General features: G+C 43.4%; 8 protein-coding genes and 1 long non-coding RNA gene across 13 annotated transcripts in view; 4 read left to right on the forward strand and 5 right to left on the reverse strand.

Moving 5' to 3' along the window:
- Window positions 1-6,250: 6,250 nt before the first annotated feature.
- LOC4345865 (uncharacterized) lies at window positions 6,251-8,913 on the reverse strand. Of its 2 annotated transcripts, none has more exons than XM_015793014.3 (6): window positions 8,791-8,913; window positions 8,621-8,671; window positions 8,439-8,525; window positions 8,286-8,356; window positions 7,518-7,711; window positions 6,251-6,624 (listed from the first exon to the last, which is right to left on the reverse strand). In XM_015793014.3, the coding sequence occupies exons 1-6, from the start codon at window positions 8,850-8,852 to the stop codon at window positions 6,514-6,516; spliced, it is 576 nt and encodes a 191-aa protein (XP_015648500.1). In that variant the 5' UTR covers window positions 8,853-8,913; the 3' UTR covers window positions 6,251-6,513. The 2 variants fall into 2 exon arrangements, with proteins under 2 accessions (XP_015648500.1, XP_015648499.1); XM_015793013.3 differs by having other exon boundaries at window positions 8,621-8,674.
- A 239-nt stretch (window positions 8,914-9,152) lies between these two features.
- LOC107282019 (uncharacterized) lies at window positions 9,153-10,847 on the forward strand. Its single transcript, XR_003238323.2, has 2 exons — window positions 9,153-9,468; window positions 10,397-10,847. It is a non-coding gene; the product is annotated as an uncharacterized lncRNA (long non-coding RNA).
- A 6,180-nt stretch (window positions 10,848-17,027) lies between these two features.
- LOC4345867 (transcription factor bHLH94) lies at window positions 17,028-19,070 on the reverse strand. Its single transcript, XM_015793927.3, has 3 exons — window positions 18,333-19,070; window positions 17,754-18,218; window positions 17,028-17,344 (listed from the first exon to the last, which is right to left on the reverse strand). The coding sequence occupies exons 1-3, from the start codon at window positions 18,843-18,845 to the stop codon at window positions 17,231-17,233; spliced, it is 1,092 nt and encodes a 363-aa protein (XP_015649413.1). The 5' UTR covers window positions 18,846-19,070; the 3' UTR covers window positions 17,028-17,230.
- Window positions 19,071-35,593: 16,523 nt separating this feature from the next.
- Window positions 35,594-39,857, forward strand: LOC9271198 (probable glucan 1,3-beta-glucosidase A). 2 transcript variants are annotated; one of them, XM_015793313.3, is made up of 10 exons: window positions 35,594-36,077; window positions 36,190-36,296; window positions 36,392-36,511; window positions 36,839-37,018; window positions 37,173-37,331; window positions 37,416-37,585; window positions 37,678-37,830; window positions 38,201-38,553; window positions 38,712-38,888; window positions 39,204-39,857. In XM_015793313.3, exons 1-10 carry the CDS (start codon window positions 36,005-36,007, stop codon window positions 39,281-39,283), a joined length of 1,572 nt encoding a protein of 523 aa, XP_015648799.1. In that variant the 5' UTR covers window positions 35,594-36,004; the 3' UTR covers window positions 39,284-39,857. The 2 variants fall into 2 exon arrangements, with proteins under 2 accessions (XP_015648799.1, XP_015648800.1); XM_015793314.3 differs by having other exon boundaries at window positions 35,640-36,077; window positions 37,215-37,331.
- A 3,568-nt stretch (window positions 39,858-43,425) lies between these two features.
- Window positions 43,426-45,007, forward strand: LOC4345870 (E3 ubiquitin-protein ligase ATL6). Its single transcript, XM_015793410.3, has one exon. The coding sequence runs from the start codon at window positions 43,514-43,516 to the stop codon at window positions 44,753-44,755; it is 1,242 nt and encodes a 413-aa protein (XP_015648896.1). The 5' UTR covers window positions 43,426-43,513; the 3' UTR covers window positions 44,756-45,007.
- Window positions 45,008-46,058: 1,051 nt separating this feature from the next.
- Window positions 46,059-48,196, reverse strand: LOC9269245 (large ribosomal subunit protein uL6m). Of its 2 annotated transcripts, none has more exons than XM_015793408.3 (2): window positions 47,875-48,196; window positions 46,059-46,651 (listed from the first exon to the last, which is right to left on the reverse strand). In XM_015793408.3, the coding sequence occupies exon 2, from the start codon at window positions 46,596-46,598 to the stop codon at window positions 46,287-46,289; it is 312 nt and encodes a 103-aa protein (XP_015648894.1). In that variant the 5' UTR covers window positions 46,599-46,651; window positions 47,875-48,196; the 3' UTR covers window positions 46,059-46,286. The 2 variants fall into 2 exon arrangements, with proteins under 2 accessions (XP_015648894.1, XP_015648895.1); XM_015793409.3 differs by having other exon boundaries at window positions 47,872-48,021.
- A 1,182-nt stretch (window positions 48,197-49,378) lies between these two features.
- Window positions 49,379-56,744, reverse strand: LOC4345871 (uncharacterized). 2 transcript variants are annotated; one of them, XM_015793057.2, is made up of 15 exons: window positions 56,475-56,744; window positions 56,130-56,218; window positions 55,420-55,486; window positions 55,215-55,325; window positions 54,382-54,448; window positions 54,123-54,171; window positions 53,846-53,931; window positions 53,393-53,646; window positions 53,252-53,307; window positions 52,797-52,882; window positions 51,828-51,920; window positions 50,866-51,232; window positions 50,289-50,722; window positions 49,916-50,144; window positions 49,379-49,848 (listed from the first exon to the last, which is right to left on the reverse strand). In XM_015793057.2, the coding sequence occupies exons 3-15, from the start codon at window positions 55,446-55,448 to the stop codon at window positions 49,655-49,657; spliced, it is 2,055 nt and encodes a 684-aa protein (XP_015648543.1). In that variant the 5' UTR covers window positions 55,449-55,486; window positions 56,130-56,218; window positions 56,475-56,744; the 3' UTR covers window positions 49,379-49,654. The 2 variants fall into 2 exon arrangements, with proteins under 2 accessions (XP_015648543.1, XP_015648542.1); XM_015793056.3 differs by having other exon boundaries at window positions 55,215-55,330.
- Window positions 56,745-57,292: 548 nt separating this feature from the next.
- On the reverse strand, window positions 57,293-61,310 carry LOC4345872 (phospho-2-dehydro-3-deoxyheptonate aldolase 1, chloroplastic-like). The gene is made up of 5 exons (XM_015794667.2): window positions 60,812-61,310; window positions 59,187-59,464; window positions 58,784-59,060; window positions 58,401-58,646; window positions 57,293-57,777 (listed from the first exon to the last, which is right to left on the reverse strand). Exons 1-5 carry the CDS (start codon window positions 61,235-61,237, stop codon window positions 57,487-57,489), a joined length of 1,518 nt encoding a protein of 505 aa, XP_015650153.1. The 5' UTR covers window positions 61,238-61,310; the 3' UTR covers window positions 57,293-57,486.
- A 3,381-nt stretch (window positions 61,311-64,691) lies between these two features.
- LOC4345873 (serine/threonine protein kinase OSK4-like) overlaps window positions 64,692-68,681 on the forward strand; it is a 5,143-nt gene continuing 1,153 nt past the window's right edge. Inside the window, exons 1-10 of the mRNA NM_001422607.1 lie at window positions 64,692-64,947; window positions 65,853-66,041; window positions 66,396-66,580; window positions 67,019-67,201; window positions 67,292-67,423; window positions 67,554-67,739; window positions 68,077-68,166; window positions 68,236-68,319; window positions 68,400-68,540; window positions 68,620-68,681. The exon at window positions 68,620-68,681 is cut by the window's right edge and continues 169 nt beyond it. Of these exons, the coding sequence (NP_001409536.1) occupies window positions 65,858-66,041; window positions 66,396-66,580; window positions 67,019-67,201; window positions 67,292-67,423; window positions 67,554-67,739; window positions 68,077-68,166; window positions 68,236-68,319; window positions 68,400-68,540; window positions 68,620-68,681 (1,247 nt within the window). The 5' untranslated portion in view covers window positions 64,692-64,947; window positions 65,853-65,857. The remainder of the gene's footprint in view (window positions 64,948-65,852; window positions 66,042-66,395; window positions 66,581-67,018; window positions 67,202-67,291; window positions 67,424-67,553; window positions 67,740-68,076; window positions 68,167-68,235; window positions 68,320-68,399; window positions 68,541-68,619) is intronic.

Raw genomic sequence — 68,681 nt, forward strand, 5'->3', positions numbered from 1 at the left:
AACACCATCTCCTTATTTGACCAAAACATTATCCCAATACTAATCGAGGATATATTTACTTAGGGCAAATACTTTTCGACCCTTTGTGACAAGCAAGTAGAAGATGACCGAGGGACATGACACGAATGCCGGCTTGGAAAGTAGTATTCGAATTCGTTACAAGACAAAAATACTACTCCCTCCATTCCATTTTGATCATCACCGAAGCAAAGAGCACAGAGACCAATGATAATAAAACATTCATCATTATGTAATTAATTCTCATCGGTTAAGGTGCTACGTCATTTCGTGTTCCATGTATTGTATCAAATTTTAAATATTGCATGTAGTTGGACCAATAGAAATTAATCTTGGTTGGTTACATGCAATGCATTCAATGATGCTCATTTACTCATGGCACAAATAAAAAAAAGATGCACTTGTTAGAGGATGATCATTTTGGGAAGACATTAAAAACCTTATGTGATGATCAAACTAGGATAGAGGGAGTATTCGACAAGGGAGAAAGGAGCTTGATGATTACACCATGGAGCATGGAATATTCTCTTAGAAGATGTCGTGGGGATCACTCCAATCACTCGTGCAAGCTGACGCCAGTAGCTCTGGGAGACCACTTGAATGTATAGTTACATCCTTAGGTTTTCCAACTTTATGGGGGTATTATAGTAACTTCCAGTGCACCCTTGGGGCAAGATTGCAATTTCATGTGTAATTTCGGGGGCTATATAAGCCGATCCAATTGTATAGCAACACAAAGAATACAATTCATTATACCATTATACCACACCATTTATTAGTGAATGCATTTCAAGTTCACCTCATCCTCAAGATAGGTGGGGAAAACAATAGTTTCCAGCCTATCTCCAATTTTTCCGTGATCCAGTGTCTCGACAGAGCTTGGAGTTGCATTACAAACCTAGCTCCTTCCATCTCATTATTTTGATGGGGAAGACTTTAACTGAATCTTCAATCAAACGATTCTTCCATGAGAAAGGGAGAAGCTTGCTCAAAGGCAACCTAATATGTGGAGTTTGATCGATTCTAAGAAACCATTCATGAGGAATAGGGTAGAAGAGAGGAAGCTAGTTGACATAGACTCATGATCAAAGTGAAGAAAGTCCTCATTGTCTCACCACCCTCAGAATAGCAGGCGATAGAGCCTTTTTTCCCCCTCCGTCTAACAAGGATGGTGCCATTTTCCCCCTCCACCTGATAGGAATAGCCGAATGGCGGTGTGTTGCAGCCTAGGCAAGCATGAGGCTGTTCGTGGGCCGATTTTCCGATTCTCCATCTCCATCTCATGTTCATCTTCTCCAACATCTGCATCCCCTTTCTTCATTCAGTGATATTGACCTACTGATACACCGATGCGTGCTCTTCGCACGAGCCCCTTCCGGTGAGGCGTTTTCGGACGTCGGGCCGTTGGTCCGAAGGGTGACAGACTGGAGCTGCGGGAGATATCCTCGTTGGCGAGGAGGCGGAGGTTAGGTATGAGGCCCTACGGCTGGTGCTCGAATCCCTTCCGTCACCGTGCCCGTCGCAAGCCATGCTGCCTGAGGACCGACTAACGACCAAGCAGCAACTTAGGCCACCTGTTTGATTACGCTGCATCTTAATCCTTCTGTGGGGAATCAAGTGCTTTGGTGGATCGGATAGAGATTATTAGATGCAACATTGTAGCAGGGATGCAAGCAGGACGACCCGAAAACCTACTTATATATCAAATAAGTGGTAACTCATGGGTTTTCGCGTCGTAGCCTAGCTTGCCGCACCTAGAGACGCAAGTGGATCGATCCATAAACTCATTTACAAAGCAAATTAGTAGATAACCCACGGGTCAATCCACAGGTTACCCATTAATTTTTCATATAAGCAGGTTCGTGGGTTGGCCTGCTTGCATCTCTACTAGCAACATGGCAGCTAATTCACCTTGGGATCATGTCCCGGTGATTGTGAGTAGTTGTTGATTTGACCCATCGTTGCTGCATATGCCTGCATGATTGGGTCCACAACAGCTACTCCGCTTCTACATACCGTAGGTCCTGTTTGGATCCAGGGATTAAATTTTAGTCCTTGACACATCGGATGTTGGGACACTAATTAGAAGCATTAAACATAAACTAATGACAGAACTCATTCCATAACCCTAAACTAATTCGCGAGACGAATCTATTGAGCCTAATTAATTCATGATTAGCCTACGTGATGTTACAGTAAATATATGCTAATTGTGGATTAATTAGGCTTAAAAATTTGTCTCACGAATTAACTCTCATTTATACAATTAGTTTTGTAAGTAGTCTATATTTAATACTCCAAATTAGTGTCCGAACATCCAATGTGACACGGACTAAAGTTTAGTCCCTGATCCAAACACCACTGTAGTAGGCATGCTGCCTGCTGCTTCAAGGTTCAGCTCAGTGGCCGTGAGATCTAGTTCACAGAGAAGACGAACAAGAGAGAGGAAATAAAGGAGGAAGAAGGATAATTTGGTTTAGAAATTTTAGGAATTTTGGTTTAGAAATTTTAGGAATTAAATTGAAGGAATAAGTAGTGGTATATTTCAAATAATAGCAAAATTGTAATGACATGACTCGAAATAGATGAATAACAGTAAAATTGTAATAAGATGACTCCAAGTACATGGAACCCTTGTTTAAAGCACAACGGTCTGCGCGCTGGTTCCCTCTCTCATCTCTCTTCTCGGGCTCGCCTGAGATGATGCTGCTGCTGCTGCAACGCTCCCCATCCCATGGCAAGCCTCCAGCCTAAATCCCGCAGCACTCTCACCGTCTCCATCAACCGCCGTCCGCCGGTGCGCGCTTTGTGGGCCCGACCTACCGGAGAAACAAATTACCAGCAAGGGCCCGACCCACCGTCGCCGCCATTCCTTTCTCGGCTTAGTACGGCGTGGGGAACACGGCGCGCAACAACCTCGCCACCGCTTCTCCCCTTTTCTCTTCTCTTCTCGCTTCCCAATCCGCCATTCCGCCTTCTCCCCTCCAACACGGCGATCTCTTATAAATCGCGTCGTCCTCCGATCAAATCCACGTCACCACCACCACCACCACCACCACCGCAACCGCCCCCTCTAACCCCGCCGTCGCCGCCGCGGCCACAGCAATGAGGGGCCGCGGCCATCCCCGGCAGGCACCAGCTGCTCACGCGCGCCTTGCTCGCCGCCGTGACGACAGACGCGGCCATGATGGGCGCGGCCAAGGGGAGCGCCATTTCCTCGAGGAAGGTGGAGCTCGTGGGCGTGGACGACGCGGAGGAGGGAGAGGGCGCCGCGGCGGCGGCGGCGGCGGCGGCGGCGTCGCTACTGTTTCCCCGCAGCGCCGTGCTGCTCCTCACCCACCGGAGCGCGGTCATGCGCGCGCGCGCGACTGGAACACCGAGCCAGCTTGCGGCCGAGGGGATCGGGAATCTTCTGCGATCGTCAGGGCGGGCGCGCGCGGCGTCCAAGCCCGAAGCGCCGGTGACCAGCAACACCAGGCGTACGGCCGCGAGCTCCGACGCGATGCTCGGACTCCGCGCCTGCAGGTCTGGGCTCCGGTACTCAGCATCGGCATCGCCAACACCAACGGTCCTACGTTCTGGATTCCCTTCCTTGAAGCCATGGGATCGTTCGCCGGTTGCCTCCCAAGCAGTGCGCTGCGGGGCCTCGGGAACGTGCCCGTTGGGGGACCCGGAGAGGTCTACATCCACGCTGCAGATGCGCAGTTTTGGTTGGGGGCGCCCCTCGACCGCGATCTTCGTAGAGGTTGGGGAGGTCGGGTGATCGTCGTCGTCCATGGAGATGACGGGCACCTCGGCGATGGTATCGGGCTCGACCAGCGGGGAGGACACCACCGCTATTTCCTCCCCGTCCATTTGCATCCTCCCGATGAGGTATGGAGGGATGCTCCGGGTGGACCTCGCCGCGGAGGAGTCCGTCATGGCGGTGGCGGTCGAGGTTGCGATCGTTTTCCCTGCGGCGGAGGACCAGCTGCAGATCGAGTGGGCGGTGGCGGTCGAGGTGGCGATCGTGTTCCCTGCGGCGGAGGACAGCGCGCAAATCGTGTGGGCGGCGGCGGCGCTCGCCGCGGCGGAGGAGTGGCCGCGGACCGTCAGGATGGCGGCGTTGCTCCCCGCGGTGGATGGGCTGGTGCGGTAGTCGGCGGCCATCAGCAACCTATTGTGAGAGAGGTAATTTCACTTCAACATTTGCTTGGTACTATGTTTGATCTCATCATCTGAACATTTGCTCGGTCCAGTAATTAAGGCACTAACTACATTTGTTCGGTTCAGTAACTGTTGAGTGCATGATGTTCAGTTCTTCATCGACTTCTTTTACGTGTGCATGATGTCACAGGGTCCCGGCCGTCGTCGGCGTAGACGGGATAGAAACATGGCGCGGGCGGCTGCCGCCGATGTTGCTACCCCGGCCCAAGCCCCACCAGCCCCAGCGCCTCAACTGCTCTCGGCGGACAACAGAAGGCTCGAAAAAATGCATCAAGGTGTTCTGAATAAGAAGGAACAAGTGCAGGCCCTACTACGCCAGTTGCAAACAGAAGAAGATTTAGCGCGCACGAACTCTCAGAGGCCAAACCACGATACCATCGAGGGAATCCACGGTATGGTGGTGCTACAAATTGCAGATTACGAGAGGCTCGAGGAGCAGGTGCACCATCTCGGTGCACAGATTTTGCAAGACGGTGAGATGCCAGTTGCCGCACCAGCAGATCTTTTGTGCTTAGAGTCCGATGATGTTCTTCTTCCTGTTCGCTTATTTGTGAATTTTTGTTCTTCCTAGATTAGCACCAAAGTCATCTCCCAAGGGATGGAAAAATCCAATTGCTAAGTTGCTAACGCTGCTAACAGGGGTTCTATTCTAGTACAGAGATCGCCACTTGTCATGCCTGGTCTCCTTTTTCGAGTTGGTTACTAAGATCTTTTTGTTGAGCAACGTTTTCCTGGCAATCTCTGCTTATTAGGGTGGCCTCTTAAGCTTCCGCAAATGTTCCTCGTGAAACTTGTTTACATGAGCTAGGAAAAGAAGATAAACACCGACGAGATGTGTACATGCCAAATTAACATATAACCACCATAATAAACTAAGAAAAACAAAATAAAACAATACTAATAAATATGCCTCCATTAATGCGCGTTTTGAAATAAGGCTTCAATCACAAACATTGGATGGCATTTTCTCGGATGCAATCCTCGATTGGAGCTCTCGGAAGGAGGCGTCTAACAGGATCATGCCACGCACGAACATGGCGGTCGTCCACGCATCCTGCCCGTCGACGTTGTTCGGGGACTTGAACCTCTCGGGCATCTCCGCGACGTTGTATGTGCCACCCTTGGTCGCCACGTACTCCGGCTCCTCGTACACCGTCTCGTTAAGCTGCAGAGCTCTCTTCCTCCTCACCACCGTGTGCGACGACGCCGCCGGCAGCAACGAGGCCTCCTGATCCATCTACGTACCCGCCACGCACAAGTCGTCCCTCCTGCTCAACTAGTTTGTGACTTGCCGACTTGGTGATACGCCCGTACGGTACGGGTGTGTTTGGTGTGGTCGTACGCCTACGTGCTTGTGCATATATAGGCAGGATCCCCCGCCCCGACGCGGACTCGATCGAGGTCCCGGGCTCCCGGCACGGCGGCACCAACGTACGCGACTCGGACTCGGAGCCGTGGCACGCGGTTGCTACGTGATCGCGTCGGATTCTTCGTCGCAGTACGGAATAGAGCAATAGGCTGGCTGGCGTCCCGCGGAGTCGCGGTCGCGGGGTTCTCCAACTTCCACCCGAAGCGACCGGCGCCAAAGCAATGCGTTTCGCGCGGCCGGGCTTCTCGCCAAGTCGCTGTTCGTTGATCCAGTGACTAGTGTAAGCAATGGCAGCTGGGCTTGGCTCGCGTGCGCCTCGTGGTCGGGGGATATAAATCCAACACAGCAGAATATCCCAAGCAAAATATCATAAGCTGAGCTGGCTTCTCGCCGGCGATGGCCCTGGAACCCGGGTGGATTTTGCATGAAAGGTAGACAAGCGAGCAGTTCTGATTTCTGAAACTCTGAGCACTGAACAAGACCTGGGGGGACAGTTCAACAGGAACCTAGAAGTTGACGAATTAGCACTTCATATTACGTGCACAATAACTACTATATCCACGAGTCCATGACAACCCAACTTTAAATAAATGTCATAAAAATTTCATAAGAAACTGTTCGTGGTTCCAGTTCTATGTACCAAAAAGGCATTGTTCATTTTGTGATATAATAGCATTTACCAGTACCAACCATTCTATTTTGTACCAGTCTATGAAATTTCACAGCTCAACAGTCTCAATAGTCAATGCTAACTCTACTTTAGTTTCGAGCACCAGCCACAACACCACCATGCGTCACAATAAGCATGGTATAACTCATACAGAAAGGTACACATATGTACAACGAATCATTCAAAAAAAAAAGCATATGCTATACACAATGGGGAGCTGAGAGTATTTCCTTCTACGTAGGGCTAGTGATTATATATTTGCATTTACTCCATCATTTGATGTTGAGTCTTCGAATTCCTTCTCAATCTCCGTGAAGATAGGTTCTACTTTAGCATCAATCTTGTCGCTGAAATTCTCAATCTGTATTAGCGAGAAGATCAATAAAGTGTTAATAGCTTCATCTTTGGTTGTCTTTCACAATACTTCCAAAACAGTGCAGATATCTCAACAGTTTTACGCAAAATGACTCTATACCTGTAGGAATCCTTTCTTTCTTTGCCTGATTCAGTTTTATTAGGATAAAACAATACTAGTTGATTTGTATTGGTACAATCCGGCATTTTGTTCACTGTTATTGTACTCTTCTACTTGCTATATAGATACATTTTCTAAAACTAGTGCAATGCCACAAGGCTGCATAGTAGTAGACTCTTTTTAAATACAAAAGAAAATAGGACGTTATTCCTAGATGTCCTGGCAAATTGTGGCACAGTAAAATTGCATTAATTTTTTTTGATTTAATGTCAACAATATACTTTTGAAGTGGAACTATGACCTTGAAGTCTTCAACAATACCTACAAAGATTTACCAATTAAGCAAAATCCTTTAACAATTGAATTGTCAGAATTTTTGTAGTGGAAAACAGAAATAGCGAAACAATCCTTGGCAGAAACAACTAACAAAGTTAATTATCATCAATATAAACACTATAATGGTAAAATGTATGTAGCACACAATGAAGGTACAACACTATTATACAAAAGAAAGTTGAATAGATATATTCTTGATGCATGTGGTTACTACAATACTACAATTTAGGTGGAGCCAACAGAAATATATAACGGCACTTGAAAACTGGTGTTCACAGTTGGCACTTAGAGTTGCCCTCTACCCACTTATCTTTAGCACTACCAATCAACTCATACAGCATATCCAACTGCTAATTTGCTTTCAAAATATTCTGAAATTCAAATGACATTATGTATCCTATATAAAATATAGTAGGCAAAACAGGGAGTGACATGGAGCCCACCTTCTCAGTAATGGCCTCAACCTTCTCTGCATCTTCATCCACTACCTCAGCTATGTATTCAATCTTCTCCACTACTTTCTGCAGACATCCATTCTCTGGAAGGTGATCAGCCACGTTAGAAGCCAGTTTCTCTGTGACCTCAGCTATTTGCTCCACAACCTCAGCAGCAGTCTCCACATTTCGAGCCGTCTCATCTGTGAACAACCAAACATCAGCACTAAGGTGTGTTTGGATCATTTGCTTACTTTACCTAGCCCGGCTAGATTTATCTAGCTCCTTTTGGCAGTAGCCTATATAAGCAACGACCATCATTTCGTTTACTTAGCTTTTACCGAATCTAGCGGTTGATTATCACGAGACATCACGCACGCCGTTTGCCGTCGGGGGAGAACCGATTTGGCTCTCCTCATCAGGCAGGCTTTTTCAGGTTATTATGGACTGGTGCCATCAAAAGCAAGGTCTTTTAGCTTCTACAAAACACTAAACCTTGACAGCAAGGTCTTTTAGCTTCTACAAAACACTAAACCTTGACAGCAAGGATAAATTAGGCCTTGCTTGAGATCCAAACGCACCCTAAAATTCTCCCAACTATTGCAAACACAGATACTTTGTAACTACTTGGCAGCAATTTATGAACTGCACAGCAGTTTCTGGATTACTACTTGACAGTGATTTCATAAAATCAATAATGATTACCTCCCATTCAACATTACAAAGTCATTTTCTCATAGGTAAAGGTGGAAGATTATCGGAGTTGGGCGCACATACCTTCAACATACCGTGCTCTCTCGTAGAATGGCACCACTGTGTGCAGCACACCTCCAATCACCCACCGAGCCCTGAAAGAACACCAAAACAAACACAAATTTAGTCAAAACATCATACAGAAAAAGGAAACAACCGCATGCTTGCTTCTCCTACCATGTAGGAATTGTCTTCGGAGATGAGCGCAGGCTCTGGGCTGCCAAATCCGCCGGGACGATATCCGACTTCCCAAGAACAACCCAGCTGCCCAGAATCGCCACCACAACAACAAATCCATCAACTAATTATAAGCCAAGAACCAAGCGAGACAATACAATAAATTGGGCAGAGCCACATACCCCGAGTCGATGTCACTCAAATCGGCACCACCCTCCGCAGGCTTCTCTCCCCTGCTGCAGCAAGATCAAAGGACAAGAAATCACAAACAAATCACCGAAACCTAGTTTCTCCCATCTTGTTCTTGCTCTCAATCTCAGTGAGTACAAAGCGGACCAAGGAATTCACTTGCCTTGTGCCTTCTTGCTTAGTAGACGGTAGGGGACCGATCGGCTGCATGGTGAGAGTCGCCATGGATTGGAAATCGCGAATCGATTGGAGAAGAGAAGCTCGAATGGATTGGGGACGGGGAGACGATTCGGAGAAGATCGGATCGATTACTTGTGTGGATGATATGGCGTGCTTAACCGGGCTACGATCTGAGCCGTTGAAAGATGATCGAACGGCTGCTCTATCATTGATTGCGACACAGAGAAAGAGACCCCATTGCTAAAACATTACGCTATGAAGGTCTCTTTTGCAAAGTTCCTCCTAGATTCAATCCAGACCGCACAGTCCCGATCCAACGGTGCCCATCGGCTGCTTTCCCTAATCGCGTTTATTCTTCGCGAACCAATCGATTCGCCGCCGGCTAGCCGCCGCTGCGACCACCGCGCCGCTTCGCCGGCTGCTCGCCGAGCGGCGGCCGGCGGGTGGAATGCGCGCCAGTTGTCCGATGGAACGCCTCCGGGTTGAGTGCTCGCCTGGCTCCTTCGGATAGAAGGAGGCCATGGCCGCCGCGGGCAACGGCGGCGGAACAGTACGGCGACGGGGGGTTTCGCGAAGTCGCCGTTCATTCCTCCTCAACTGGTCACGCGGCAGTGCTGGGTGCGGAGGCTGAGACCAATGGCGAGGTGCTAGTTGCCGGGAGGTGAGTGGAGGCGGCCATTGTTCTTCCTAAACCAGCTAATTGGGGATCTTTGTGTTGAAATCGCAGCTAGATGGATATGTCTGACATATTATTGTCTCGTTTACTAAATTTAGTGGTTTATTTAACATTGTTTGGATAAGAAATTATGCAACCATGTACAGATTTATTTTGTGATAGACTTGATACTACAGTAGACTCAGTAGATTGTAAATGCAATCTGATTTTTCTTAGCTTGGCTTTTAGATGTAAATTAACACTGTTGCCTGTTGGGTTAGGCTGAAACTATAGGCTGTGACTAAACTAGTTATGTCATGCAGATTGATACTCCCTCCGTTTCGAAATATTTGACACCGTTGACTTTTTAGCACATGTTTGACCGTTCGTCTTATTCAAAAACTTTTGTGAAATATGTAAAATTATATGCCTACATAAAAATATATTTAACAATGAATTAAATGATAGGAAAAGAATTAATAATTACTTAAATTTTTTGAATAAGACGAACGGTCAAACATATGCTAAAAAGTCAACGGCGTCAAACATTTCGAAATGGAGGGAGTATTATATTACTTGCGTGCATCCGTGTGTCATATTCTCATATCCTCCTAAACTGATCCATACAACCATTTTTCGGGAATACCATACAACCATTTTGAACTTGTTCCTGAATATTTCATCTTACAAGTTGATGAGGATGTGAGTTTGTGGCATATTCCTGATTTTGAGGGAACTTGTGGTATACTTGTATTCAAGTATTTCAGCAGATAGTTTGTGCATAACTACATATTTGATGCTACTACCTTTTGAAATAGACGGAGCTCTCTGTCTCTGCTTTTCATCAGACTATAGTTCACTGTAATGGAAGCTAGATAGTTATTCTCCTTGTACCTGCGATTGTTTATCTCATCCAAATAAGTCTTCTCTTCAGATGGACATCATGAACCTGTGAATGGTTATGGACAATGACGCAGCAGGTCCCAAGAAAACAACATTATGCCAATTAACATGGAAAAAGGCAAGGTGGTTACTCTTTTTCAGACATAATAGGTATTGCTATCATAATTATCCTTTTCTTACTAACTATTAGAGTGTGAAACACGTTCATGAACTGCTTTCCTGTTAGGTGGTATGTCTACCTTCCTTAGTACAATTGTTTGGTATTGTAGTATGTGTGCCCGTCCCGTGTTCAAAGTCCTTTTATGAATGTGGAAATTTCGTCATTTTTTTCTAGCAACTAGCCAAAATGATTAAACATCACATCCAATCAATAATGGAATTTACCATTGGCATTATTGGTATACGGACATGTTGCCAGAACCATCTTGTTTCCTCTTGAATCTTGATAAAACATGGAGAAATTCAGCTATTGGTTGAGACTATCTGTCCTATTTGAGTGTATAATGCTAGTCTCAAGTTTCTCTCATCGTGGAAATTTGTTTTAATTAGAAAAATAGATGTACTCTACGCAAATTGCGGAGACGTTAAGCTAACTTGTTGTTTTATGCTGTCTGATAGGGAAGTCAGATCTATTTTCTGATCTGTGCACATGTTGCTCTGGTCTCTGGCAATATGCCAAATGATGAATACCCTGTAGGACTTACAGACTTCAGTAGCGTATCTAATACCCTGATGTCAGGTTTCTATGATCGATCTACTATTCTCCCAGTGCTTTAAGAGAAGTATACTTAGTCCGACATACTGTGTAGATACAGGAATATTCCTTTCTGATGAAGTTATATATTCCTGGATGTTTCAGGGCCTACTCCGAGAGTCCAAGTGATTCCTTTCGGACAGCAGCTGAATAGAATTAGGGTACTGGAGACATGTAGGGCTAACTTATTAGTCAAAGGTGTTGTTTGGATCCAGAGACTTAACTTTAGTCCGTGTCTTTAGATGCTAATTTAGAGTATTAAATATAGACTACTTACAAAACTAATTACATAAATGAAAGTTAATTCGCGAGACAAATTTTTTAACCCTAATTAATCCATAATTAGAGAATGTTTACTGTAGCATCACATAGGCTAATCATGGATTAATTAGGCTCAATAGATTCGTCTCGCGAATTAGTCCAAGATTATGGATGGATTTTATTAATAGTCTACGTTTAATATTTAGAATTAGTATCCAAACATCCGATGTGATAGGGACTTAAAAGTTTTAATCCCATCTAAACCGTGCCTAAGTTTGGAAACATCCGATGATTTATTGCGAAAGCTGTCAGGCAACTTGTATGTTTGTCTTGATATGGTGAATGTAGTTTCCCAAGGTTCCATGTTACCTCTAAAATCTACTAGCTGTCTGAGCTGTGACTAAGTTAATTTGGACATGGGTTTAATATAGCTCCTCTACTTCCTTTTATATTTGAAGCATGCGTTACATTTTCTACTAACATATCGTATGTACTGGTGTCATTATTCTCTCTCTATCCTAGTTGATTGTTACTTAATTGGTGTAATTTTCAACTGAGCGAGACCGACTGCAGTAACCATGCTTCTCCTCTAAGTAAGACCAGTGATCTTTAATGATACACCATTATCTGTTATATATGCATGTTATTTGTATATGTAGTATTTTTATATGTCTAGTTAAAGTAGTGTAGAGACGGTAGCCGTCTTAACCATTATGCACGTACGTACGGCTTAATCTCTTGCACTTCAATTAGCTCTATACTTATCCAATGTAGTAGTACCATTATTTCCCAATATATCATATGATTCTATAGGACCATCAAACGATTATATAGCTCTGTGGTTTTCTGCATATTTTTCATTCGATTGCAGTTATAAAATGGTATATTAACTCTTGCATATCGGTTTAGCCTGGTACAGGTAACTTGTCAAAAATTAGGTGAAAACAGTTAGTGGAAATTTTAAAATCCATCCATGTGGTGCCTAAGGTGTCACGACCTTCATAGTGGCGTTGCCTAGCAAGTTTTCGCTCCCCACCTTTTCTGTCTCCTCTCAATTTGGTTTTCTCGATGGTCGTGATCAGATTGTTGTGAGAGATGAGTGGATATTCTTCTCTCTTGCCCTCTCTCTCCTCAACCCTGTGAGGATGATCGAAAGCCCGTCGTTGATCTCTTTTGTTGTTTCGGTGTTTTGTGGAGCGTTTGTGATCCCCAAGTAGGTATATCGGCGGTCGATCACGCTTAGCGGTGACCAGCTTAGTGCTAGTGCCTTCTAATGGGTTGTGCGGTGAGCTACTAGCAAGTGGAGGTGGTTTGTTTTTTAAAAATTCTTTTATCTGGTTACAGGCTTTTAGTGTTGCAGTCTTATAATTTATTTGACTATATCAATATAAATTTTTGCACTATCTTGTGCAGATTTTTTAAAAAAAAAAAAAAAATCATCCATGTGTGGTAGTTCCTCCCACAATCTCGTGATCCCGTCCTTGTATTTTGACATTTTGAAGTATCGAGTAAACTTCCTTTTTGGAGTACTTGAATAGGTTTTGCCAGCACTTATTGCTTTGAACCATCTTTCTGTTACTAACTCTGCACTTTGGACCCATGGCCCATGTGCCATCGCGTGATGAAAACAGAGATTGGAGGGCGTGGTGAGGTCGTATGTGGTCGAGTATCCGTGTTTGCATGCTCCTGTCTTGGTGATGAAACTGACGATGGTGCCCACTTCTTCTGGCAAAATGTCGACCTATGTAGGGTTGAGAACTTGGGATCGGGTTGGGTAGTACTCCATCCATTAAAAAATTATTCAGATCCTAGGAACGATATGCATCATATCCAATATCTAGATTCTTTTTTTTATAGAGTAAAAGAGAAGGGGAGCTTGACGAAATGGCGAGGCTTGTGCGTGATGAGTATAGCTCGTGCACGACCTAGATGAATTTGCTCTCGCCTCTACTTAATGCAAAGATTCGTAAATCTTGTGCATATTCTCGAAAAACATAGATGAACTTGATACAACCAGTATGCAATATGCAGGAAGTGATATTAACAGCATGGAGGTGTGGACATAGAAAAGGTAGAGAGGAGGAGGTTGACAATACGATACAATAGAGAAGTGATATTAATCTTAAGTACTGCCCTACCTACAATCCAAAGATAAGTACGGGTTACCTTCGTGAGTATGCTTATATTCTATCTTAGTACTCTATCTGTCTAAAAAATCAATCTAGATGGAAATTTGTCACAAAACCTAGAACAAAGAATCTAAACAAGATTATTCTAGATTGTGTCAAATTCCAATATCGATTGAGCGTTTTTTTTTCACGGAGAGTGTAATTAGGACACTAACAGTGCAAGCACCAACTAGGAAAGACCACGAGCTGACACATAGGATGAAGAGATTCAAAAATATTTTCTCCACAATGCAAGTAACCTTATAGTGGGACCCACAAATATCTTTCATCCCTTCTCCCTCGTCAAACCACCCACAAAATCCTCCTCAAATCCCCTTTTGCTCCCTCTCTCCTCCCATTGGCGCCGGCTGGTTCTCCCCTCCTCCCGCCGGCGCCGGCAGACGTGCGAGTTGAGGACAAAGACGACGACGAGCTCTCCCCTCCTTCCTCCGCCGGCGTCGGCTCTCCCCTCCTCCTGCCGGCGTCGGCAGACGCGTGAGTTGAGGACGAAGACGACATACTCGCATTTCCTCCTCCCCCCTCCCCTCCCGTCGCCACAAGCTATGCGGCGGCCACGCGAATCGAGCGACGAGCTCGACGCTGCGTGGAGCGACCCGACGCGAAATCATCGAGCTTGTCTCCGGCAAGCACCGAGCTGAGCAACAAGTGGGCGGGGGCAACGCGGAGCAGCGGACGTCCTCTCCCCTCCCACGGCCGCGAGCTCGGCAGCAGCCGCCGGATCTGGCCAGGCGTGGGGCAGTGGTGGCGGAGATGGAGCTTGGCAGTGCAAGTCAAGTCGGCAGGTCGAGCTACCCGGCGGTGGCGCGGAGCGGGGCTGCAGCCACCGTCGACTTCTTTCACGGTGGTCAAGGAGGCCTTCTCCATCGCTCAGGTCTGGTGGCTTCGTGTGCTGCGTTGCTTTTCCAGTTTTTTTTAGAGGCGAGTTCCCCGCGTCTTACCTGAGGGACGAGAGCCTATGCAAAGGCATGAGGGCCCACACCCTCTCTCCTCCACGGCATCACGCAGTTGAGGTGGAGGCACGAAGTAACTCACCAGCGTGCTGCACTGTGAAAGGCCTTAACAACCACATCCTTCTCCATGACCTATCCACCCATTCTGTGAGCATATGCAGCAGTGCAGCACATGTAACCTACCCACCCTGTAAGATTGGTCTAATCGCCGATAAAATACACATTTTGGGAGAGACGGATCATTTCAGCAGTCAATTCATGCATTGGATCAATCATGCCTAGACAGAAGAGGGAAAAGTTGTGTGTAGGAGTAGTGAAGGAAAGCAAGCGCTGTCCTAGAATCTTTTTCCAAGGGTCAAATAGCAGCATGGGACGACACGAGCAGCGCGTCTTTTCCTATCATTTCCAGCCCTCGCCGTCACCTCACTTTCCGGCGTTCAGTAGACGTACGTCGATCGCTCTCCCTCCTCCCTCCTTGTTCATCTAATCATCTCCAATGCTTTGCTGATAGCTCTCCTTGTTCATCTCCCATGTGGCCATATGCGCTTTTCCACCCAAAACTCTCCTTCTGGAGTAGGATTATACTTCATTCAGAGAAAAAGGCTCGTCAGACAAAGCCATGCCTAGCTGACAGCTAGCACTGGTCAAAGTTAACCATCCTCCAATCTTAAGCAAACAAATCGGAACTATATATGATATTCAATTCTGTAATATAATCTGAACTGTTGATGTTTGCGAGAAAGGCAAAGCTTGTTTTAGGAACAAACATGCATGAGCAAAATTTAGGTTATCATAATTTGTTAGAGTATCTTCTTAACTTAAACTTTGTGGACCTGGGGTTGTGTGTGTATCCTAGATGCAGAGGCCAGGGATTTAATTATCCACCAATCCACCATATTAATTAAAAATGAGCACAATTTAGATTACCATGAATTTTGAACTGTTTTCAATAGCTTTTGTCTATAACTTATAAATCTGATAAACCAGTCTTTGAATTTTTTTTTCTCATGCTGGTTGAATACTTTGACGACTCAGACTATCACAACCACATGCATGTGTAGAGGTAACTTGAAAAACGGCTCTAGTAGCATATCTTTTGATAGACGATGCCTGGTAACCACCAAATGGTTATTCATTGTGTCCATGTGGCTTATAATTCTAGAATATGGCTCCTTGTCCGCTGACAATTTAAGGATGAAAATGGTTGAAAATGGTCCAAACAGCCTTAACTTTTCCCATAACTATATTTTTCTCGAAAAAAAAATTGAAAATTATAAAGCTACTAGAAACGAAAATGGTATCAGAGATATTGAAAAAACAGAAACGAAACTATACGAACGGAATCATATCGGTATCGATCGAAAACCAGTAATAAATGTTAAAAATATTAAACTAAAAATACCACATATTTAACTTAGTATAACTATATATAATATGACCAATTAAATTCAAGTTTGCACTAGATAAGTTAAATTTTGTCTCTCTTAGCCATGCATTCAACCTAGGGATTTAGTTTAGGAGTTGACGAGACTCTAAACTATAGATCAAAAGATGACTTGGACCATAGATATTGGAGTATTTAGAAATATGCTAATTACTGGGATTTATTTTAGGAGTTGATGAGCATCTAAACTATAGATCAAATATAGATCAAATAGAGACTTGGACCATAGATATTGGAGTATTTAGAAATATGGTAAATACCATTGCCAAAAAGGTAATTTCCACGATAATACAATCAAACATGGAAATCTTTTCTGCTTTTGTTTTTTTTGTTTTCGTTGTTTACCATTTCCATATGGCTTGGTCAGTAGAAATAAAAAACGAGCGTCCGTTGGTTGAAAATTTCTGTGACCATTTTCAACCCTGGTTGGCATTGGTGGGTGGCCATAGGCGGCAGAGCAGAAATGTTGGAACCTTGTCATAAGCTCATATTTGGGGCTATTTAGAACTCATGATATTCTTTTTCCGCGAGATTAATTTTCACCCTGTTTAGTTCAATTCATGTAGAACTTCTTTGAAATCCTACCATTTCAAACTAGGGCTTTGAATATTGCAATAATCGACGTATGCTTCATGCGGGGAACAAGCTAGGGGTCCCGAGATCGAGAGTACCCCGCAGCTGTGCCTATCAATTGCGTTGTTTGGATCCTAGCTACAGATCGAAAACATGTACCCCACTAAGAAATGTTCGTGTCTACATACGACGAGGAGCTCCCATTTCAAACACTTCACTGGCTCACTGCCGCATTATATTGGTATACTCCCTCCGTACTAAAAAAGGAAGTCGTTTTGGACAGTGATACGATTTCCAAAACACAACTTTAACTTTTTTCTATAAAAATATTTATTGAAAAGTGATATATGTATACTTTTATGAAAGTATTTTTCAAGACAAATCTATTTATATAATTTTTACATTTTCAAACTCAACAACTTGAGAGTTATTCATGATTTATATTCTCAAGGTTTGACTTAAATATTATTCTAAACGACTTCTTTTATAAGTACAGAGTGGTAGACCATGATGCATTAATTGAAGTGAAGATGAACTACAGAAATGTACGTGGGTGTAGTAACTGCGGTACATGTGCATCCAGCGTACAGAGTTCTAGAAGAATCGAAAGTGCACACATTACACACGGTTGGCGCATATTAATATTGACCATTTTTGCCATTGCTAAATGTTCTAAGAAAATACTCTAGCTGATCTAGCTACAGCTCTGCTTCTGCTGCTGCTGCTGCTCTTGCTCGATCGTCTCGACGATCCCGTGTACCGCCGCCGCGATGTCGTCCACCGACGTGAGCTGGCAGTCTTCTTCCACCTGCAGCGACCACAGAGCAGCCATGCATGCGTTAGCGTCATTAAAAAAAAAAACGGTTGTTGTTTTCCTTCTGCTTCGTGTGCTCGGTTCTCTAGGGGTGAATGAGCGAAGCGAAGCAGCCATGACACTGATCCGAATGACGAGGAGTTTGTAGGCGTCGTTCATGACAATTTCTGCACGGAAAACGAGGCTATCTAGCTACAGTAGCCAGCTACTCGTAGCTGCTAAAATGGAGAAAATGGAGTAGAGTATTTTGGGGAGAGGATACGTGTACGCATGCACGTATACACGTACTCTCTCTGCATCCTTAAAAAAATCGAATCTAAATTCATTGTATTAGATTATGATTATGTTCTATCTTTTAGGTTAGTTTTTTTTTAAAGGAAGAAGTAGTGTGTTTTTACTATACCTTAAGGCTAAGGGAGTAGAGAGCCATGTGGCCGGCGCTGGCGACGTTGAGGTGGAGCACGGCGAGGCGGTGGTGTTGCAGCCCTGCCACCATCCTCAGCAGCTGCCTCGGCCGCCGCCGCGACAGCACCTTCAGGTTGGCGTGGCTCTCCACCATCGTCACCTCGATGTCCGCCACCGAGGACGGCTTCGACCCCGACACGTCCGCGTCCGCGTCGTCGCCCGCGCCGGCGCCGGCGACGGCATTGCCGTTTTCCGTTGCTGCTGCTGCTACAGTGGTGGTGGTTGTCGTGGGCACGGCGCTCATGGAGTACTGCGGGAACGTGAAGAAGCCCGCGAATGGCAACGCGGCGGCGGCGTCGGTGCGTGCGCGGCGGGCGTGTCTGTGCGCCTCCAGGGATTGGAGAAGCTGCTCCATCTCCTTGACGTAGTTGATTGCTCCGCCAATTATGGACGCCTGGTCGCCCTATCCACATGAGAATTTAATTTATTTATAGCTTGAATTGTTGATAATTCTAACAAGATCATCAATGGCGGTCTTGGGCGAAGTGAGCCCTAGATGGGTCGGCAGGAGACGTACCCTTTGCACGTAGGAGGCCGGCATGAGGGAGCGGAGCACGGCGAGGTACTCGTTCATCTGCTTCCGGCGGTTGCGCTCGACGGCGATGTGGGTCATGCGCTGGCTCTCCACCTCCTCCCTGTTCTTGACGGTCCTCGCCCTCCGCCGCTTCCTCCTCCCTGCGGCCGCCGCCGGCGCCGCCGCGGAGCCATCCCGTCCGACGACAGACGCACCTCCGTGCTCCGGCGGCGGCGCTGCGTCTGCGACGGAGGAATTACCGCCGTCCGGCTCCTCAATAAACCCCGAGACGGCGGCCATCACCGGGGAAGAGCTTGCGCCGCCTCCGCCGCCGTCCCAGAAGGCGTTCACCACCCCGTCGTCCACCACTAACTCCATCGCCCCCTTCCCCTGATCAACGCCACCGCCATACCCGTGGCTCCAGCTCCAAGCTCCTCCTGCAGCTGCTTCCGCCGCCATGGCACCGCCGCATCCGAAGTAGTATCCTTCCGAGAACACCACCGCCTCCAACGCCATGCTCCAATCAAGAAACCAAACCACCCACACACAAGAGAGAGATGTCTAGAGAGAGGCTATAGCTAGCTAGCTAGCTAGCTAGGTCATCTCCATGGGCAGACCGAGCTCCGATGATGGCGATGGCGAGGAAGGTGAGACTACACGTGAAGAAGGGAAGAGGACGAGAGGGCGGCAGCAGCATGGAGCAGCTGGGAATGGATGGAGGAGGGTGAAAAAGGCAGAGGTAGCTTTCGGAGGCGACTAGTAGTAATTATATACACACAGGTCAAGGTGAACAGGGGGGGGGGGGGGGCGTGGGAAAGCGCGGGTTTTCGCGTGATTAGGCCATGATTTGGTCGGGATGGCGGCACGGCGCGTGGCACATCTCCAAGAGGGTCCGCGACGATGAGACGATCGATCGCGACGTAGGCGCGGGCCATTGGGAAACGCGACCGCGCGCGCGGCGTGTTGCTGCTGCTACGGACAACGCACGGACCAGCCCGTTCTGGAGCGTACACCCGGCTAATCGTTTATAGTAGTACATATGCCAAGTAATTGATTATAAATTCCTTTTTAAAAAACTTAAAAGATAAATTAATATGTCATACTCTCTTCGTTCCGTAATATAAGTCGTTTTGACTTTTTTTCTATCAAATCATTTTAAGTTGAATCAATTAAATATAAAATATAGCAATATTTTTTACATAAGACAAACATGTTATGAAAATATATTAAATGTTAGTTTAAATGAAACTAATTTGGTGTTGTAAATGTTGTTAAATTTATCTATAAACTTAATCAAACTTAAAAAAAAATTAAAATAACTTATAATATAAAACAGAGAAAATATATCATTTTACAAAATATATGTCAAGAAAATGAGTAGACGTAGATTCATGTGATTAAAATCCTTCTCCTAACCCGTTCCTCGTGTATGGCCAACCAGAGGGAATGGCCGGCTGGCTCTCTCTGGCCGCAAAAACACAAGCGAGAGAATACATCATCCTCGCAGTAAATAAAGTACTGTAAAATGGTAACAGAGTGTGGCCGCGCGGTAACTTTACTTTCCGGGAATATTTTACGCGTCGTCGCCATCGGTCGGTCGGTCATCTCTGGCTGCTGCAGTGTACGTACGTACGAGCTGAGAATCACTGGTACACAGGCGTACAGATGAGCTAGCCATAACTATTGTGGTAATAGTACTGTATATACTCCCTCCGTTTCATGATGTAAGAATTTTTAGCATTATTTATATTTATATATATCTAGATTCATTAACATCTATATAAATATAGACAATGTTAGAAAGACTTACATTATGAAATGGAGGAAATAGTACAGTCCTCCCTCGTCCCTAAATAAGTGTAGTTTTGCACTGTTTGTATCCAACATTTGATTGTTCGTCTTCGTTGAATGTTTTTATGATTAGTATTTTTATTGTTATTAGATGATAAAACATAAATTTTACTTTATGTGTGACATTTTTTTAATTTTTTATAATTTTTTTAAATAAGACAGATATTTAAATGTTGGATACGGATACCACGGCTACACTTATTTTAGAACGGAGGTAGTAGTAAGCTAGCGTAAGCTATAGCTAGCCGCACTTCGATGCCACTCGATCCAGCGATTCTAGCTACTGTATATATACAGGCTTCTACAGGGAATTCGCATGCACTGTGCATGTGCAGGGCTGAATATCCTATCCGTTCATATATACCAAAGCACTGTGTAACGTCTAATCCCCAACAGGATCGATTGCTGCAGTTTCTCTAATCTTTTGATGCATCTCCGAGAAACAGAGGGTAAATTGTGGATGATGAAACCTTGCAAGGTGGTAAGAAAAGCTGACTCTCGCTTGATGTCCCACGACGCCAAGGGGAACGAGCAAAGTATGCTATGAAGTGGGTAATATAGAAGTGCGTGTGGAGAGTCCCAATGTTGATTAGGGCTTGTCCTTCCCTCACCTGTTTTTAATGTTTTAAGTCATATTTGTATAGCTCCTGTTTCCAAGTTATTTTTGCTATTTATAAAATCTCATGGAATTCTGCCCCCATTCGCTTCTCCATTCATGTTGGCTTCTTCTTATGATAGGGTGAGGTACCATACATTGTGTCGTTGCCTTCTCCCTGATCGATATTCAGAAGCTACCTTCACCAGATCCACAACATCCTAATCAGTTACGTTGTTTGTCATCTCAACAATTCCATTCCTGTGAGAGCAAATTTAGTAGTATAACTGACTACTAACTCCAAATAATCGATAGTCAATTCACACAATAGTTTACTATAAATATATACTACATCATTTATAATTGGTCACACATGTCATACACACAAATCGTCTTGGAGTCCGTGCTACCGCTGGCTAAAATCTATAGCCTACTTCTCTTCTCTCTCCTCTTCTATCTTTTTTACATATTCTTAGAACTGACTTATAGTCTATTATTGTACATACTCTTATCAACAAAACAGTTGGCTCTTACCGTAGAATTTCACTTATTGTCGGTTACCAAAGTTAACTAGGCTTACCACTGATATGCCGTCAAGGTAAAACCTATTCTACTGCCGCCTCTCTACCATAAAACTGCCATTGGTCAACCATCTCACTTCCTAAAGCCCTACACAAAATCCTAATTATGGGGTTTTACCATGCCTCCTCTCCGCCGTTGGAGGACCAGGCCAGTTTCGAGGCTCACTAGAATTCTTTTAAGAAAAAAGTATAAGCATGTTGGAAAGGGTTGAAACCACCTACCCTTGCACTATCAAGTGCATGCATCTATAGCCACGTGCTGTCATAGTACCGATTAGTGAATTTTTTCTAACCCTTCATGATGTTCTTGTGAAATGTGAATGGCTCAACTTAATTTGTGAGATTTATCGAATGATTTCACCTTCTTTGATATGATTTCATTACATTATTAGCTTTGACTAACTCAAATTTGCCGAGTTTAAGCTCACCAAATTGAAAACCCCAGAAGCTGTCTCTCTAGAAAGTAGAAAGTCCCAACACATACACACGACCGTATACCAAGGATGACAATGATCAAACCAAAGTAGCAAAGGGTGCGAGGACCAAACCAAAGTACAGTAAAGTTTAGGAATCCAAGGAAAGCCGAAACCGATGTCAAACCTGAAACCACGTACGCACTCTGATAAAAGTAGATCGACGAAGCCATCTGATCCACACCGTCGTCTATTTCTTGGCAGTTGGTACATCATATCCAACGACATTGCGTAGTGTGCTACTAGCAAAATAGCATACGATCGAAATCCTCAAAAGCGAAAGGCTTGCAAAACGTCGCCGTGGTTACCACGCTCGCGTGTAGTCGTCGCTTTGGATCGAGCAGCTAGCTAGCAGCGCCGATGAACACCAGGGAAAAGTACTGTGAAAAAGATGATTGACAAAAGGCTACGTGTCCCTGCATGCCCTGGCAACGATTTGTCATTTTCAAGCCTAGCGGCCGGCACGGCACACGGGGAATTGCTATCTAGCTAGCTTTGGTTTTACATATATATTCGATGCAGACGTATAGGCTGTCCCACACACGGTCTACACTGCTTGTAGGAGGAGCCAATGCTGTGGTTACTGCAATTCTGAGGCTCTGAGAGGGAGGGAAGAAATGTCTTAATTTCTTTCATTGTTTCCCCCCTCAAAAATCGGATGCCATTTCGATCTGTGTCCTCATCTCTTGCCTGTGATCAATCTCGATCGGGCCCAAAAACCGTCTGTGAGGCTCCTGCATGCAAACTGCAATTGCCTACGGACTTACGTGTTTGTTCATCAGAAAACATTATCTATTCATATTTCTTTGCTCTTTCAAAAAACAGAAGTTGAGTGTGATGCTACATTATGCTATACAGCCTACACATCCTTTTAACGTGCTAGCTAAATGCCCGTACTTTGCTACACGGTTAAACGAAAAATGTATTGATATGTTGTCTATCTTTTTGCTATAGAGAATATTCATCTTAATCTAATTTTTTATGTGGCTAATCCATTTAGATTTGATATTTTTTTAATATGAAGAAATTTAAAGGCTAACTTGCAAAATTTACAATGTGAGTAGGTGGGGTGGCAGATTCACTGCCGCCACCACTACCTTTTTTAAAATGGGTATAAGTTTAATGTTGCAATTGCTTATGTTCTATGTTTATACACTATATTTTTATTAAACAACTGCAACATGCATATGGTACAATCTTCTCTAGATTTGATTATATTTATTTGTTATTTGTATTCCATTACAACGTGTGATTCCATACTTTGATAATTTTTGTATATCTACTTTTTTTATATAATGAAATTGATTTCAGACTTTGTTTCATATGAGTTAGAACCAATTCTTACATATATTATAGGTCGAATGACCACAAATTATAAAAACATAGCCTGATTAAAAACAAAAAAGAAACTACTTAGACTACAAACCTAAAGAAAGAGATGAAACAAAAAAAAACTTTTTTTTAACGGAAAATAGCTCTAGAGTGCCTTTTTATTGAATAGAGCAAGAGAAAAAAAAACTTTAGCTGGTGAGAATCTATATAACTGTTGTTTCCTAATGGCTTGTACACTGTATGTAGTAATTGTCTTCCTGAAACAAAGAAACTGAATCTCTGAAAACATTAGCCGATTAATTATTACCGATTGATTTCAACACATCACCGATGACCAGAACCACAACAAAAGATAATGTTGGAGATAACTAAGATGTAAATTAATCAGTTGTTCGTCCAGATCTTGCCATCGCCCATCGCCCTAACCATCGAAGCCGATTTGGCGGAGACATCGCCACCAAGACGTCGCACCAACATGAGACTTCCAAGAAGGTCGTAACATATATAATATCACCGTCGCTGGGCTTTTACTTGAAGAATCCACTCAAAAATGACAAAGGTAAGACAGTAAATTACAACATCATCTCCGGAAAGGTGTGTGTCGTCTACCGGCGTCACCGCGTCATCGATGTCGGAAGTTACCCTCGTTCTCGGATCAGGTTACCCCAGCACACTGTCAGCGGCAACCCTCACTACACTGCAGAATCCTCTCGTGATCAGAGGTTGAAGACGATGAATAGTGAAATCGCCAAGTGTTCGACACGGGTTTTTTGGTGCTGCGCAACAACTTACAGCGTTTTCTGTTTACTTCATATATAAAGAAGATTACATGCTAACTGAAAAACGAGAAGAAAAAGGAAGTGCTGAAGTGGCCTCCGCTATGTGCGCCAGTACTCCCTAATGACGTGCGCCATCCCCCACGTCGAAGCACTAGCGTGGTATACACGCTAAAGACGCGTTCCAGACCATCGTGGCCAAGAACTCACACACGACGCTCACGCCGCGAACAAGCCGGCGCGCTCATGCAACAAACCAAAAACAATGACAAGATATGCAACAGTGCCATGCATGATTAAAATGACAAGCTACGCTACAGTGCCATGCATGATTTTTTGACAGGCGCAGGATTATTCCACCTAACAATCTCCCCCTAATCCTGACGCCAAGTGACAATCTGGACCACGCCTGCCTTGCTACGAAATTCCTGGAATTTGATGCGTCCGAGTGGCTTCGTCAGAATGTCTGCAACCTGTTTGTCCGAGGGGATGAACTCAACCTCAATTTTCTTCTCCTCTATGCACTGCCTGATAAAGTAATACCGAGTGTCGATATGTTTGCTTCTATCATGGAACACAGGATTCTTGCACAGAGAGATCGCCGACTTGTTGTCGACCTTGAGGATAGCCATCTCCGGTTCAGTGCCCAACACTTCGGCTAGCAGGCGTGCCAGCCAAATGCCGAGGCAAGCCGCTCCTGTGGCGGCAATGTATTCTGCTTCACAAGAGGAAAGGGCTACCACCTTTTGTTTCTGAGATTGCCATGCAATTGGACTGGAGCCGAGAAAGAATAAAGCCCCTGAGGTGCTCTTCCGATCATCAACGTCTCCCCCCAAGTCACTGTCTGAAAAACCCAGCAAATGTATTCCCGTTTCCCCTGAGTTTGCAAAGCAGCATCCAAAATTCAGAGTACCTGCTACATACTGCAGGATGTGCTTCACCGCCATCAGATGATTGTCATGTGGCGTCTCCATGAATCGGCTCACATAGCCGACGGCGAAAGCAATGTCCGGCCGGGTATGCACTAAGTACCTCAAGCTTCCCACCAGGCTCCTGTATAGGGTGGAAGCAACAACCAGCCTGTCACTGTTCTTCGGCAGCTTCAGCCTAGGCTCCATGGGAATGCAAGTGGGGTTGCACTCCCCCAGTCCGGCGATCCTCAGCAGCTTCCCGGCATATGCTGACTGAGTTATGGTGATGCCTTCTCTGCCTTGGTGCACCTCTATGCCCAGGTAATAACTGAGCAAGCCGAGATCACTCATTCTGAAGAGAGAGTGCATTTATCCCTTGAAGTTATTAATTTCTTCAGAGCGTGCGCCGGTGATGACGAGATCGTCGACGTAGACGCCGACGATGAGGCGCGAGCTATCTTCGCCACGCGTGTACACAGCATGCTCGGTATTGCTCCGCTTGAAACCTAGTTGCTGAAGGCTGGCATCCAGCTTCGCGTTCCATGCCCGCGGAGCCTGACGAAGACCGTAGAGCGCCCGATTCAGGCGCATGACCTTGCGGGGGTGCGTGTCATCGACAAAACCCGGCGGCTGCGAGACATACACCTCCTCCTCCAGTTCACCGTTCAAGAATGCCGATTTGACGTCCATATGATGCACCGCCCACCCGAAGTGAGCCGCGACAGCGAGAAGCAATCTCACCGATTCCATCCGAGCAACAGGGGCAAAGACTTCGTCGAAATCAATCCCCTGGCGCTGGACATAGCCCTTAGCGACGAGCCGTGCCTTGTGTTTAACGACAGCGCCCGTCTCGTCCTTTTTCAGCTTGAAGACCCACTTCAACCCGATGGGGCGCTTGCTGACCGGGAGATCCGTGAGCATCCAGGTGTTGTTCTCCTCAATCGAGTTGAGCTCCTCAAGCATCGCTTGACGCCAGAGATCGTCGTGCTCAGCTTCGGAGAAGTTGCTGGGCTCCTCAGCGGCCACCAGGTACAGCTCGTCGGAGTCGAGCTCGACCGGCGCCGTTGTGCCGAGGATGTTGGCCACCGTACGGTAGCGACGCGGTGCGCCGTCATCATCATCGCCATCCGGTGTGGCATCCGGCAGCGAGACGAACTCGACCACTGGTGAGCTTGGTGAGGGTGGAGGCGACGCCGGCGTTCGTGGGGAAGGCGGTGTAGGCACAGCAGATGCCGGTGGCGTGACGTCGTTGACGACGAGCGGGCCCACCGGGATGGAGCTGCTGGCCACCTCATAGTGGACAGTGAACATGTCGCTCGGTGACACCCTTCTGGCTTCTTCGGTGTCCGTCCATGGCCATGATGTCGTTTCATCAAACACGACATCGCGCGTGACGACGACACGCTTGTCCGCTGGATCGAACACCCTGCACCCCTTTGTGCCTGGTTCATAGCCAAGAAACACCATGGCTTTGCTGCGGTCATCCAGTTTCTTGAGGTGTGGCCTTACCTCTTTGACGTAAGCGACGCAGCCGAACGTCTTGAAGTAATGCACAGAAGGGGTTCGTCCGTGCCAAGCCTAATAGGGTGTCTTGTCAGCTACGCTCTTCGTGGGCGATCGGTTCAGGATGAACACGGCCGTAGTGACCGCCTCACCCCAGAATTCTCCGGGCATGGACTTCGCCTTCATCATGCACCTTGCCATGGCCACGACAGTTTGGTTGCGGTGTTCCACGACGCCATTTTGCTGCGGAGAGTAGGGAGCTATGAGCTGGCACGCGACGCCCTCGTTCGCGCAGTACAGCCCGAACTCAATGGAGGTGAATTCCCCGCCGCGGTCCGTGCGGAGAACACGGAGCTTGGCGCCAGTCTCAACCTCAACTCCTACCTTGAAGCGCTTGATTGTCGCGGGAGCCTTGCTCTTTGAAGTTAGCAGGTACAGCCACATGTAACGCGACATATCATCGATTAACAGGAGAAAGTATTTTTTTACCACCATGCGTTGAGGGCGAGATGGGGCCGCAGATGTCGCCGTGGACAAGATCGAGCCGCTTCGCCGCACAGTACGTCGCACACCTGTCGAACGCGTTCCATTTCGGGGAGGCCACGCGCCATCCCGTGGTTGGCGAGCGTGTGCAGAGCGTCGAAATTGAGGTGCCCGAACCTGGCATGCCAGATCCAAGCGTCTTCCACGCTTTTCGCCGCGAGGGAGACCGGCTGGGCGATGTTGACCTGGAGCACATATAGGCGCCCCGTTCCGCGACGAACGCGACACAGCGGACGCCGCCGTTGGTCGCGCAGGGTGAGGATTCCGTCCTCAATCACCGTCTTGCACCCGACCTCGTCGAGTTGGCCAAGACTGACCATGTTGTTGGGGAGCTTGGGGATGTAGTAGACACCGGTGAGCGCGCAGTGGTCGCCGTTCTTGCAGGCGAACAGCACGGTGCCACGTCCCTCGATCCGCACGCGCGAGGCGTCGCCGAACTTGACCGTGCCGCGCACGGTGGTGTCGAGGTTGGAGAAGGCGTCCCGCGCCCCAGTCATGTGGTTGGAGGCGCCCGTGTCAAGGATCCAGTCGGGGTCGACCGGCTCCCCCTCGTCGCGGAGAGAAACGAGCGCGCGTTCCTCGTTCAGCTGCACTTCACCATTGGTCAGCTCAGGTTCGTCGACGGAAGCGAGCTCGCAGACCTGTGCCATCAGCAACGTGGGCTCCTCATCGCCACAAGCCTGCTGTGGTTCTGCAACAAGGAGATTAGCCTGGGCCAGCTTTTCGCGATCACGCTTTGCCTTGTGGCAATCTTTGGCCTAGTGGCCCAGCTTGCCGCAGTAGCGGCACTTGTCTTTGGAGACGTTGCGGCTTCCCGTCTGTGATGGCGTAGACTTGGTGTCGCCACCGTTGCCGTTGCGCCCGCGCCCGCCGCGCCCTTGCTGGCGTGACCCTGTGTTGACGCCCCCGATACCAGTGTCACGAGACGACTGCCCGGTCTGCTTGGTGTTGCGAGCAGGTGCCTCCTTTTCCCCGAGCAGAGCCTGGCCCACGTCTTCCCCGTTGGAATCCGGATGGTCGTCAACGGCGAGGAGCCGGCCAGTCAGGTCCTCGATGGATAAAGTCGTGAGATCAATCAATGTTTCAATTGACAAGGCCATCTGACGATACCTGCGGGGAACAACACGAAGAAGCTTGCGGACGATCTTTTCCTCGGTCATGTCGTCACCGTGAAGACGGAGGTTGCTAACGACCCCCTAAAGGCGAAGGCTGAAGTCCTCCACCGATTCGCCGGGCTTGAATCGCATGGACTCAAACGTCTGGCGTAGTTTCTGCGCACGAGATTCTTTCACGCAATCAGCGCCCACTCGCATGGACTTGAGCGCATCCCAGGCATCCTTGGCATTGTCCTTCTCCGCAAGCGGCCGGAGCATCTCAGCCGGCACGGCTCGAAGAATAGCCGAAAGTGCCTGACGATCTTCGTGAAAGGGCACGTCGCCGGTATCGACGGCTTCCCATAGGCCCTGAGCCTGTAGGTTCACCCGCATCAACACCGCCCAATCAGAGTAATTGGAACGAGTGAGCGTGGGGTAGGTGACAGAGCCCCCTTCCTTGACAACCTGTTGCACGACGAGCTGCCGGCCGCGGTTGCACGGAGGGGACGGCGAGAGCCGTCGCCCACGCCAGTGTGGCGGGCGGGACCGATCACCCACAGGAGCCGACATGGCTCTGATACCAAATGTCAGCGGCAACCCTCACTACACTGCAGAATCCTCTCGTGATCGGAGGTTGAAGACGATGAATAGTGAAATCGCCAAGTGTTCGATACGGGTTTTTTGGTGCTGCGCAACAACTTACAGTGTTTTCTGTTTACTTCATATATAAAGAAGATTACATGCTAACTGAAAAACGAGAAGAAAAAGGAAGTGCCGAAGTGGCCTCCGCTATGCGCGCCAGTACTCCCTAATGACGTGCGCGATCCCACGTTGAAGCACTAGCGCGGTATGCACGCTAAAGATGCGTTCCAGACCATCATGGCCAAGAACTCACACACGACGCTCACGCCGCGAACAAGCCGGCGCGCTCATGCAACAAACCAAAACAATGACAAGATATGCTACAGTGCCATGCATGATTAAAATGACAAGCTACGCTACAGTGCCACGTATGATTTTTTGACAGGCGCAGGATTATTCCACCTAACACACATCGTTGTTGGAGGCACGTCATCGCCGCCACCCACGTACGTACGTCGCCGCCTCCACCAGCACTACCACCCAGCAACATCGAGGAGCCACCGTGCGACGACGCCGCCACTGCAGCCACCCACATGATCAGCAACGGCGAGGAACTCCACCGTGCACCGCCACCGCCTCACCGTCGCGATTCGCGCGTACGTGTACGTGCAACCTAGCTCCGCCCAAAAAATGTTATGGGACGTGTGCGCGCGACACGGCTGGCGCGCGCGGCCACAGTTGTGATCGGTGATCGGTCTCAGGAACGCAGCAAAACGTACGTACTGTTCACCGCCCGCGCCCCCGCGCGGCTGCGCTCGCGCATGCATGCACAGATCAGGCGCGCGCGGCGTGACATGCCAGTTTTTTTTTCCTTTTTTTTCATTCTGTGCCAATGTAGCAGCAGCTAGCTTAGCTTTAGGTAGACGCACATGCGCGCTCCAGAGCGAGCAGCAGGTGCGCGCGCCGTGCGCGGCCGGCGAGCTAGCGAGCAAAATATTCTCTCGCGTTTGTCCGGCCGGCTATAAGCTTGCCGTGGCGAGGCCACAGATTCTCAGTGAAGCTGTGCTGCGCCATAGCTTAGCTAGCTATAGCTCGCCCTGCTGCGTTTTTGGTCCTTTTGCTTGCGTGAGCGCTGCATGCATGCACGCTAGCTGCCACATTTGTTTCTTTTCGTGCGTGTTCCTGCAAGTATTCTGCAGCATGCATGATTTGCCAATTCGCGATAGCATCGTATGTGTATGTAGTACGTAGTACGTGCTCATTGGGGTATGCGAAATTGCGAACCTATGCCCCTCTGTGCAACAGAACAGAATTCAGCTGGAGCAGGACTTTGAAATGAGTACTACTACTATTCATCAACTATGTATTGCACGTATATATATACATGCTCCAATGGTCCATCGATTGCCACTTTGCCAGGCCAAAATATGCATTTTACAATACTAGCACTCTGCGGGTCATTCACAATGAACAAGAGAAAACTAATTAATTAGTAAGTCTCTCAGCCGATGCAAAGCTGCTAACTTTGTCGTGGCGTGTTTGGATTAGCGAATTAACCAAACCATGCTCTGGAAAGAAACAAAGCCAGCACAGAATATATGCAGTAATGGACTATTTAGAGCCGCATCATCCAAGAACACCTTTTGACTTTGCGACCAACAAATTATTCGATCTCCCCCGTCATTGTTAATTGGCACCGTTAATTCTTAATTAGGGCCGGGGAATCTAATCCAAACCCGACAATTAGCACGTTCGTCACGCACGACCACATATAGTCCGAGTTTCTGATCACTGACTGACTGCAACGGCTAACCATACTTAAATTCTGCTCAAAATCTAGCTTAGCTACTTAAATTCTGCTCAAAATCTAGCTTATAGCTTATGCACTAGTACGCTGTACGCACGTCGTCGTCGTCACTGCGTAGCATAAATAAATTTAGACGGGTAGAGGTGGTGGACATGGGCCCACGGCCCATGGACCAGGTGAGTAGTGCAGGCACGCATAGGCATAGCTAGAGTAGCTAGCTAGCTTAGCTAGAGACAAGCTAGGCGCGGTGACCGCCTACCTAATCATGCTCCGAAAACGATTCTGCGGCCGAGCTGGCAGTGGACCGCCGGCGCCGCTGTCGCCGTCGTCGTCGCCGGCGGTGGGCGGCTTACGTGACCCTTCATGTCTCCTGGCCAGAGAGATGGGCCTTGAGTGAGCAGTCAAGACAAAGAAAATGTCTGTTTTCTCTGCTCAACTATGGAGTTAATTTGATGCTCGAGGAAGATGAGGGATGAAATCAGATTGAATTCGGATATATTTTCAAAAGCAAATAATCTTGGATGGATTTTTTTTGAATAGCACTGGTTTCGGGAACGAACATGGATAGTTTCTTAAAAAGAAAAAGGGAAACAGGCTAGTAGCCCGCGAAAATCGAAAACCGTCCTAAACTATCTGATTTTTTTTTCAGATATCCGTAGGTAGGGATGAAAATGGATCAGAAACGAATGATAACTATCATATTCATTTTCATACTTTTCTGAATTGGAATCGGAATCGAAAACCCCGCATACAGAAACAAAATAAAATATTATCGAATCCAAATACAGAGCAAATATGGAACAGATCGAATATGATAATGAATATTTGCCTAAATATAAAAATATCTCAAATTGAGCTTGTTGAATCAATAGAGAGATACAGCTTGTTATTTGTTTGAAAACAATAGGTCAATATTTATAAATTCTATCGTCAATGATTTCTAGGTGGTCCCACAATCATTTGTATAAACTAGGAAGATAGCCCGCGCGTATGCGCGTGCATCTTATTTAATGTACGTAAAATTTTATACGAATATCCATGTGTGGATGACTTTGTCTTAAAATATTCTTTTACTATATCTAAACAAAAAATGAACTTATTTAATGTGTTTTGAATGCTAGTTATAATTTTCTTCTGATTACCCTTGCAGCACATAAATTCTAAACTAAAATTACTCGAGTCAGTACACTTCTCAATTTATGAGAAAGTATTATGTCGAAATAATATATGTAGTTCCTATGAGAAAATTTTGGGTATTTTGATTTCCTACAGAGATAACTTACCCCCAAACATTTGCTCAAAATATCCAATTTTTTTGTTAGATGCTATTTGAAGTTTTACATATTTTCATTCCAATAGCGCTGCTAAAAGTTTGAATATTTCTATTTAGAATGGGTTTTAAAACCATTTTTTAAAAAAAACAGATAAATTTTGTTTGTTTTCATGTCCATTTTTTAAAGAAATTTTGGAGAATTCCATTCTATGAAGCATCTTTGAAATTATTTGATCTCTGCAATTTAGGTTGAAAACATAAGTGGGTTGAGCCTACAACCTGACATGGGGTAAAGTCATCTCTTCTAAATTATCTCACTTCAATAGAGTAAGAAATATTAAAATAGAGGTCATGTAATAAATACACATTTCTAGATTGTTCTATACTAAATGTTAGGAGTTTACAATGTAGCGTAGCATGTTCTACCAAAATGAAATAAATGACATGATTTTTAATTCCTATATGGAAGTGACTCATTATATTGGTAAGGCCACCTCATGCTTATACGATCAATATGATGTTCAACTTAGCATGTTTTTATTTTCATTATGTTGTCTATAAAAAAATAACACTAGATGGGGTACACATTATGACTAAAAACAATATCATTTAAAGTTTTTCTCTAATTTATTAGTGACTTCATAGATCATATATATAATTTAGATGCTATGATTATCTAAAGATTATTTATTTATCTCCTAAGTCGATCATCTATTGATAAAAAGCTCAAATATCAAATTGTATGGGCAAATAGCCCCCATATACATGTTGAGAGAATATAATTAAGTTGATAGAAAGTTTTTAGGTGTCTAACCAGATATAACTAATGGGTGCACCGGCTTTATTAAAAATTAAGGTGGGATATTCCGATTTTCAATGATGAATTTTAATATCTTTTTTATTTAGTGTTGGCCTCAAGATGGATGTGGGTCTGGGATGTAATTTTTGTGTTGGCATTTAAATATAGTCAATATGAATATGAAAGTATTGATTTCACTAAAAATATAATAGTTCAAACAGATCGTAAGTTGAATATATGATTTGAAAAGTTATAATTATTTTAATTTATATTGTTCTAAGTTATAGTAAGAGAAGAAAGAGAAGAACAGGGACAGTGGGATACCTGGCTAGACCTTATACGTGGAAGGTTCATTTATGGTTTTTTTCTCCATAAAGATAATTTTAACTTTAGTTATCATAAATAAAGATAAAAATAAGAGAAAAGGAACAACACACACCGCACAGGGACAGACTGGGAGAGGGGGTGTTTTTTCATAAAAAAAATGATTGATCTAACAACCTAAAATAATGTGTTGATGTTTAAGTCGAAACCAATGGTCGGATGTTTCGTTTTTCCTCTCATAATTTTTTATGATTTTTTTAAACTTAAAAGAGACCCATAGTGGTTTAGAAATATTTATAGGATGTTCAATGTAGTTTTAAGTCTTTAACATTGTAGGGGCAGGGAGGAAGAAAATGAGGTTTGGGAGTTTTTTAAAATAAAAATCTAATAACAACCTAAATGATATGTCTGTTTAGTGTAGTTTTAAGTCTTTAACATTGTAGAGGCAGGGAGGAAGGAAATGAGGTTTGGGAGTTTTTTAAAATAAAAATCTAAAAACAACCTAAATGATATGTCCACGATTTAAGTCGAAACCAATAGTTGGATGTTTTGTTTTTAAATTTTTATGATTTTCTCTAATTTAGAAGTGTCATTGGGTGGTTTAGAAACATTTATAAGATGGTTAATGTGCTTTAACGCTGCATGGGAGCACGGAGGGAGGTTTGGAATGTTTTTTAAAAAGATTTTATTTTTTTAGATTTTCTCTAATTTAAGAGTGCTATATACTCCCTCCGTCCCATCAAAACTCAAATTAGAATATGATGTGACATATCTAAGAACAACAAATCTGGACATATGTTTAAAAATATTTATATGATGTTGAATAAACTATTTATTAGGAGAGAATATATAAAGAGTTGGCTAGATCTAATAGGTTGATGGGCTTTTTAGGCCCATAAAAGGTATTTAATTTTAATTGTTATGGGGATTAAAAAAAAGAGAGGAACGGTGGTTGGAGGGATCATACATACGTGCGCACCAAGGCTGACGTCCGGACTCCGGACAGAGATTTTTTTTCCTTTGATTGAAGATAAATCTAACGATCAAAATTAATGTGCCCACCAATTTAAATGAAAATCAATGGTCAGATTTTTGCTATTTTATTAGAGTGACACATGGCGACTCGAGAGCGTTTATAGGATGCCACAAGGCGGTTTAGGAGTGTTTGTAGGAAGTTTGATGGACTTTTAGTATATTATAGATAGATTGACTTTCATCGTAGTTCCCATAAGATACTCGCATATGAAAATGATTTTTCATTTCCTAGTTCCTTGATCTAACCGAAGACATCTCCTCCATGAATAGATTACTTACCATCTCATTTATTAAGTTTTTTTTATCTAGATTGAAGATGTTATTCATTTTATTGCATCGCGCTGAAACTTTTAATGTATGTTTTGCGCTTCTAATAATTTCAAATAAAAAGGTTATAACTACAAAGCAGTGCTTTCTCCGTTTCATATTGTAAGTTGCTTTGAATTTTTTCCTAGTCAAAGATTTGATCAAGTTACATAATAATTTAGCAATATCTAAAACACCAAATTACTTTTATTAAATCTAACATTGAATATGTTGTGATGATATATTTGTTTTGTGTCAGAAATGTTACTATTTTTTTAATAAACTTGGTAAAATTTTTAAAAGTTTGACAAAATCAGTTTAGATAGTTTTCGGTATCCGATCTTATTTTCGGAAAATGATATCTCAAACGAATAATTTTTATTTAGTACCAGATACGGAAATGAATACATATTGCTTTTCTCAGAAATGAAAATTAATATGGAAGACAAGTATCAGACGGAAATCCGAAACGGTCGGAAACTATCTGTATTTGTTTTCGAATATCCGCAGGTAGTAATTAGTTTTTAGAGAAAACATGTATATATACATAACTCTATCATATAAAGTCAGATGAAGACGAACTTTGTATCAAAATTGTAGTGCTCGATGAGATCTATAATTTTGTTGTTGACAATGTTATCATTTGAAATCATTTAGAGGGTTAAATATTCATTACATAATCTCATATCCATTTTTATAAATTCGCACACCAACAATTCAAACGACTTTTTGATGGAGCCGTGCTGCTTGATAGGATTTACTCCTTTGTAGTTTATGAATTCTTTATTTGATATTATTTGAAGTGCAAAACAGATAGTACAAGTTTTGGGGAGGTGAAATAAAACAAATAGTATTTTCAATCTAGACAACATGAGCTTAATAAGTAAGTTGGTAAGTAAACAATGCATGGAGAAGAGATCCTGGGTTTGATCAAGGGACTGAAAATCAGTTCTCACATGTGGATTTCTTAAAGAAATAACCATGAAAATCAAATTTCACAAACAGTTGTGAGACCACCTTAAAAAAAATTGACGATATGGAATTTAGAAATGTAACAAACTATATCTCTTCCTTGGTTCAGGAAACTCAATTTGACTTGTTTTTATAATTCCAATAAATATTCGTCACCATATTTGTTCCATTTCATATTTGCTTCGTATATATAGTCGATTCCATTTCTGTTCCGGGGGTCTTCGATTTCAATTTTATTTCTGAAGAAAATAATACAAACAAATATGGTAGAGCTGTTCCTGTCCGTTTCTAATCCGTTTTCATCCGGATTGAGGAGGACGTGAATTAAATTCGGTCCATAGTTGAGGAACTTATGTTGAACTTCTTTACTAAGAAATGTCGGCCTTTCGAGAAGCTGGGCCTCACGGCCTATGAAGTATTCGAACCGGGATAGAATTGGGCCGTGCCAGCAACAACTCGCTGGGCCCATTAACGGGGTTCACCGTATGCTCCGTATGTTCGAGGATCCCTTTCCGACCGCGCCACCGCCACCGCCATCGCCCATCGCCATCGCCATCGCCACGGAGGAGGAGCAAGAAAAGGCGGCGGGAAAAGAGAGCGAGCGGCTGGGTTCACTGGTCAGGGCTAGTGCGTGCGGTGTTGCGCTTGCGTCCCCATCGATCTTTGGGATGAACTTTGCGGTAAGCAAGGTATAGTTTCGCCATCCGCGAAAGGGGCGCGAGATTCGCTGCCCCCTGTCTCCACAGCCCAGCCACGCACGCAGCAGCATGATGCCACATCGCTCTCGGGTTTCTTTTTTTTTTTTTTGCCGCGGATAGGATTGGAATCTTCCTGTCCCTCTCCTCCTCTACAAGTGTGTGCGCTCTATCGCCGTGTCCCAGCTTCTTGTGCAGGCCTTCTGTTCGATGAATTGCCCACATGGGGCTCCCCCGCAGTGGCGTGCTGGTCTTTGGGCTTGTGTGCGTGTTCCAACTGTCGCATTCGTCTTCAGGTGAGGAGAGCATCTTGTGGCTCAGTCATGGTGCTTTATCAGTGTGTGATGGTTCTTGCTGCCATGGTTAAGGAGTGGGAGGTTTAGAGTGTCTCTCTGATTGTCTTTGCAGATGATGACTTCACCAAGGTTAGGGCGGTGAACCTGGGAGGTTGGTTGGTGGTGGAGGGGTGGATCAAGCCTTCGTTGTTTGATGGCATCTCAAACGGGGACATGCTTGTAGGCTCTCTGGTTCTTGGAGGTTTGGAGCTCATGTTGTGGCAATGTCGTGCATTTTACTTTCTTCTCATGTGACTGTCGGATTTTCGCCTCAGGATGGCACTCAGGTGCAGCTGAAGTCAGTGGGGCTCCAGAAGTACCTGAGCGCAAATGGTGGTGGCGGCGGGAACTTGACAGTGGATCAGGATGTTGCTTCAACATGGGAGACCTTCAGGGTTTGTTGTCTTTTCTGTGTCAATGCTAAAGATTTTGACGATTCATAAATCGATATTACGCGTATATTTTTTTATCATATGCATATATTACTCAGTTCCTACTTGGAGATTCTGTGAAAGCTGCATGAAAAATGGCATTATCTTCATCAGTTTTTAGGCCCATAGCTTATTTTTCTGTTAATGCACTACTTATGTTCCTGAAGTTAGGAAACAGCTAGAAATCAAAGTGTTATTAAAAAAATCAACAAGACCATCAAGTGCTTGAGTCACTGGTTAATAAATGGCCGAGTTTCCATCCTAATTGCATTTTCTTGGTGCTCCTGTCAGCTTTGGAGAGTTTCTTACCGTGAATATCAATTCCGGTGCATCAAAGGTCAGTTTTTAACAGCAAGTAATGGAGATGTGATCTCAGCAACTGCAGATTCACCAGGAGACACTGAATCATTTTACATCGAAAGGAACAATTCAATGCTTCATATCAAGCTTTTAAATGGGGGCTATCTGCAGGTTTTCTCATGTTCTCAATCTCATACATTCATGATGTCAAATGGCAGAAAGCCCTGTCATCAGATACCTTGCTATAGAAAAAAAAAGTTTTAGTTTTTGGTTCATCAGTACCAACGTAAATAGTGACATAGTTGACTTATATTCCATTGTTCAGGTCACAAACAATAATCAGCTTACTTCAAATTATCCTTCCCAGCCAGGATGGGATGATGGTATGGCAACATTTGAAATGACTATTGTTGCCAACAACTTACATGGAGATTACCAACTTGCTAATGGGCTTGGGCCTGATCAGGCAATGGTTGTCTTAACAGTAAGTTTCATAATTTCAGAGCTGTGTCATTCCCGGGGTTGCAGTGCATTTCGTTGCTCACGTACTGTTTTATTTATTTTACAGGAACACCGAAAAAACTTTATTACAGGAAAAGATTTCTATTTTCTTTCAAAAAATGGTATAAATGCAGTTAGGATTCCAGTTGGATGGTGGATTGCATATGATCCTAATCCACCTGCTCCATTTGTCAGTGGTTCCCTGGATACCCTGGATAGAGCATTCTACTGGGCACAGTAGGTCTAGACTCTAAACTGTTGTTGTTAATTACTATTTCCTTTTGAAGTTTCAAGTCTGCACAGTATGGAGGTTCTGATTTTGATATCAGGATTTATGGCTTGAAGTGCATCATTGATCTTCATGCTGCTCCTGGCTCTCAAAACGGAATGGAACACAGTGCAAGTAGGGATGGTTCAGTAGATTGGCCTTCACCAGCTAACATCGAGAAAACACTGGATGTCATTAATTTTCTGGCTCAAAGGTAGCACCGATCCATCCACTATATTTTCTTGTATATCATGAAAAAATTGCTTTAGGTGAATGAAATGTTTCTTCAATATGCAATTGGTGGCATGAGGGTAGATAATGTCATAAGGGCTCTGGGGAAAAAATCGATGTCCCATTCTTTTCTTTTCTTTTCATTCATCTGAAATCATTTCCTACTTGAATTATGATTACTATGATAAATCTATTCATTCATAAGAAAATGCACGAAAGTAAGGAGCCATTGGATCCACCGAGAATCTATCCAAAATAACATGAAAAGCAATAATATGCATAACAACCCGGCAAAATAATATGCATAATACATGTTCCATAGTTCTAACAAGATGTACACTCTTTATCTGCAGATATGCAAACAACCCCTCTCTCCTAGGTATTGAGCTATTGAATGAGCCTTCTGCAGGCGCGGTACCACTAGGCACTCTAGTGTCGTATTACAAAACAGGATACCAGATTGTACGAAGTTATTCGGACAAAGCTTACGTTATATTCTGCCAGAGGATTGGGAATGCAGACCCAATGGAGCTTTATCAGGCTGACCTGGGTCCAACTAACACTGTTGTAGACTTGCATTACTACAATCTGTTTGATCCGTTTTTTGAGAAACTTAATGCAACAGAGAACATACAGTTCATATACAATAACAGAATGCCTCAAGTGCAGGCCTTGGATAAAGCGAATGGACCTCTTGTTTTTATTGGTAGGTCCTGCAAAATCAATTTCCTTTGCTCTTTTCTTTTCATAATTTTTTCTTCTTCTCTGTAATGAATAATGGTGCTTTCTCAATTTATCCAACTCTGTGCAGCCATTCTTTCCTTGTATTCGGTACATCTTAATCCCCGTTTTCTCATTTTTCAGGAGAATGGGTAAATGAATGGAATGTGACAGACGCTTCACAAACCGAATACCAGTTGTTTGGAAAAGCCCAATTAGAGGTCTACGGGGAAGCCTCCTTTGGCTGGTCTTATTGGACAGTCAGGTGCAACAGTGTGCACTGGGATTATGAATGGAACAAAAGGAATAGGTACCTCATTGGTAAGCAATTTATCCTGTTCTAGGTTCTCCGGAGCTGCTTTCTAATATCCAGTCATTCTATACTAAACTCTATTATCACCATATAGCATATGCAGTGGGATTGCATTAGTTTTGTGATTACTTTTGCTTGGTTTATGCCATAAAGTCACATTAAGCTTGGTCGTATTAATTAACACAGGCATATGCGTCATATAACGGCTGATGGGTAATAGTTGCTCTACTAGAACTTAGATGAGTTGCAGCGTCTATTTCACCTTGCAGTTCGATCCAGTACTCTCCATTTTCTGTGCTAACTTTTTTTTTTTCACTTCGTAGGTGGTTCACCGTTGGAAAGCCCAAAGTACATGCTTCTTGTGGCAGGATGCCTACTCTATCTTTTATTTATATTGACATGATACTTGAAACTCACCACCAGAAGATAGAATTTCTCACTTTGAGGCATTTACTCATTCACAAAAATATATGAAAAAAAAAGAAGATATACGATTCACTCTCTCTCTCTCACAGTTTTTTTTTACACTATGATATAGCAGAAGTGTCCATTCTTTGGTCAAAAGAATTTTTTTCCTAGTAAATCGAGAGAACGCAGTGCAGCCTTTGTTGAACCTGTGACTCTGAATTCTTCCTCCTTATCTGAATCCTAAAGGACAACTTGCCACTGATGATGATGACAATTACTCTACAGACAATGACATCCAGATTCCACCACCAAACTGACGAGATGAGCTGCAGTGTGAGCTATCTCATCTGTCAACTGGAAGCAGGCCGATTCCCAATTGTTACGTACGGCAAAAGGCTGTTGCTTATTCGCTCTTGCGATCTGGTTTACTTTGCCAAATCTTTTATAGATTAGTTTTGTGCGGGCCAACCAAAGTAAGTTAGCTCAATTGCAGCAAAAGGCTGGTGTTTTTTTTTCTTAAGATTGCAGTCTCCTGAAGACGAATGGATCGCTGACTGGTTGTGTTTGAATTTACTTGCCGTAGTATCCAAGTCCTCTTTAATTATAGACAGCGTATGGTTGATGATTTCAGCAGGTGAACAAGGGCTCACTTTCTATGATAGTTTCGCCAAGCAGTACGCATGAGTCAACAATTTTACACGCAGATAATTATTGCCAATTTGCCATCACGGTGCAGCCATGTACGTACGTGCATGGGTGGTTTCTTCTGTGTTTGCAGCAGCAGTAGATCTTAGAAAAATTAGCTTAGGACTAAGTCGCGATTTGAAAGTGATGTCTAGATAGATAAACGAATGAATTAACTATTGGAAGGTTAATTTTTAAAAGTACTCGAAAACTTTTACATGAATCCCATCGTTTAGGAGCTTACACCCTCCGTCTCATAAAAAAACCAACTTCTGGGGATAAATCTGGACAAATGCTTATCCAGGTTCATCCCCAGAAGTTGTCTTTTTTGGGATGGAGGGAGTACGTGTGGCTGTGTTTGTAACTTGGGGTTGGGAACCCACCTCCTTCGCACGGAAAATGAAGCAGTCCATTAGCGCGTGATTAATTAAGTATTATCTTGTTTTAAAAAAAATGAATTATTTTTTAAGCAACTTTCGTATAGAAAATTTTTGTAAAAAAACACATCGTTTAGTAGTTGGAAAAGCGTGCGCGCGAAAAACGAGGGTGAGACACCGTTTAGTAGTTGGAAAAGCGTGCGTACGGAAAACGAGGATGAGGGTTAGGAAGCAGAGCACCGAACACAGCCATGTACAAACGAAAATCTAAAATCTCGAATCAGATACGAACAGCTAGATTGATTTCTATTATCCAAAAAAAAAGTAGTATTTGCATTGAAGTAGATTATGGTATCTTGGTCTGGTCCAAAATTACCGATTTTCGTAAAAACCAGTAATCACTTACTGGACTAAAAAAATCAAACAAATTGATCAGTAACCAAACAAATAAATTCAAATTTTAAATCTATAAATTCGTAGCTTTCTGGCCGGTAACCACACGCCCTGGTCTCTGGCTTCGGATCGGTTACCGGCCGCTGTTTCTTTGACACATTTTGGAGTTTTGGTGATGCCCCACGATCACCATCCAACGGCTGTCCGCAGCTGTCGGCATTGACCCTCGAAAACGCGCGGCCGACGCCCTCACCGGAACTGGTAGTTGTAAGTAGAATATCAAAATGTCGCCGTTCTTTCCTCCTCACGCAAAGATCGTTTTTTTGTTTTGGTCGTCGTCAGCGTCGTCGCTATCCTTGGTCGTCGTCGATTCAGTTCAGCCTTAGCTGCAAGCCTCAATAAAACAAGCAGAAGAGAACAAGATTTAGGACTTAGGAGAAGCTTTTGCTCTGTTGCACAGGCACAGCATGGCTGAGTACAATTAAGGAAGAAAAGATGCTGGTCTCTGCACTGCACTTGGCATGTTCCACGTGCGTGCATATGGAACCCGTACCTTGCTCGTCACCTTTTCTTTTTTTAATAATGGAAGTTTTTACTGAATTAATTACAACAAGGTTATACAATTTTTCTGAGAACACTTTCGGTCTCTACATAACTAAGATACACACAGTCGAACATACAAATCCATATTAAAAAGAAAAAAAATGATATGGAGTATTGAGGGCCATCAATCCAAGACTCAACCGTCACCCATGAACAATTCATTTATCATCTCCATCAAAAGCACGGAGTATTAAGAACCACCAATCTTAAGACTAGATCACCACCCATATCCCTAGGTAAAAAACTCCCTGACCAACTTCTCCAAATGTAGACATACCGCAAGCACTATATCCTGCGAAACAGGTTTCTATAGAAAAGCCTATGTATGAAGCCAATGGATAAGATGATATATAACCTGCAATGGTGAAGATGTGGCTTTTTTTAATAAAAAGGCATATTATTCCTGCATAGCCAAAGCGACCAGTAGCAGACGCTCCTAACAGGTCATGTGCTTTTAGATTATTATGGATTCCAGCAAGCCAGCTCCCCAATATATGTGCTACACAATGCGGTGGAAGAAGTCCATATGCTATTTGGATGATGGAACAAACAAAATGGACAAAACGACATTCGAAGAAAAGATGTCTAATTGTCTCGTCATTGCAACAAAAACAATCGTTCTTATCCTTGCCATTTTCTTTTTGTCAAATTATCCTTTGTTAACACCACTCCACGACGCAAGTATCAAAGAAAAAAATCTTAACTTTAAGGGGTATCTTTAATTTCCAAAGACGCTTATTAATATTAGAAACATTGCTTTGAATTAGAGCTGATGATGAGACTTTAGTGAGAACTCCCCATCTTACTCGTCACCTATGCTTAGGTTTCTTTGAAACGGAAACGGTTTGGAAAGATTCTGCCCAATTTGTTAATCTCTATTTCATATGCAGACTAGATGTTAGCTACCGCCAGGGCAGTTTGAAATATATGTTTTTTTTAAAAAAAAAGTTTTTGGATTCCTAAAAAATTCTAGGGCAAGTTGTAATATGTTGAAACCTCTTATCCATATTTGTACATTTACGATGATTATCAATTGCTTGTAAAGAAAGTACGAGGCTAGTCGTTGTTCCTAGGGCCTAGCAAAGCATTAGTAAGAGTTTTGAATAATTAAGATGATCGTGGAATGTAGCATCTTGGTTCAAGTCCCCTGGGACATTTTCGAGTGGTTTCATGGGCCTATCTTGGGTTGAAGTTGACCGATAAACTATTCCGTCGAATATCTCTCGTACTCACTACTTGGCATCATAGTTAATAATATTGAAAGGTGCCAATCACGATCATAGATACACCGAGGATGAGTGGCTATTTATGCGTGCATGGATCCCACTCATCCAATACATGTGGTGGTCACTTTGGACACGTGATGACATATTACCCATGGTGCCCACATAAGTAATATCCACCGTAGTGTTTCGTGGGAATTCAAAATGAAACATTACAAGGCTTATTATTAGTCGGTCAACTGGAAGAGAGCACTAGTCGATTTTTTTTAATGGATAGGATGACTTTAAGATTTGTGTGATACCCCCCAACTCTACTGCCTCCTTTCTCCTTTCCTTCACCCCAATACCGCCGCTGACGCAATCCCCATCCCCCTCCCGGTCACCCACCAGTCCACCACCACCAATGACCCCCTGTGCATAGCCTTCTTCTGCCTCGACAGTACTAGCAAGGCCCACCAAACTGGCCTCCTTCATTCCAACCCTTCTCTTCCTATAACCGAGCAGTGGTGAGGTGCACCCATCTTCTCTGATACCTCTGCCGAGACGCCACCGTCGCTTCTGTGTGATAACCACTTTACATTTGATGCTCTCGCCTTCGATGTTGTCCCACCTCCCTCCCTCCCTCATATCCCACGGCTCTAGCACCATCTACGTGTCACTACCATCCACCACCGATCTTTTACACCTCAGCCATCCCTCTAAAGCCGCCCTCTAAAATCTACATTTTGTGCAGGAAAATGGGTGGCGGGGTACGTTCCGTTTTTTCCTTCAGGGTGGTTTAACAAACCCTTGCCCGTGCCACTGCACCTCGTTAACTCCCGCCCTTTTTATCCCCGTCCTCTCACGTATCAACACTTGCCGTGCCACTCTCTCCCTCCCGCCTTAGCTAAGCTCCCATCAATTCGCCCCACCCGAAAGGGGCAAAGGAGAAAGCCACTGACTCCGATGGGGTCGCCGCGAGGACGCCGCCGCGGCGACAATGGCCGCCTCCTCCTCCTCGCCGCCGCCGCCGTCGTCATTGCCTCGCTGGTCGGCGGCGGCGCGGCGCAGCCGACGACGTCCGGGCCCGGCCCGAACTACTTCAACCCCAAGAGCTTCAACCCGTCCATGGCCGTCGTGATCGTGGTCTTGGTCACCGCCTTCTTCTTCCTCGGGTTCTTCTCGATCTACATCCGGCGATGCGCCGGCGGGCCGTTGGGTGGGCCCGGGGGGTATGGCGTCGGCGGCGGCGGCGGTGGACGTGTGGGTGGTGGGTTCACGTTTGCGGCGGCGCGGTCGAGGAGGGTGAGGGGGCTTGACCCCGCCGTGCTGGGCGCGTTCCCGACCATGGCGTACGCCGACGTGAAGGCGCACAAGGCCGGCAAGGGCGCGCTCGAGTGCGCCGTGTGCCTCAGCGAGTTCGACGACGACGAGACGCTCCGGCTGCTGCCCAGGTGCTCCCACGCGTTCCACGCCGACTGCATCGACGCGTGGCTGGCGTCCCACGTCACGTGCCCCGTCTGCCGCGCCAACCTCGCCTTCGACGCCGGCGTCCCGCCGCCGCCGCTGGCGCCGCCGCATGCGTTGACCACCGGGCAAGATGTTGCGGCTGCGCCGCCGCAGCCGGCGGCGCCAGAGCAGGTGACGGTGGACGTCGTCGTCGCGGATGCCGAGGAGACGGAGGAGAGGATCAGGAGGGAGGAGGCGGCCGAGCTGATGCGGATCGGAAGCGTGAAGCGCGCGCTGCGGAGCAAGTCCGGCCGCCGGCCGCCGCAGTTCCCGCGGTCGCACACCACGGGGCACTCGCTCGCCGCCGCCGCCGCCGTGCCCGCCACCGCCGACGACGCCGCGGAGCGGTACACGCTGAGGCTCCCCGATCACGTGCTCCGGGAAATCGTCACCTCGGCGAGGCTACGCCGCACGACGAGCCTCCAATCGTTCCGCACCACCGCCGCCGCCGGCGGCGGCGCCCGCGCCGGGAGGAGCGTCCGGCTCGGCCAGTCCGGGAGGTGGTCCAACGTGTCGTCGCTGATGCGCACGTTCTCGGCCAGGCTGCCGGCGTGGGGCTCCGCTCGACGCGGCGCCGAAGCCGACTCTCCGGGGAAGGACGGCGCCAAGGTCGCCGGCGACTGCACCGCCTCCGTGGAGCAACACTGCGACGGCGGCGGCGGCGGCGCGTGCCCACGTCCACTTGGTGACCATGTATGATGACGTGTCCCGCTGATTGTTAGTCAAAGTATTAGAAGTACTCCACTAATATTAGGAAGGCGTCCTTGTCGTCACCGTTAATTCTCTTCTCTTTTCGGCGGCAATTTGTGTGTACATAAAGTCACAAAACTTTATTCTTCTTCGATTACAAAGTCGCAAAAAAAATTATGGTTGGTTGAAACAATTTTGTGCGATTCTATGCTTCGTTTGTAATTAGGGGTACACCATTTAATTTCATGATGAGCTTTGTCCTGTAGTACTAGTATTTTTGCTTTTTTTTCAGTTTTATTTGTTGATAGACTTTTAAGTGGAGAAATTCGTAGTAATATTGACTTGATGAACAAATGCTTTTCCTTGATAGCAGGTTAGCTAATTGTGTAAATGCAGACAAGGAGTAAGCGTCGTGTATATTGGACAACTCACCTATCTGTTCCAATTAGTCATGCGTTTCACTTTCAAAATTTTGACAAAAATATGTTATGGAAAATGATCAGCCGGCTGTTTGATACTTGTACCTACTACCCTGTACATTCATCTAGGCTATTTTGACATTTCCGTCAAATCACCATCCGGTGCTTAATTAGGCGGTACTGTCGTCCTTCATTTTTCCTTATCAATCAGGAATTCAGGACACACATAGGGCTACTTTTTCTTCTCATATGTTCATTAAAGTTATTAAAACCAGGAAAAAAGTATGTAACAAATTAATAAAAATATATTAAAACAGGGAAACAGTATGCTTTATAGTGCTGGGCTTTACTTAAAGTTTGGAAAAAAAATATCATGAATTTCAAATTCAGATATTGTCAAATACTAAGGTATTAAACACTTACACTCTATAAACTTGGCCCAAATTAAGAGTGGTTTGGGTGATGCTACAATGTAGCTCGATGCCGAACAAGTTTTTGAGTTTTTCAAAAGTAGTATCTATTGTCTAAACAACTAAAAAAAATATAAATGCTCATCTTTTCAAATAGATATGAGAATAGATTTGCCCAAATCTATTGACCTCAGTTTTACAAGACAAATTTTCATATTTTTGTGCATATTAGACGCTAAATGTTTTTCAAGTCTAACTACATGACTCCATTTACCAAATAGAGTAAGATATTACTTTCATGGGGAAATTTCGCGAGCGGAGTTTTGAGTTTTGCCTTTAGTGGCATCACTATCACAAATAACATCATACATATAAAGGTACAGATTAGCTCAGAGTAAAAAAAAAAAACGCCCTCAAATGCAAAGATCTAAGCTTGTTTTACACTGAGTTCAATGTCTAGGACAGTTGGGCTGGATAGTATAGTAACAACAAAAAAACAATTGAAAGTTATTATGATCGGAAATGGTGGATTATCCCAATGGTTTGGATGCAGTTTCATCATATGATTCACATACATTGCATACAGCGAATTATTAAGCCTTTAAGTATGGTACCGGGACAAAGATGATCCAACACAATGAAACAGTAAGAACATAAGCGCCACTAAAAATGTGCTACAGAGCATCTTAGCAGGCTAAAAATCAAATTTAATTACTTCTTTTGCTTCTTCCCTGGCTTTAGCTTTATAACTTCATCAATGTACAATATGCCTTTCCCCTTGTATACTTCTGGAGTTTTACTGTTTCGAACAGCGCCAGCAAAGTGGTGTACCCTATTCTTGTCTATACCAGTACAGCATATTAAGTTGGGTTTAAAGCAGAAGACACGAACGGCAGGTGGAGCAGTGAACTGCACCTCGTGGCTGTAACCAAGTTTCAGAAACAACTCACGGCCTTCACGCTCTGTCCTTGCTTTGAAGCCGACCCCGACAAGCTTCAGAAACCGGAAAAACTTGGCTTCCATTGCAATAAGACAGGGAAATGTCTCCGATGGTGAAAAGTTTGTTTCCTAGTCACCTTAACAAAAGAAGGATTGTAGGTTAATTGGAGAAATGAACATTCATATGTCAATAAACAGGACTACAAGCATGCATGCCGCCAGTACTGAGAATTTGAGGTATATACAAAATTACTTAGGATCAATTTTTTACTTAAAAGTAAATGCATAGCGGAGTAACGATATCCCATAGTTATGTCTCAGTATCTCAAACAGGATAAAGGTCCCACTCTAAATTATTAGGCAAATACAAAAGAATGAGAACCTGAAAGGAAAAAAAAAAAAACAAGTCCTCACTACTGAAGAGGACAAGGAGCACTGCCCAGTCCCCAAAGCACTAATTTCTTGTCTCAAACAGAGAATAAGAAAGCATTCCAGATTAGGTAACAATATGTTATCCTAAATCTTGAAATCACCTGAAAATCCTTTTGCGGGCAAAGGTACGAAATGGAAGGCAATAGCTGCAGGTGAAGTAAATTGAGGATAGGGGTCGCAACAGCAATGAAATTACTAAGTTGGACATGGACAAAGCCACACTGATTGGTGAGGCACAGATACAGTGATTAGTGTTCTTGGGAGTGTACCAAACTAGTCATTCAGAAGTTGTAGTTTCGATACCCTTTTTTTTTTGGCCGAGGACTGAAAAACCTCATGCTTCCAATGCTTGCATAATTGCCATAATTAGTTACAATTCTATGTGAACAATATCTAATTAATTTCAGGAGATTCAACACAATGCACCCATCAAGTTCATCACATGGTACACTTGTGGGAAGATCAAATCACAAGTGAAGCATGATGGACCAAATAACCAACAGGCAGCACAGAAGGATTTTGAAAGTGGTATAATGCACTAGAGCCTATGCATGCCTGCGATAAGTGTGTAGTGCTACAAGTCTACTACAAGTTAGCTATAACTAACAGTACAACATCATAAAATGCTACTGAAGCAACTGCGAGTTTCGACTACAGCAACAGGTCACTGCAAGAATACTCCAGTCTCCAAACAAATGTCTAGAACCAATATGTTCTATAATTTATTCCATAATAGCCTATTCCTTTTCTCTTATCACAATGGCTATCAATAAGTATAGATATCTCATCATCCATCCACTCAAGACCTGTCCATCATAACGATTTTCAAAGAATTTCAGAAAGGATTTGCACTAAAAATACAAGGGACGTCATACAAAGTTTCTTGAACGAATCATAATTCAGAAGTGAACTAGAATACCATTACCACCTGAGTACGAGATGCCCAATTTGAAGGGAGCTTCCGACTTTTGTGAAGAGGAGGCGTCAATCCCGTGCCCGGAGTGGACTAATCCGACGCCTCCATGACCGAAGAAAACTCACGTGGATCTGGAACGAAAATCTCGGACTCTGCAAAAGCAGAACCCTCGAAATGGAGTGAGGCGCCGCAACTGTTTGATGTCACCGGAGAGCCACCCCCACTTCCAGCCGCAGCCGGACCTGCGGACGGTGAGGCCTTCGGACAGAGTGGGTCGGCCGTCGGCGGCGCTCGACGGAGGAGAGAGGCGGCGGCGGCGGCGGCGGCGCGTGACGGAAGGGTTGTTTTGGGCCTTGGTGGGGTTTAAGGGTGGGGCAAACCTGGTGGGCCTAACATCTGGCCCACGATGCAGATGGAGGTGGGGGCTAGACTTTTGTTGAATAAGTTCTTCGATTTTTTTTTTAACCGGACACTCACCGATAGGGTGAAAACTATCACGAAAATTCCCGATCGATCAAAAGTCGTTTATGTAAAAGGGATACCATTTTCGATCTCGATCGTACCATTTTGTCTATTTATGACTTTTGTTTTTTCTAATTTCTTTCTGTGTGATTAAATATTTTTAATTTTTCACAAATTTTTCAAATAAGACGGACGGTCAAACGTTGGGCACGAATATCCACGACTACACTTATTTTGAAACAGAGGTAGTAGATTAGTACCTTAACCAAATTAAGTGTTGGTAGTGCCAATGATTTGACTTCAAACCAAAATCATTCCATTTACCTTTTAAACTAATACTCTCTCTGTAAAAAAAAGACAACCATTTGACAACATCTAGAACAATAAATTTGGATATGATATGAGGTTGTCCAGATTCATAAAATATGTGATTTCAAATTTTTATTATCGTCGGTTATATTTTTTTATAAAGGGAGTACATGGTATATTTTGGCATCAATCTAGCTTTACTAGTATTAGGCAGTAGCACACAACACCAAGATGTATCACATTTACGCCACCACGTACGGACGCGTGTTCTCTACGCACCCCTGAAATGTAATGTCGGAGACATCAAACATCCCGTACGATGGGCACGCACATTAGCATAGCATTCCGACGGTTCTTCAAGACATACCGATGTATATGCTCTGCCGGACATGCACGCCACGTTTTGCTTTTCCCGTCGACAATAGATGAGTTTAGGAATTAGGGGTTAGGACCCAGTCACAATAGATGCTAAACGCTGTGACAGGACAGATGCATAAATGTTTTGTATTCCCAGCTGGCCTAGCTGCGTACTGCCTCCGTACTCATAAAGAAAATCGTTTAGAATAATATTTAAGTCAAATCTTAAAAATATAAATCATGAATAACTCTTTAAGTTGTTGGGTTTAAAAATGTAAAAATTATAAGAATAGATTTATCTTGAAAAATACTTTCATAAAAGTATACATATATCAATTTTCAATAAATACTTTTATAGAAGTTAAAGTTATATTTTGGAGACCGTGTGTTGCTGTCCAAAACGACTTCCTTTACGAATACTGCGTGAGTATGAGTTAAACCACCACACTATACCAAAGGTAACTCTCAGAAATAGCACAAGCTAGTTTTATCACATAGCTAGTTTTGGAGACCATGTCACTGTCCAAAACAACTTTCTTTCCTAATACGGAGCGAGTATGAGTTAAACCACCACACTATACCATCACCCGTGTCAGCTCCGTTTTGCTGTCCTCACGACTTCTTGATCATCCATCTCAATGTGACAACGTTGATCATCCATCAATTAATTTTGCCGTCGGGGGTTCTCTTCCTCCACTCTCAATGCTTTGAGCCCGAAGCGTTGTGTGATCCTCTCAAGCAGCTCCTTCCGATCAGGTGGAGAAACCATGGCGTTCAGTGTTGCCTTGCCTCTCCAGCAAACGATGGCAATTGTGGTGGGATCCATGGTTATAGAACCTAAATCTAGGTTCTGATGACCTGCAATATTAACAAGATTTACATTATCACACAATCTCTTTTAGACTTTCATATGGAGTAACGTTACCTTCACGTAAGATTACAACACAGCAACCAGGTATCAATGATGCAGCTTCCTCCCCAAATCTGGCATTAATAAAGTGAGCAAAATTAACGGTCCTGTACTGTAAAAGGCGCAGGAAATCGTTTGGAGATGCACAGAGTATCCGCTTGCTGATGTATGGAAGCAGCAATGGCAAGCCCTCGTACGATAGCCTATATGCACATGGACAACCATCCTTTGATCGGTGTGTTTCCTGAGTGAGAACATAGAAAGAGAGTACTATTAGAGTAAGCTCATTGAGGTTAAAAAAATGCATATCCTCCCTCTGATTCTACAAAATGCAGATTCCTGAAAAGAGCTGATTGAGTGAACAGTAAGTTCTGGTTAGAGCACTTACAAACATTTTGAGGCCAAGAGATGCAATCTTAAGCTGCTCTCCAACTTCTACGTTCAGTTGCAAAATTTCTTGGACTGATTTTGATACATAGTATATCCTCCTTGCATTATTAGGATCGGCACTTCTAGTTACCAGATGACCTTCAAGTGGAAAAGATATATTGATCGCAAAGAACGATACAATACTTTTAATCACCGTTAGATCTCTGAAAAATAATACAGGATCAACCCCTTTCCACTTGCATTGGTCTTGCAACTTATTCATTCTATTCCCTGATTCAGCTTGATCATTTTTTACATCATCAGTAACCAAAGCAACTTCAGTTAAGTTGCTATCTTCTGAAGTATGAGCATCTATGCTAATTTTTTTCTGTTCTTCAAGCGATTCATCATCATCAAGAACTTCGGTTTTTGTCACCTCCACCATCTGGCACTCTGAAAGAATGTTAAGAGCACATGAAACATATTGACGCTATTAACAGCTTGCACAACAGCAAATCAGATCAGAATGTATGTATGCAAATGTTCATGAAATGTTTGAAATAAACTTGTGGGAAAGTAACTAAAGAGGATGTTACCGTGCAACGGGGACAGTTTATGGAGAACTGCAATGAAAAATGCCCCACTGTCTTGGTCGTGAGGAACAATTCTCATGCAACGATGCAGAGGAAAATTTGAGCTTGTACTGTTGGGAGTAGAGTCAGAATGTTTGGTGGTGTTGCTATTTGAAATTCCATCTGTATCACAATAAACTTTGTTGGTTTTTTCAATGCTGAAGTTTCTTGAGAAGCTTCCATTGCTACCTGTGTTGACTTCAATGTCATCACACACAGATTGCCCTTCCTGGATGCTATTATTTGACGGAAACATGCTTGGTAATATTACATTCTTCCTATCACAAGGGACATCGTCATGATTCTGAAACCAAGATCCTTTATCTTGAACCTGCATGAGTTGCAAAATGATTCCATTGGGAGCTTGGGCAGGCAGAATAAAACAACAAAGTTTGACCACTTTGATTATCTAACATACAATGTAGAACAAACGCTCAACTGAACACTACAGCGGAAAACTAGAATGTAGAAGTATCATATTCTGCAAACAAAAAACTAATAACAAAATCGAGGCACTCCCTCTTCATTCTTAACTTACTCCTTACCTATTTAGTCAATGACCAGTTGACCACAAATTAAGACCATCCTATTACCAAGTCAAAGAATATAGGCATGGCAAGTTGTACCGACACATTCATGGCAAGTTGAAGTTATTTTCATTTTAGTGATAAGATGTCCACAAGTGCCTGAACACCATACGCGTTATCATCCATAGGTATATATGGGCATTAGAACCATACAGAGAATGCAGATGGTATTCAGCAGGTGAAGTACTTATTGGTGAAGGTAATCAGGAAGGCTGCAAAACATGCGAAAATCCAGACACATGTCTATACCCATGAAACATACCAAGAAAACTGAACACATACAAAAAAGGAGAGGGTAATCAGGAGGTAGGGAATGATATAGAAATGTGCACAAAGTACCTTCCAAGTGCTAAGTCCAGGACGGTGGACCAATTCTGGTAGCTCATTAGAAACATCAAGAAGCTCGACAGAATTTCCACTTCTCCGAAGAAGCTGCATGATTATGAGAAATATAAACAGTTCACAGTGAGAATTTACATATGGAACATAAATTAAGAAAAGAATGTGCATGTAGTAGTAAAGGTTTGGAAAAAAAATCTTAAAATCAATTAAGAAAAATATAATAATAATATACAGTAAAAAACTGGTACCCACAAAACAGCCAGGGCACAAGCTAGGCCCTGATCTTTAACAGTTTAAGTAGTCATTTCATCTCTAATAAAATTAATATTCCTCAGTAATATTTCTCTCCCTTCATTAAATACTACAACATCTGTCCCAAAAGGAGTCCATTTTTGGTTACGAACCTGGACAACACTTGTCCAAGTTGGTAGCAAAAAAATGGAGCCCTTTGGGGACGGAGCCACAGAGGGGGGTACTACACTGCATAGCTAATTTGGCCACATACACCATAAATTCCTGACCAAGTCACCATAAATAGTCAACTGCTCCAAGTGATCAGCACGAAAGCTGTTGTCTTTGGTATTGAAAAATAACGAATAATGATGAACTGTTGACTGTATTACCAGGGAACCATCTAATGAGGTATTCCAGAAGGGCCTTGTGTTTGTGTTAAATGCTTAAGCAGCCACTATGCTATATCTGGACTAGTGAGCTTGAAAAGATCACATGGCTTAGGCTTATTCAATGAGCTTCCTTAGTATACTAATTTGTTGTGATATAAGCCCAACAAGGCAACTAAGAACGCAAACCAAAACTGCTCCAGTGGGTCCTAAAGTACGCAGAGATTAGCTCATTGCCAGTCTACAATATGTTCACAATAACAACTTCATGTTCAACAGCTCAATGGTAAATGCTAATATGCTATAATGCAGAAAATGTAACTTCGGAGTACGAAGTAATAAATACCTCAGCTATAACAGCTTCATTTTCAACAGGATTCATTGAGCAAGTTGAGTAAACCATCCTTCCACCCACTTTAAGTAAGGCAATGCCTGAAGAGAAAATTCTAGGTTTGATACTCTGGATAATAAATCACAGAACTTTCAACTAATATATATTTCAATCACAAAAGGGATTCAAACCAAATAAAATAATATTCGCATTGGCAATATGATGGACTGATGGTTTATGTGTTCTCTTCTCTGGAGGAACTTTGCAAAAGGTCCTAAGTAGTAGGGTGCTATACTGCATATGCTCACATTTATGAAACAGTTAATAACAAAGGCCATCTGATTCATAAAAGATTCATGGGTGCTAGCTCAGTTGCAAAGAGAACATCATAACATCTCATTCTCCCATGATACCAAATACCAAGATTCAATTATGCACTTAGTAGTGTTAGGGATGTTCCAAATTTTTACCACGCATAGAAATATCTACTTGGAGAAGATGAAGTCCATTCCCCATGCCTGAGTTCCTGAACAGCAGAACAGATTGTGGTCCTGAGGAAAAAAGAGTGGGGAAATAACAGCAGCAGACAGAATAGAAGGTTCAGTGCTAACCACTTTCTCCACATGTCATGACCCTTGCGGATAGTTCCATCACCACTACAGGGGACATCACAAAGTACCCGATCAAATTCTAATCTTTGAGGTTTGCAGTCTTTTTTATAAATTTCTGAAAGGTCATTTGCAATACGGCAATCAGGGAAGTTTTGCGCTTCATGGTTTGTCACTATCAGGTTGGCTGTGCACATTCTCTTCATATTGTGGATAAGGAGGTCACATCTTTGCGCGTTGACATCATTAGCTACCACCTAACCACACTCTCGTGGAGAGAAAAGATATCTAAGGTCAGTTTTCATTTCTGATATCAGTGGGAGTAATAACAATAGGAGTCGTATTAGCTTTACAAAGTAGTCAGCAAAAATAATATAGCTAAGTTTCTTTTCTGCAAACCCGTAGAAGTTATGAGAACATAGTTGAATGCTGTATTTACCAAACGAAGAAATGTACCAGTGCTCTCGGAAGTAAACCTGGCTCTTTTGATTGGTGAATCATCTCAAGTAACTGGAAAGTTTTAGAGCCTGGTGCTGCACACACTGTACAAGATGCATAAAAATTGGTCAGGCCTATGTTACTACACTGAAGGACTCTTTTGTCTTCCAAAATTCCAATCAAACCCATCCAGCATCCACTGACATTTTGACACGGAGTTGACTACTATCAAACTATGAGCACATGGAATGTTTAAGATAATGGATAGAAGCTATGCAGTATTACAGTAACATACTGTCAAGAACATGGTGATCAGGTTGTATATTCAGAAACAATGGTGGCACCTGCAGGAATCAATTCATTTATTAAAACAAGGATTAATATAAGATATCAAGAGATATTAAAATGAGTAAATGTTAAAGAAAAAACTAAAGCTAATTTGACAAAACCATCAGCTTGCAGGACATTTCAGGAACCTACATCGATAATGCAGGATTTATAAAATAAAAGCATCTGAGACATAATTCTCAAGCGAATTGGGAAGTGGTACCCACCATGCTAACAGCCTCCTGTCTGGTTATATTACCAACCTCACTCTCATGTTTCAAAAACTCATGGAAACTGCAACGAAAAAAACAATGAATCAAAAGCGTAGCCTAACCAAGATTTACATCAAGGTTGCAACAGAGTTAATTACTTAGTGATGAGCACCCAGCGATGAGCATCCTAATTCTCTCTTCTTATTGAACACAAACATGTAAAGAATCAACAGCAACAATTCTAGACAGCTTGGACACATCACTAAGTATAACAACAATTTGAGAGAGAAAGAGTAGAAAAGAGAGCAAAGTAAAATAAGTTGGTGACGACTGGTTGCATGGCATGACAAGCGATGCAACTAAACCATTCCCTAGCTTCCAGAGTTCCACAAGAACCGTTGTTTATTACACAAGAAAGGGTGGCTAATGTTCTGAAAAATTACTCACAGCCAGTACTCTTGAAACTCATAAAAATTTCAGCATTAAAATGCCATAGTAAGAAATGAAAACTGAATCCATGTAAAAGAATATGAGGTTGAGAAGTCCAAATGAAAGATACCACATGTTACACGGACTATAAATGAAAGAGTTTAAGGTAAGGGCATAAGGCATAAAATAGACCATTGCATACTACAAGAATAGCATACACATGTTGCAAACATAAATGAGACTTCAGATATTGTTTACTAGATTTTCCATGCAGCTTTGTTTCTTTCCTTTCTGGTGAAAAGATTGCAAAATTTGAAGCGGTGTATTTGGCATATACAGACTTTGACATGTAGGCAGACAGCAAAAAACATTACATGCCATAGACAAGAATTCTTATAAACATGATTAGATGTAATTACCTCTCAAGAGCTTGATTTTTCCTCAGTTGCTTTCGAGAGAAGTTCAAATGCCATGCAAGATTCCCTGGATACCAAGGCAAGGGCCTGATAGCATCTTCTCCATACTCATCACTAACCTTTGCAAGTAATTTATTTTTATAAAAAATACATTAGAATGGCAGGAACTGGTGTTTAAGTAAAGTGTGTAAATAAAGAGGGTGGCAACCTCACTCTCCAAATATCTCTTGAAGTCATTCTCTAACTTTGAGCAAATATCCTTAAAAAACTGGGAGCTGAAAAGATTAAAAGAATACAAACTTTCAGCTACTCCGGAAAAAGACCAGAAGGTGATCGAGAATAAATTTAGATTCTAGACTACTATTGTGCCATACTATCATATATAAGTAAAAAGCAAATTACTCTTTGTGAAAACAGCACAACATTTACTAATAAAAAGCTAATTTGCTGTAAGCCACTAACGGCACAGTATGTTCCTTACATTCTTGAGAGAATTCAGATCATAAAAGGTAACAGGTATTACAAATAGACTAAAACTACATGAGTTCTGGAGTGGCAAACTAGCGTGACAGTTTGCACCCATCAGTAACTCTTATCGGTTACGAAATCAGAATTCATGTTGTCCTGGTGAAGATACACAATGAACCCCTTGCATAGTTGCATGTGAATGGAAGGTAAAGCAAGATACAGTCTGATCATGAAGCAGGAACCTCCTTGAGAATTTGACAGCCATATGCTACTCATGGTCAGCAATGAGAAAACAGGAGGAAAAAAATGGGGATGAGTGGATGATTGCATATCAAACTAAAATTGTATTTATCTCATCAACGCAGGTTTAGCAAACCAAATGAATGAGATAATGAAATGAACACCGAAGCTGCAAGTCGCATTGTTTCATTCCAGAGCAACCAGCATCACCTGGCATTGATCCTAAAAGTCGCTGGCAATGGTTTCCGCAGCACACTGATGAAGTCATCCCACTCCTCCTCGCGAACAATTCGTTGCTCCTGCAAAGGCACAGCCATGAACATGCATGATGCACCAACATTTCCACCCACATACTTTCTGTAAGCAGCATTACAGCAAAAAACACAGCATATCGCCTACAAAGCAGCACACCGAAGAACAGCACTGAAACTAAACAATTAGGCAACCACCGCCATGTTTCAATCAAAAATCGCGCGCAGAGTCCGGTTCACCTCAAATCTCCCCAAACCGATAGGCACGGGCCAACCTATGGCTAAAGCGAGCAATCATTCTCACCTTGTAATACTCCTCAAAGGCAGGGTTCTCGAGGGGTGGCGGCTGCCACGAGCGGTTGGCCTCGCCGCGGGCAGCGGCGGCGGGAGGAGCGGGGCGGGGAGCGTGCCTCCAGAAGCTCTCGAGCGCCTGCGTGAGGTGGCGGCGCTGCACCCGGCCGCGCTTCCTGCCGCCGGCGCCGGCGACGCATCGCTTTCCGTGGCCGCCGGCGACGAGGAGGCTGTGGAGCGAGACGGGCGTCCTCGACGCTATCATGTTCTGGTTGTGGGGTATGGGCCGTGTGGCCGCGGGCCGCGTGGGTTTAAGCCGTCGGGTTTCAATTTGGCGAATTTCAATCAGATTCAAATTTGTACATTATGGCATTACCAAATTGGCTTAAGTCTCCTTATATTTATACAAAGTTACACACAGAGACTTTGCCGTCATTAACACTTGGAAAAACTAGTCGAAACGGAAGAACTCAAAAGGGAAAAAAAATAGAAGCAAATTGTTCAAATATAGTACGATACAAAAATCTTAGTACTCTGTATGCTTAATTGCTTCACTTATCTGTAATAACTCGAAACAAACTAGAGAATTTTGACATTACACAGCGCAGGAAAACAGAAGAGTACGGAACCGAGGTTGGTCTTTTCTTTATTCCATTTGTTAAAACGGATTATTTACTGCAAGCTTCGGAAAATACATTTTATCAAAGAACTCTTCTATTATTTCGTAGACCGTTTGTTTTTAGTTATTTGTTAAGCTTATTTATCAAAGTATTTAATTTATCTAGATAATCTATAGAAACAATTCGCTCAATAATCTGTTTCAAACCGAGATTAAGGTGAACTTGCATTTCTTATTTATATATGACAGGGTAAATCAAGAGGGTGACTTGTTTAGCAGTACATGAGTAACATGAAACGAAACTTGACAACTTGACATAACAGCTAGTACAAGACAATTGGATAGCTCACAGCTTGCCTATGGTATTTGATCTTTTCTTATCACTGTTTCTGTATATATATGACTTTCAGAGCCCCAAAGATGGGATGTTGCCCAGATGACTGTTCTTGTTCAACTGCCATGAGGCGATCCTCCTCTTTCTGAGCCGCTCGGCGATGATGAACGCCAACTCCAGAGACTGCGATGCGTTGAGCCTCGGGTCGCAGTGTGTGTGGTATCGTGAGCCCAGATCGTCGAATGTCACCGTGCGTGACCCGCCGATGCATTCTGTCACATTTTGTCCAGTCATCTCCAGATGCACCCCTCCTGGGTGGCTGCCTTCTTGTTCGTGCACATCAAAGAATGCGCGCACCTCAGCCTGGTTTCAAGAAGGCAACATAAGTCATCTTAGTTGATTTAAGTCGCCGGTCATGTTAATGTCAAATGAATAGTATAGTAGAAGTTTAAACGTGTACGATACTTCTCCCAAGGACTGAACCATAGCAGTGAAAAGTCTCAGATTTTATCCTAAACTACGGCTGGTAGATGATAGGAACTGTTGAATAGCAAGAGAACAACCAAACTACTACAACGAAGTAATACCAGTCATAGTGAAAATGAACTAGATTACAGGTCCATGAAACCATGACAGAGCTATAGACGATTGCTCTTTGTCATGCACTTTTACACGCATTTTGTTTCAAGTGTTGATAGTTATTCATATATGAATGGCAATTGGCAAACTCTAGCCACTAGTGTCCTACCACATTCTGCATAAACGAGAACCATCATTTTGACAAAGCTATGTTGTTTCAGATATATTATAATGTTTAGTTCCATCATGAAACACCCTATAAACAGCTTCTCACTGCATAGCAGCATAGTGCATATGCAATTAGGCTGTCCAGCAAATATAAGACTATTGCTCAGTTACAGACCACTGAGAAGTAATAGGAACAAGCAAATACTGAAAAGTAGGCTGTAGGCCATGCAAGGAATTACCAAGATTCTATCAAAGGAGCGAGTCTTGAGGCCACAAGGAGCCTTCATTGTGTTACCATGCATCGGATCAGTAACCCATGTTACTATCTGGCCAGCACCACGGACAGCACGTATTAGGTGAGGGAGTTTCACTCTCATGTTTTCAGGTCCCATTCTTGTAATGATAGTAATTCTCCCTGGTTTGTTCTGGGGATTCAAGATATCAATCAACTTCACAAGTTCTTTTGGGTCCATCTTGTCACTGACCTGCATTTAGTTTGATGAGTTTAGGGTGAATTCCTTTAGGACAAAGTGTGAATTACCTGCACTTTCAAATGAAGTTTGAACTTGGTATACATTATCTATTTATCTGTCTTGACAAGTGTAGGAATATTCCTATTTACCTTGATACCCAGAGGGTTCGCAATTCCTCGGAGAAACTCCACATGGGCACAATCAAGCTGACGTGTACGCTCTCCAACCCAAAGGAAGTGAGCAGAACAGTCGTAATAGAGGCCAGATGTGGAATCCTCGCGAGTAAGTGCTTGCTCATAGGGAAGAAGAAGGCACTCATGTGATGTCCAGAATTCTGTTGTTGTCATAATAGGATGGTCCATAGTGAGACCAGCAGCTGCCATGAACCCCAAAGCCTCATCAACTCGGTGAGCCAGCTCCATGTACCTGTTCAACATTGTACAAGAATTGCAGTGGTGAGCATATGGCTGTGGCTTAAATGAATTACATGAATCAATTCATCTGAGAAGCAATCAATGAAGAATTGGGACAGTTTAAGATAAAGGTAACCACCTGTCACCCTGTTCACTATGCTCTGTGAAGTCAAGGTTCCATTGTGTTACCCTCTGCATGGCAGCATAACCTCCAGTAGCAAAAGCCCGCAGCAAATTCAGTGTTGCTGCAGACTGTGAGTATGCCCTGATCATGCGGTGTGGATCTGGCAATCTTGATTTCTCATCGAATGAATCCCCATTAATGTTATCCCCTCTGTAGCTTGGCAACTTCACTCCATCCCTCTCCTCAAAGCCATCTGACCTTGGCTTTGCAAACTGACCTGCCATTCTTCCTACCTACATATTCCATGTGAGACAGTAAGTGATACAATTCTGTGCGATGTCCACTAGAAATGCATTAAAGGAACGCAAAAACAACATGGTAACAGGAGAAAAGAAAATTCAATCCATGATACAGCTACAGATTTGTTCCATTTGCAGGAAATACCTAGCAATGGAAATTTTGGTACATACAGTTGAAAGTTGAAACATATATCATGATTAGAGTATACACTTATACAGTTAATTTGCATTGTAAAAAGAGAATCAAGCAAAAGAAGATTGCAGAAGTTGAATGACAATACAGAATATCGACCAGGACAAGGGTTCTTCTATTACAGTATTTAACATCAAGTAAAGGACGCTTGTGAAAGATTTATTGTGCCAACCTAATTAAGAACATGCACTAAATATACTCATCTAATCGTGTACACAAACCGATAAATCCTTTGTGTGAACTGTGTAGTGCAAACTGATCAGAAAAACAAAATTGATTTGGCTTTCAGTTCTTGGTACAACAAAACAAGAGAACAACAATGTAAACATTTGTGATTGAACAAGTAAGTTCTTTCACAAATGCATAAAAATTATAAGTACTTGTCAAATAATTCGAGGTGCAGTAAATTAGACTGCAATTCTTCCTATTACATTGTGATGCTGAATACAAAAATCTACAGTTTTTGTAGCGAGACATAATTATTATTATTACTAGGTGAAACCCCGCGCATTGCTGTGGGAATTTAGTATGATAACAGTAAAAAAAATAACATGTAAGATAGCTAGATAACATAAGATTAAGTAAATTAATGTGGTTTATGATAATTTAAATTTAAATAGTATGTAGAATGGTGATTCAAACGTAAAAAGTAAGGTGGTATGACTTTATGGAAGAAGAAAAGTAGGGAGATAGTTTGGACCATAGATTAATCATCTAAAGGCTAAAAACAATTGATGTGATATGACTTAATTAGAGGAAAAAATGAGAAAGATAATTTGGACCATAGATTAATCATTTAAGCACTAACTAAGTGAGGATGAACTATATAAATATATAGGATATCATAAAACATAATAAAGATATATATTAAAACATTTTGTGAATTATTTTGGATGATAATTTAACATGTTTGTATTTGAAAAGCTCTTAAATTATAAAAACTATATTGCATGATGTTTAAATGTGATGATTGTTAGTGGATGATAATGTGGCATCTTGTTAATTAGTGGATGATGATGTGGCATCTTGTTAGTGGACGATGATGTGGCATCTTTGCATGATAAGCTTAAGGAGTTTGTGGGGATAACTTTATAGTAAGATATGATTAAAAAGGGGAATAAATAAGATATTCGGGGGTAATTTTATACCTTGATGATAGGCATCTGGCCTCCAAACATGAGCACCACGGACATCTGGAGGAGCACACGGAAGGTGTCCCGGATGTTGTTCGCGTTAAACTCCTTGAAGCTCTCGGCGCAGTCGCCGCCCTGGAGGAGGAACGCGCGCCCGACGGCGGCCTCCGCGAGCCGCTCCTCCAGCTTGCGCGCCTCGCCGGCGAAGACAATCGGCGGGAACGCCTCCACCGTCCGGAGCACCTCATCCAGCTCCGCCTTGTCGGGGTACTCCGGCTGCTGCAGCGCCGTCAGGCTGCGCCAGCTACCCAGCGACCACTTGCTCGGCGGCCGGGGCGCCGCCCGCACCGCGCGGGCGCGGAGGAGGCCGCCCCGGCGCGGGGCGCGCGCCGGCCACGGGGAGGAGGGGAGGGGCGGCGAGGGGCATGGCGCGAGGGGCATTTTGGGGAATAGCGATGGAGGGTAGGGTTTTCCTCTCTGGGGTTCAGGATGTGTGGTACGGAGATGGGTTCTCGCGGGAGTTGAATATCGGTTTTTGCTTAAAAAACTGTTGACAGTTCTTGAATATTAGGGGGAGGTTGTCAATTTGTAGTTGTAGGCTTGCAGCTTGGCTTCCTGATGGAATATCTTTGGAAACCGGCATAATCCGATGGAAAATGAAATATTTTAAAATATTTTTCATATTCTTATTATCTGTGGTTGAAATGGCTGACGTATACTTTCGTAAATTTTACCTATTTTAAGGTTTTTATTTATTGTCATTTTATCATATGGAGGTATAACAACGTTGTCTTCTATAGTTAGTGTAGGAAAATTTTCAACTACATATTACCATACTGCATTTGTTAGGATTAGTAGTAACCAGAATTTAAAATATAGTTTGTCTTCCGTCACAAATATATCAACTACTTTCAAATGAGACACATACTAATATTATGAATGTAGATAGATCTTATCGAATGGAATACGTCCTACAATTATGAAACTAGACAGTGTGTCCCATTCGATAAGACTTGTCCAGATTCGTAATAATAGAATGTGGCATATTCAATATTAGTTACTACTTAAATTTAGAAATTGTATTTGTAGTCTTATTGCCATAACTAAATTTATCATAACGGGGACATTTTTATCATTATATTGTATTTCTCGGCCTTGGCTTCTGGACTGTTTAGAATAGAAATATAGAAAATCTTAGGCTTCATTTGGCAGTAAGCTATCCTAACTTCTACTCCCTAGTTTTTCGTACACACGCTTTTTAAGCTGTTAAACAACATATTTTATTTTTAAAAAAACAACATATCAATCTATTTTCTAAGTTTTTTTTACTAATACTAGCAAATATATCCGTTTGTTGCAACGGGAGAAGACATTCGCTAGTGCATAGCGTAGTAATTGTAATATTGGGTGAGAACGAGAGGGAGGGCTGTCAGTGGTGGTTGAGGAGATGAGGTCAAATCCACCAGCCCCCCGAGCTCGGCGCGCTGGAGATGGCTAGGCGGGTGCCAATGTTGGGAGGTTGACAGGATCCAGATGGAGGTGGCGGGAGGGTGTTGGTCTTCGAGCTGCCGAGCATGATAAGGTCGAATGAAGATCAGATTATTGAGCCAAGTGGACGACCTTGTTAGCCTGCTCTCCTGTTGGAGTTTTTTTTTCTCATGCGGGAGAAGTAGAACTATAGGTGGACGACCGGGCCTGGGCCGAGGTCAGTTGGCTCGGCACGGTCTGACCTATACGTCGGATCGGGCCGTACCTACACACGGGCTGCACACACGGCCCATGCACGGCCCAATAAGACTCGGGCCATGCTGGCCCGGCCCGAAGACACGATAGCCCATCGTGCTTCTCCATAGAATAAGTATATTTCCCCTCTTACCTCTTTGGGTTGTGTCTTATATGGTTGGAATAAGTCTATTTTGCATCCTTCTTTGGGTTGTGTCTTATATGGCTAAGATAAGATAAGTCCATTTTAGATCCCTAACTATTTTCTTTGATCGTGCCGTGTCGGGCCGGGCCGGCATGGGCCTAACACTAGTCGTGTCATGCCGTGCTTGGGTCTCGGGCCTTATGGCCATCTATAAGGCCCGGTTTAGTTCCCCAAATTTTTTTCCCAAAAACACCACATCGAATCTTTGGACACATGCATGGAATTTTAAATATAAACTAAAAAAACTAATTGCACAGTTAGAGCCTTAGAGGTATGGGGGAAATCGCAAGACAAATCTTTTGAGCATAATTAGGCTGTGTTCAGATTCAAGGATGAAAAGTTTTGGCGTGTCACATCGGATATTCGGACACACATTTGAAGTATTAAACAACAGACTAATAACAAAACAAATTACAGATTTTGCACGTAAACTGCGTGATGAATTTATTAAGCCTAATTAATCTGTCATTAGCAAATATTTATTGTATCACCACATTGTCAAATCATGGAGCAATTAGGCTTAAAAGATTCGTCTCGCAATTACACACAATATGTGTAATTAGTTATTTTTTGTTTATATTTAATATTCTATGCATGTGTCCAAACATTCGATGTGACAGGGTGAAAATTTTTGCCAGGGGATCTAAACATGCCCTTAGTCTATGATTAGCCATAAGTGCTATAGCAACTCACATGTGCTAATGCCGAATTAATTAGGATCAAAAGATTCGTCCTGCGGTTTCCAGGCAAGTTATGAAATTAGTTTTTTCATTCGTATCCGAAAACCCCTTCTGACATTCCGTCAAATATCTGATGTGAAATCCAAAGATTTTCTTTTATTTTAGTGTTAAACAATACGCCCAGCACATTGATTTTTTCAAGCAGCAACACGCAGTCGACCATTTCCATCGTACAGTGAAATGATTGACCAAATTACAGGGGAAATATGCTTCAGCCTATTGGCCAAAGCTGGCGAGCAAGGGCCACGCTTGTAAGGCTGAGTTACAATTAAGGCTTGTAATTAATTAAGTCCTTGTATAGTTCGCTAAATGTCACATCGAATGTTTGATCGGATGTTAGAAGAGGTTTTCGGATACGGAATGAAAAAAATAATTTCATTACTCACCTGAAAAACGCGAGACGAATCTTTTGAGCCTAATTAAGCTGTCATTAGCACATGTAAATTACTGTAGCACTTATGACTAATCATGGACTAATTAGGCTCAGAAGATTCGTTTCGCGATTTCCATGCAAACTGTATGATTAGTTTTTATTTTTATTTGTATTTAATACTCCATGCATGTGTCTAAAGATTCGATGTAACATTTTTGGGAAAAATGTTTGGGAACTAAATCAGGCCTAAGTATTAACTTAAAAAAAACTTGAAAATGTACAAATATGATTTTTTTAAAGCAACTTTCTTATATAGAATTTTTGAAAAAACATAGTAGTACCATTTAATTATTTGAAAAGCAAATGAACATGAAAAGAGAGAGAGAGAGATGAGTTGAGAAAAAGAAAGGATTAACACAGTGCGTGCCATGATCGTGACTCATGAGCCTTTTGCCATTCGGTGAGTGCACCGTGTGCCACACTGCATAGCACGGTAGCAGGCTATCAGCCGAAGCCGCAGCCACGCAAGCATGCAAACCAGCACAACACAACACAAATCTGGGAAAGCCGTGCAGCGAGCGTCATCGCGTCTCCGGCTCCGCACCGCGCCGCGCCGAATCAGCGCTGTGTCAGCCACCCCACCTACCCTGATCGCAACGCCACGCGTGCGAGAGCAACGAGCCAACGAGGCGACAGAAAGCGAAAGCAATCCACGTCACCGGCGGCGAGCCGTCCATCCAAATCCAAGCGATGGCTGCACACGGAGAACAGAAAGAAAGAGAGAGAAAAAAAAAAAAGAGAATGGTGCCAAAATGGGATGGCCCCCACTTGCAGCGGCTGAGGTGGGAATGGGATGTTCAAGAAGCAATCCACTTGCGCAGCACTAGCCCACCACCGCCTCCGCCGACCCCGATCCCCATCCATCCCGCCAGCGACCGAGCAGGGTCGCCGTCGTTCGCCGTCGTCCTGCTGCTTCCGCCGCATCCATCCCGGTGAGCAGTCACATCCTCCGCCACCGCCGCCTGCGCCGATCCCCATCCATCCCTCCAGCGAGCAGGGCGGGCGCCGTCGTTCCTCCTGCTGCTTCCGCCCGCATCCATCCTGGTCACTGGTGAGCACATCCTCCGCCACCGCCGCCTGCGCCTGCGCCGATCCTCATCCATAGCGCGAGCGAGCGTTCCTCCTGCTGCTTCCACCGCATCCGTTACGCACATCCTCACTTTTTTTCTCGAATTTGCGTTAACCCTAGCTTCTGTTCTAGAAATTTGCCTCAACCTTAATACTAAAACAGTTTGATGGTTCCCAAAAAGTTTCCCATGTTAAGAAAGCTTGGTTACGCACTAGGATTTCATGATTTGTCTATCTCTTTGCACCACCAAAGGCACCAAGCTGATATCCTGGTTGCAGCAGCACCATGGGTGGAGAAGATGAGTTTCGCAGTGTTAAAAATGATCTAGTGATGGGGGTTCTGATGGCAAAAGGATGACTTGGGGCATTTTGGGGTGAAGGAAGGCTAGGCACAAACCCTCTTGAGAGGACAGTGGTGGGTTATAGCTCATGTTTAGGTTTGTTCTAAGGGATGGTATTTATCACACCTGGACAATACGATTTTGGTAAACCTTTCTAGCTAGATTTTTGGTTCTAGAAAGGGAATAAGTTGAATGTTGTGAGGATCATTGATGATTTGGACCACTTGTGCCGTTAACTCTCCTAGCGCATAAAGCTTATGTTTCCCTAAATGCAACCGACCAGTTAGATGAAGGGTTGTTACTATGAATTGATATACATAACTTGTATTTGAGGTGAACATGTTAACTCGAACAATTACATATTGCATGGTTTCTGTGACAAACTGTATACATCATCCTAGTATAATGAACAAGCTTAGCACAACTTGAATCTTGGGTCATGTTTTGCCTTGGTTCAAAGGTTTGCATCATGTCATCAATATGTCATATAAAGTGTAAAATTGTTTGTGGAATGCTAGACCTTAGCTATTTTCTTTTATATTGCCAGTGAAAATGGAAGGAAATGCTAGAGGCGGTGGGCATTCTGAGGCACTGAAGAACTACAATCTAGGAAGAACTTTAGGTATTGGTTCATTTGGAAAAGTGAAGATTGCAGAGCATAAGCTTACAGGGCACAGAGTTGCTATAAAGATCCTGAACCGTCGCCAAATGAGAAATATGGAAATGGAGGAGAAAGGTACCTTCCTTTTATAAAGAGACCACTTTAATCAATCTATTATCTTCTGTGTTCATGATCATATGTTACCTGCTTCCTATAGTGGTCTGATATGTGAACTGTCTCCAAAATTTTGAGCTAATCTAATAGTCAAGACAAAATTTGTACTGATTCTAGGATACATTTTGTTTGTTAAGAAGAAAGTTCACTTCCTGCTAATGCTTGTGAGTGTAGTCATTCTTCCTGGTAAAGAAGAAATTTTATGGTTTTACCTTCTTCGAATGCTTTTGAGCTGGAAATTCTACAATCTGGAATTTCATGCTTGCCAAATGCTAAGGCCTGACTTCATTTTTTCTTATTGTTTCTTGTTTACAGCAAAGAGAGAAATCAAGATATTGAGGTTGTTCATTCATCCCCATATCATTCGCCTTTATGAGGTCATATACACTCCTACGGATATATATGTTGTGATGGAGTACTGCAAGTTTGGAGAACTGTTTGATTACATTGTTGAGAAAGGCAGGTTGCAGGAAGATGAGGCTCGCCGAATCTTCCAGCAGGTACTTGACCTTACTCATTTCTTTCACTTGTTAAATGTGCTCTTTTAGCATTTATTTCCAACTTCAATGCTTGCTTATTTTCATCATTCAAAACCTATGGAGCATAAGCATGCCATTCATATTCGTCGTGTGGAGGTTTTGTGTGTGGTGTTCATAATTAATTGACTCAGGTTCACATGTAATCGGCTTGCTTTTAGCTTCTAACCTTATCATTGAATTTTAAATTTGTGGGATGGAGTGATGTACTAAATCAAACTTTTGATTAATTCCTAAGTCTTCACTGTGTTGGTGTAATCATTGGCATGTGATTTTAACCTGAAATGGAGAGAGGGACATACATTATTTTATGGGAACTTAGAGTTTTTCATTGCTCTGATTTTGTTGAATACATATACATTATTTCTCTTAATATTTAGAAGGTAAAATTTTATGGAACAGATTATATCTGGGGTTGAATACTGCCACAGAAACATGGTGGTTCATCGTGATCTGAAGCCAGAAAACTTGCTACTGGATTCAAAGTATAACGTAAAGCTTGCTGACTTTGGTTTGAGTAATGTCATGCATGATGGCCATTTTTTAAAGACAAGCTGCGGGAGTCCGAATTATGCTGCTCCAGAGGTATTTTTTTTGTATCACTGTGAGACTATATCTTCTTGCTCCTTTACATGCAATATTTTTTCTTATTATAGTATTATGGTCCCTTTGCAGGTGATCTCTGGTAAATTATATGCTGGACCCGAGGTTGATGTATGGAGCTGTGGAGTGATCCTTTATGCTCTCCTTTGTGGTACTCTTCCATTTGATGACGAGAATATCCCCAACCTATTCAAAAAGATAAAGGTGAGATAAATTTATGTAGGCTAACCAGACCTTATAAACTCTTATGCTGACTAGATGGTCCTTAAAATATCTAAGTTTTTATTATTATTCTGTATATTTGAGTATTTGACCTGCTTGTTTGGTGTTCCAGGGTGGTATATATACTCTCCCAAGTCATTTATCTGCTCTGGCCAGGGATTTGATCCCAAGGATGCTTGTTGTTGATCCAATGAAGAGAATCACAATTCGTGAAATTCGAGAGCATCAATGGTTTCAGATTCGCCTTCCTCGTTACTTAGCAGTGCCTCCACCAGACACAGCACAGCAAGCCAAAATGGTACTTTGTGTCACATTCTTAACGAGTTGTTCATTAATGTATCAAACTTTATATACTAATATAATTTTCTTGAGATATACTTATAGAGTATGATAAATAATGTTTTGCCAACATAAAACCGTATAAAGCAGTGGTGAAAGGCATTTTGAATAACATTTTATGATATGAGGCTTGTGGAGTATTTTCTTGCTAGTAGTAGTTTATCTTAGCAGAAATCCTTCATGAGATGTAAAAGAAGCAGATAAGTTTTCACTTGCAATATCACTTATTACATGTTTGATTTTTTATAATTATCTTGCCACTTTGCTAATATCTTGATATATGACCTTCTTTGAAGATTGATGAAGATACCCTTCAAGACGTTGTAAACTTGGGTTATGAAAAGGACCATGTGTGTGAATCTCTGCGCAATAGACTGCAAAATGAGGTATATGCAAGCAAATGAACTGTTCATCCTTTTTAATTATCATATTGCTGATTTTAGACCATTTTCCAGGCAACTGTTGCATATTATTTGCTATTGGACAATCGATTCCGAGCTACCAGTGGCTATCTGGGAGCAGACTATCAAGAATCATTGGTTAGTTCAAATTTACACCATTTTTGTCTGACATAATTTGCAAAATGTTTAATTAACTGTCTGACCTTACGGTTCATTAGGAGAGGAATCTTAATCGCTTTGCTTCATCAGAATCAGCAAGTTCAAATACAAGGCATTATCTCCCAGGAAGCAGTGATCCTCATGCCAGTGGTTTGCGCCCACATTATCCTGTTGAAAGAAAATGGGCTCTTGGACTTCAGGTCTTGCATGATGTTCTCTTTTACTACTACTTTTGTGACACACTGAAATTTGTGCTGACGTATATCACTTATCCAACAGTCTCGAGCTCAGCCTCGCGAGATAATGATTGAGGTCCTAAAGGCACTTGAAGACTTAAATGT

The sequence above is a fragment of the Oryza sativa genome, chromosome 8 (genome assembly GCF_034140825.1).
Source record: "Oryza sativa Japonica Group chromosome 8, ASM3414082v1".
In the NCBI taxonomy this organism is placed as follows: domain Eukaryota; kingdom Viridiplantae; phylum Streptophyta; class Magnoliopsida; order Poales; family Poaceae; genus Oryza; species Oryza sativa.

What these genes read in the sequence shown, in the direction of transcription:
- LOC4345867 (XM_015793927.3), bottom strand. Translation starts at nt 18,845, where the DNA reads ATGGCGTTGGAGGCGGTGGTGTTCTCGGAAGGATACTACTTCGGATGC. An exon ending in CGGCCTCCTACGTGCAAAGG is followed by an intron (nt 18,219 to 18,332) that starts GTACGTCTCCTG and finishes TCATGTGGATAG; the next exon opens with GGCGACCAGGCGTCCATAAT. An exon ending in TCTACTCCCTTAGCCTTAAG is followed by an intron (nt 17,345 to 17,753) that starts GTATAGTAAAAA and finishes TGGTCGCTGCAG; the next exon opens with GTGGAAGAAGACTGCCAGCT.
- LOC4345871 (XM_015793056.3), bottom strand. Translation starts at nt 56,726, where the DNA reads ATGATAGCGTCGAGGACGCCCGTCTCGCTCCACAGCCTCCTCGTCGCC. An exon ending in ACTTTTAGGATCAATGCCAG is followed by an intron (nt 55,487 to 56,129) that starts GTGATGCTGGTT and finishes TAATCTTTTCAG; the next exon opens with CTCCCAGTTTTTTAAGGATA. An exon ending in CATGACATGTGGAGAAAGTG is followed by an intron (nt 53,308 to 53,392) that starts GTTAGCACTGAA and finishes TCTGCTGTTCAG; the next exon opens with GAACTCAGGCATGGGGAATG.
- LOC9271198 (XM_015793313.3), top strand. Translation starts at nt 36,005, where the DNA reads ATGGGGCTCCCCCGCAGTGGCGTGCTGGTCTTTGGGCTTGTGTGCGTG. An exon ending in CAACATGGGAGACCTTCAGG is followed by an intron (nt 36,512 to 36,838) that starts GTTTGTTGTCTT and finishes TGCTCCTGTCAG; the next exon opens with CTTTGGAGAGTTTCTTACCG. An exon ending in ATTAATTTTCTGGCTCAAAG is followed by an intron (nt 37,831 to 38,200) that starts GTAGCACCGATC and finishes CTTTATCTGCAG; the next exon opens with ATATGCAAACAACCCCTCTC.
- LOC4345865 (XM_015793013.3), bottom strand. Translation starts at nt 8,852, where the DNA reads ATGGCGACTCTCACCATGCAGCCGATCGGTCCCCTACCGTCTACTAAG. An exon ending in ACTAAGCAAGAAGGCACAAG is followed by an intron (nt 8,675 to 8,790) that starts GCAAGTGAATTC and finishes ATCTTGCTGCAG; the next exon opens with CAGGGGAGAGAAGCCTGCGG. An exon ending in CCGAAGACAATTCCTACATG is followed by an intron (nt 8,357 to 8,438) that starts GTAGGAGAAGCA and finishes GTGTTCTTTCAG; the next exon opens with GGCTCGGTGGGTGATTGGAG.
- LOC4345870 (XM_015793410.3), top strand. Translation starts at nt 43,514, where the DNA reads ATGGGGTCGCCGCGAGGACGCCGCCGCGGCGACAATGGCCGCCTCCTC.
- LOC4345872 (XM_015794667.2), bottom strand. Translation starts at nt 61,237, where the DNA reads ATGCCCCTCGCGCCATGCCCCTCGCCGCCCCTCCCCTCCTCCCCGTGG. An exon ending in GCCAGATGCCTATCATCAAG is followed by an intron (nt 59,465 to 60,811) that starts GTATAAAATTAC and finishes TGGAATATGTAG; the next exon opens with GTAGGAAGAATGGCAGGTCA. An exon ending in GCTCCTTTGATAGAATCTTG is followed by an intron (nt 57,778 to 58,400) that starts GTAATTCCTTGC and finishes TCTTGAAACCAG; the next exon opens with GCTGAGGTGCGCGCATTCTT.
- LOC9269245 (XM_015793408.3), bottom strand. Translation starts at nt 46,598, where the DNA reads ATGGAAGCCAAGTTTTTCCGGTTTCTGAAGCTTGTCGGGGTCGGCTTC.